Source organism: Sorex araneus, chromosome 2, assembly GCF_027595985.1.
Source record: "Sorex araneus isolate mSorAra2 chromosome 2, mSorAra2.pri, whole genome shotgun sequence".
Lineage (NCBI taxonomy): Eukaryota > Metazoa > Chordata > Mammalia > Eulipotyphla > Soricidae > Sorex > Sorex araneus.
Window position 1 is genome coordinate 187,102,792 of NC_073303.1, and position 72,089 is coordinate 187,174,880.

Here is a 72,089-nt window from a genome sequence, read left to right on the forward strand (position 1 = left end):
ACATTGTTCTTGCTATGTGTACTTTGAACTATATTTATTTTGGTTCTGCCTTGTTGTCTAGTTGTATCTTGGTGCCTTGGATCAAACTTAGGGACTCACATATCAAAGGAAAGTGCTCTACCACTAAATTCTATTTCAACCCCATTACATAGTGCTTTATTGTAAGTTATTTTGTATATCTATCATTACAATTTTTTTAACAGCCTATTTGTAAGCAAATATGTACCATGGTCATTATATGTCCAGTCTTTTTTGCGTATAGATCCTGATTACTTTTGTACTTTCTTACGTACATTATCATTATCATCTCTTCTGAAAGGAGTGTATCTATCTGCCGAGCATCCAAATAGAACAGTCTTCATGTCTTCATTGAGAATATATTGTCTTCTTACTCTTTCCATGTTTTCCATCATTTTCCCTGGGAGAGCCAGACTTGTTTCCTGTCATCATTAGACTGTATCATCTCAATTGTTTGGTGATATTTTCATGAAGTTTTTCCACAGTAGAAATATTTCAAACACAGGGGACAGACAAAGCAAAAGTGATATGTTTTCATGTTGTAAATCTAGAAGCTTCACAACTGATTATATTGAAATAGATATTCAGAAGGCTGCTCCAAAAATTACTTTAACATTGATCCATAAATAGCTGTTAGCATTGTTGTACCATTAACTGAGACAAAGAAATATCAAAAGACACACATCTATCAGGAAAAAGCATATATTCATTTTGAAAGTAACTGTGCATTTATTTCCCTTGTCTTACAAAAGGCAAACTGCAACATAGGAGGAACAATTTTTTATGCTTTACAAAACACCAGAAAACTACAAAATATTTCATGACAGTCACATCAATTTTTGTAGGAACTCTATACAATATTTTCTATAGTATTATTTTTCTATAGAATAATAAAGAAAATTTCTTTGAAATATATTTTTCTTTATTTTTATAGTTATAACTTTATTATTTTTCAAATGTGCGCATGTGAATATTCATATTTTTATAATATAGCATACCAACATATGGTGCTTTATATTCAGTCAAAAATGGTCTAGAATTAGGAAAGGAGCAATAGTACAGCAGGTAGGGTATTTGCCCTACGTACAGTCAACCCAGGTTCAATGTCCAGTATCCATATCATTCTCCTAGCACTGTCAGGGTGAATGTAGAGTGCAGAGCCAGGAGTAATCCCTGAACAATGTTGGGTGTGACCGAAAAGTCAAAATTAATGTTCTGAACTATGGCAGGAGCAATGGTATAGAGGTACAGTGCTTTCCTTGCATGCTACTGACCTGGGACCTGGGTTTCATTTGTTGCACCCATATGGTCCCTGGATCCCCAATAGAAACGATCCCTTAGATCAGAAACAATAGTAAGCTGTCAGTACCACTGGTGTGTCAAAAAAAATCAATGAAAAATAAAATAAAGAATAAATAGAAATTTGTCACTGTCACTGTCATCCCATTGCTCATCGATTTGTTTGAGCGGGCACCAGTAACGTCTCTCATTGAGAGACTTATTGTTACTGTTTTTGGCATATTCAACACGCATGGGTAGCTTGCCAGGCTCTGTCGCGCGGGCTCAATAGCTTGTCAGGCTCTTTAAGAGGGGTGGAGGAGTCGAACTTGGGTCAGCCTCGTGAAAGGCGAACGCCCAACCGTTGTGATATTGCTCCAGCCCAAATAGAAATTTGATGGATAAAAATTAAAATCATGGGGAGATGGGGGGAAGTGGGGAGGTATATCGTGATTCTTGGTGGTGGAATATGTGCACTGGTGAAGGGATGGGTGTTTGAGCATTGTATAACTGAGACTTTAACCTGAAAGCTTTGTAACTTTCCACATGGTGAATCAATAAAAGAATTAAAAAAAAATTAAAATCATGGTACCAGAAAGGTAGTATGGGCTTAAGAGTCATGTTTTGAGCCATCTGGGGCTCAGGTTAAGTTGGCGGGCTCAGTCATAAGTCCTATTATGCAGAAAGTGACTAAATTAGGAGAAGTTAACTAATGCAGCTTTTTAAAGTTGTAAAATAGAGTAGCTAAGTAAAATGCCACTGTTCCAGAGATGAATTAACAGCCCGGTTAAAACCAAAGCAGATTTCCTGATGTGTGAAACTCAAATCAGTAGAATTAGCCCAGCAACGAGGCAACGTGTAACACAAAGCTGTCTCCTGGATAGGTAGTGCTTTGTGGAGATCTCTGTTTTGTTTGGTAAACACACCACTGTATGTGGCCCGGAATCTTGCTTCATTAAAGGAACAAGATATCTGGGGGGTCCTAGTCATTCTAGTGGGGGCAGAGTGCAAGAACTCTGTACTTCAAAGCAATCGACTATAACACTCATATCCATCTTACCTAAACTATAATCTATAATCTCTTTTGCTTACTTTTTTGTTTTATTCAAAAATCTATTTCGGTTCTTCAGAAAGTCCTAATAGTCTTACTGTCAGTACTGTGTTTTCCTTTGCCTCTAGGTTCGACTGTGTCACTGTAGCAGTGTTGTCCCATTGTTCATCGATTTGCTCCCGAGAGAGCACCAGTAAGGTGCTCCATTGTGAGACTTGTTACTATTTTTGGCATAACAAATACACCGGGAATAGCTTGTCAGGCTCTGCCGTGTGGGTGGGATACTCTTGATAGCTTGCCGGGCTCTCTGAGAGAGACAGAGTAATCTAATCTGGGTCTGCAGCATGCAAGGCAAACGCCATACCCGCTGTGCTATAGCTCCAGTCCAATTTTATTTAATTTAGCCTATATTTGTGGCTTTAAAAATAATCTGTGATGGAGTTGGCAAGATTGGAAAGGGGTTAAAGCACTTGCCTTACATGAAGCGCATCCAGTTCAGTCCCTGGATTGAACATAGGGGACTTCCAGCTGCACCAGTTAAAATCCTGTACACAGGATCTGGCAGAAGCATTGAGTGCCTCTGCTTTGACCCGTCTAAAACAGAAAAAGAAAAAAAAAGTATCCTTGATTGTCTTAATGTTTTACTCTTAACTTGTATTCAGTTTAAATTCTGTTTTTCAGTAGGCAGTGGCAAGAGTGGCAAGTTAGTGGTTTTTTGTTTGTTTTTTTTTTCAATCCATACTGCAGCAATATGTTTCTTGAAATTGATGATTTGGGTCAATAACATATAAAACTATTTTTGAAACATTTCCTTTGCTGCTACTTATTCTTTATTTTAAATATTGATTGAATTAATGATATTTTCTTTTTAAATGTATTTCTTCTCTTGTATTTTAACAATCTTTTGTTGTATTTTTTTAACTTCTCTCATTTCTTATTTTCATTCTAGGTTTTAAGGTGATTTTAAGGTTTACATGTAGTGTTCTATATTTGTGATCAATTCTTATTAGATTATTTTTGTAGTACTGTTTTACCCTTCACGCTTCTGCAAAAGTATTTTGTTGTCTTGCTACTTGTAAGTAAAACTGTAATTCTTTTAAATACTTCTTGTAAGGTCAAATTTACCTTAAGTAATAACCTGGAATGCTTTAACAGTCTAGTCTAAGTTCATTTCTCCAGAATCTTTAATATTTTTTTCTACTTCCTTTGTTGTTGTTTTTTTTTCATGTTCATAGATTATCTTATGAGGTTTTCTTACAATTAGATTATTTTTCAACAGTGTCTGTTCTGTTCTTGTCTTTAGTTTTTAACTCTTTAGATTTAACATCTGCTGAATGTCCATTTTCAGGTTTAATTTCTTTGGGAATATTTGAGCCTCTTCTATTTGGATAATTAAATTCTTTGGGAAGTCCTCCGGTATGTTTTCTTTATATAGAGTTTCCTCCTACCTTTCTCTTTTCTTCTAGGACCCTTATAATGTGAATTTTATTCCTCTTGATGTGATCTCATTGGTTACATACAGTATTTTTTATTTGTTTGTTTAGTTTTATTATAGTCTTATATAACTTATATTCCATATTGATGATTTTCACTAGCTATCATCAGTTCTATTGACCATTTTTTTCTTATTTGCAAATATTTTACTTTATTTTATTTGGCTGCTTACTTATTGTATTTCAAGTTGATTATTTCTATTTGAAGTATTTTTTTTTAGTAGTTTATCCAACCTTGTTGTAAATAGTTTTTTTTGTTTTTTTTGTTTGTTTGGTTTTCTAATTTCATATTTTCATATAACATTGTTATAGCTCCTTCAAGCAAAATACATTGGAACTTTCCTTTTCCCTAGGTTATTTTTTATTTATCATTCTTAGAAATTCCTGCTTCCTCATTTATTATTTATTTATTTATTTATTTTTTTGCTACATGGGTCACACCCGGCGATGCAAGGGGTTATTCCTGGCTCTGCACTCAGGAATTACCCCTGGCGGTCCTCAGGGGACCATATGGGATGCTGGGAATCGAACCCAGGTCAGACGCGTGCAAGGCAAATGCCCTACCCGCTGTGCTATCACTCCAGCCCACATTTGTTAAATATTATATATCAACCTTGAGATATTTTGGGATGTCTGTCTTTGGCGTTCTATACCAGATTTATATCACATTTGTAGACTGTAGGATATACTTCTAGCATACTTATCTAGAATACTATGTGTCTGTTGCCTAATAGATTCTTTGCATTTGGATGTTTTCAAGTGTAGTGCAAACACAATAGCTAAGACACAAAGTAAAAAATATCTCAATACAGAGTCTGAAAGTCACTTGAATTAACCATGCAGGTAAGCCTTGTATAAAATGTTTAGTGTCTGAAGATTGTTGGTTGAGTTCTGCAATCTCCCTTCTATCTATGTGTTTCAAAGACTAGGATGCCTGAGATCCTGCATCAAGCTACTACAAATCAGACCCCTCTGCTCTTATGATCTGCAGATCCTGCCAAACCTGCCCCTAATATTTGAGTGGAGTGCACATTAGCAGAATGATTTAAGAACTACCTGCTGCACTTTGGTCAAGCCATAGGCTCAATAATACTCATAGTCAGGTACTATGAAGCTGTTTTACAAAGCTGATTAGTGTCATCACTAAAAAGAGTAGTCTCTGTTTTCAACTTTTTGTTAAAATTTCATCAATTTAAACAATTGATCTCTTAATTCAGAACCAGGAGTAATCTGTGATGGAGTTGGAAAGACAGGGGTTAAGGCAATCAAATGTGATTACTTTTCTATGTTAAACTAGAATAGCTAACTTCCTCTTAAAAAGTGAGAAGAAAAATTTTCCCATCAGTAAGAAACAAACTCATATAGTACATTCATATTAAAATACAATGAAAACATTACACTTCAATAAATTCCTTTCTTGTTTGCTTTTACATTGTATATGAGGTGATCTCATATGTTTTCCTATTTTGTACTTGCATTAAGTTTTCTAACATTACTTTATTTTTCATAATTAGTTTGCATTTGTCTCTTTATGTTTGAAGCAATGAATTTTATAGTTTAGTTTGATGCATTTTTAAATGTATCTCAAATCTTGTAGTGGTAGATAATGTTTGCACTAGACCAAAGAAATATTTCACCCACATTTTCTTTTTTATCATATTTGTGTGATCCCTTGAAATGGCTCATTTTCATTTTTTGAGAAAATTGGAATATTGGGCAATGCCTGTATTTCACAGAGACATCAAATAATCCATACTTTATATTTATTCACTGTGACTTTAGTAATTGTCTAATCAGTACTCTCTCATGCACACATAATATGAACACATACATATATGATCTGTTTTATCCTTTATATATTTGTTATTTAAATATGAGGTTTAAATGTCACAATAGTCAGTTCTTCTAGCCATTATTAAGGACACATCAAAGTTTGAAACAAATCCTCATTTGTGACAATTTTGTGTAGTAGTGGGATAAGTGTCAGGACATCATGCACTGGTGATGGGATATGCCAAAATGCTGAGGATACAACCTATGATGTCACACATAACTGTATGTGCTCTAACATATTAAACACATCTCCAATATCAATATTCTATCCTTATGTCCTTCACTTTGTCTATAAAGGGATAATGTATTTACAGTATTCACTTCAAATAGATAGTCTTTGGGACTGTGACTTAAGCTCTTGCATTGCACCTGGTACAGTAGCACCACTTGGAGACTATAGTCTAAACAACAAAAAGATTTCTGGAAATTAATTTTCATCTATTCTCCCCCAAAATCAATGTCTTCCCAGTTTACACAGAAAAGAAATGCAGGTTCTTAAAACACAAACTTTAGAAAATGTGCCAGTTCATGCTTGGATAAATAAGTTCCAACTTCCTAGTTTACTTCATCCTTTAAAGCAAACTGTCTAAGATAAACTCTAGACAAGCTGTAACACAAACTATTCTAATAGATCTTCCAACTAGTAATTATTTCCACTATATATAACCTATCAACTGCCCTTTCAACTTCAAGTCTTTGATTAAATGTTGCCTCAAAAGATGAGGTAAGTTCTAGTGTTCTTAGTGGAAGTTTTGCTTATCCTCCAGAACTTTATATTTTCCTCTTCTCATAGGTCATACTTATTCTTGCTACATATGCTCCTCTTTAATATTTTAGTTTTTGGTGTCCACTAGGATATAAACATAGGAGGGAAATATAAATTATCTACATTATTACAGATATAACTTATGACACTAATGCTATACTTGATCAATTTTGGACATTAGTATAAACATACTGAATAAATAGATGTCTTAATATATGTCACCATGGTTAGAAGCAAAATGACATGGAAAAGCTATAACTTTGTGAATATTACTGATTCAAACAACCTTTTCTATTGGATTATTGTGATTTACATATAAGCCACATTTAATTCTATTTGAAATTATAAAAGTATATTTTGTATATTCATAAAACTTATTGGAACATTATATCCATCAATTAATACTTTTTGAAAAGTATTTAATATAAAGCACTACTAATTTCAAAGTGTATATATATGACCTTAGAATAAAATCATGTTTGATTACTTATTCATAAGAATATCTTGACGAAGTGGAAATGATAAACTATCTAGCAATAAATATTTATTCTATGCATAAAAATAAAAATTTCATCACTTAATTTTAATCTTAATATTATCATGATGACTGAATTTAGCAGAATCTTGAATGTATGAACAAAAAGTCATTTTCTTTAATAAGTTTGATTTGGAATCTAGACAAAGAGATTAAACAACCTCCAAGAAATGTAATTAAGCACTTTAATGATGTATTAAGAAGATAAAGTAGGTTTGAACATGTTGTGCCTATGACTAATGCTGGGTATGTTAAATATCTTTCTGTGTCTAAGATAGGCATTATACAGAGCACTTCAATCTAACTAACACTGTTCTAAAGTTCTGAAATCTAGCCTCTATTTTGCAAATACATATTTTACTGTAAAGCAAATGCAATTTGTGTTGTTGAAAACAAAGGTACTATAAGTTACATAATGCCAAATGACTCATGTTTAATTAGGAATCTTAGATACAATTAATTAATTTTTTTTCAGTTCACATTCACCATCATACTTTTAGTTTCATACCAATGTTTCTTGAACCATTCATGTTTTATCATGGGATGGGTAAATTTTCAGTAGTCTTAATAGACACTTAGAAGAAATTTATTTACCATTGCAATCTGAATCAATTTTATTTCATTCAAATGATCATTGACTGGCATCAGCACCGTAATTAGAATACTTCACAAAACTCACTCAATGTTGAATATTTCCTTTGTTTGTCCTCCCAACAGTTAACCTTGTTATAAAAATTAGACAAACTAAATTATAGTGATTACTTATTTCACAAATGGATACTTTTTCATGAGCTTCATCCTCTAGCAAACAGAAGTTTATAAAGAACATTCAAAACAAGCATGTACTTTTCTTAAATGGGGTGATCAATATCGAATTTACCCAAATGTTATCTATAAATGATTTCTATCACTGTTTAAAACAATGAGTAAATGCAATAACAGCAATGTTATTTAAACCTGATGATAATGATAAACAGTTATAGGTCTAGGAGTCACATTATAACTATCATTTTATAAAATCAAATTTCTTTCAATCTTGTCCCGACTATAAAACATTATGATAGAGACAAAATATAAGCACTTTCAAAAGGTCACAAGCATCTAAAGCTGTGATATTAAGAGGTAGAGAGATATCTTCTATCTCCCTTTCAAGGCAATTTTTGCTTTTTGAAGTAAGGAAAAATGTCATTGGTAAAATTTATTTGAAAAAATATAAGGATTACCAGGGCAAGTGCCCTGAGCACTGACTGGTGTGGCCCCAAAACAATATATAAGGGATAATAAATCTGTAATCTTTGTTTCATCAACCTTATTCTAACAGCATTTATTTTTTGCTTTGCATGAGGGAGATTTTTGAGATATTTGACAATACCTTTTCATTTAGGGCATTTGCTTTGCATGTGGCAGACCCAGGTTCGATTCCTCCATCCCTCTCGGAGAACCTGGCAAGTTAAGAGAGTATCCTGCCCACATGACAGAGCCTGGCAAGCTACCAGTGGCATATTCCATATGCCAAAACAGTAACAAGAAGTCTCACAATGGAGACATTACCAGTGCCCACTCGAGCAAATCGATGAACAATGGGATGACAGTAATACAGTGATACCTTTTAATTCATTGTGCATCTAATTATGACTGTGACTCTGGCAAAAACAATTATCTCTAAACAAACTTCTATAATTTGTATAAGTTATTATTTGTTCTTTGGGTGAGCATTTAAATTCCTATGTCTTCCCATTCAGTGGCATTTACATTCTACTTTTGTATGTTCGGTTAAGTAAACTGCTTTTCTAGTTTATTCTAATTAATTCTAGAAATCAGTAGTATGAATCCCTGCCTGACACGAGTACTTAATGCTTATAGAAAGTCCTGGTGAAATTTTTTTCCCTCTACCTTAAGTGAAAGATCAAAGTCAACCTAGTGACACTTTTAATAGACTTTATCACTAAGGTGAGAAAATATGGAATATAACTTCTTGCTTGAAATGATTGAAGTGGACATGTTAACAAGAGGATAAGGACTTTTCCTTATTAAAGATGAACTTAATTTGGAAATTGCATATTTAACACACTGTAACTAAATGAATTAGCTGAAATAACTTAGCAACTCTTTATACAGGACGAACTATTTATTTATTTAAACTTATTTTTAGTTTTTGAGATACATCAGGTGATACCTGGGTAATGGACCATGTGCTACCATGCAATACTAAGTATCAAAGGAGAGTCAGCCACACACATCATATACCATAATCCTTGAGGTATCTTGCTTTCTGTACCATCTATTCCAGCATCCTGAGGCAGGGAAAGCATTAATTGGTCAAGAAGACTATCAATTAATCTTGTGACAACACTGTATCAGCAATCTATCAGCATATCATGGGCGCTCAAGTTATGGTACACTGTCAGCACAAGGTATCTATCAGCATATCCACCAACATACTTCAGACACCAATTAATTGATCAAGAAGACTAACAATCTATGTTTTGCCTAAGATTAATAAATCTAAATGTTATTAAATGCATGCAATTTTAATGACATAACTACTATAATTAAAGCAGTGTAGCATAACGAACAACTCAAGAAGTTATAATGATAATTGAACAAAAAATGAAACAATGGAAAAAGTGCATTTTAGAAATAAAAAATAATTCTTGGAGAGAAAATTGTCATGACTTAAGAAAACAATTTCATATCATGGAGTATTACAGAAAAAGAAGTATGAAACTAGAAATTGTTTTAAAACCATTTACAGCATAAAAAGAGATTAAAAGAAACAGTTTGATTCAGTATTGCAATTAGCAAGAGACTGATTTGATATCATTTTGAGAATATAATTATTGAAAACTAACTTTGGTTGGGAAAAATTTTTAAAAGAATATCAGACATGCCCTAGCCCTGCCAGGCTGTTTCATCCAAGACATCCTGGAGTGGAGGGCAAGTGAGGTCCCTTCCCCGCCACAATGGAGCCAGCCCCAGCAGCCGAAAACCTCCAGAACTCAACTGCTGCCACACTCCTGGCCGTTCTCCACACACTCAGATGAGTGTCACCCAGGAGTGAGTCTATTCCTAGATATCTCATACTTTACACCACCAATATACCAAGAGTAACACAGTGCATTTGATGGAGTTTAAAGTAGAGGGTAACCAATCTTAGGGGGAATATACTTACACAGATATATATGTATATGAATATATAAATGCATGCAAGTCTCAACCTGTAATAACATGTTACTAATCTCTTCATAACAAGCAATACAAAATTAACTATTTTAGTTCTCCTTGGGGGGAAGGGTTTGGGGTTTGGGATTGAAGTATGGTGGTCGAGGATGTAATGGTGGTGGGACTGGTGTTTGAATATTAAATGTAATCAAGACCGGCGGCCAAAGCTCATGTGGCGGCAGATAGTTTCCTCAACATCCTATCCAATACTAACATCCTAGCTATTCGCAAGCAGTAGGACAATAAAACACAAGAGTTCACATAAGAATTGAAGGAAACATCTCAGTAGGAGACCAGGTTCTACAAATGGCAAGTAAAAAGGCGACCACTATTAACTGAGCCTATCCACAATCCTTTTTCACAACAAAAGGAAACAGGGATACATCTTCAAGGGCCCTCTTTCATACCACAACAACATGAAGAAACAGCGAAAATCCCCAGTGCAAGCAGAGGACGATCAAAGGAGTCCGGAAACCTCAAGGGGCGTTTCCTACAAACTTGACCTCTCTGAGAAAGAATTCAGAGTTGAAATCCTCAACCTGTTCAATGAACTCAATGCAAAGATAGACAACTTCAAGGAAGACCTGGCAGAAACAGTACAACAGACAACCGACAAAATACGGGAAGAAATGAGAGCAGAAATAAAAAACCTTCAAAAAGAAATGAAGGATTCGGTACATGAAATCAAAAACTCTCTGGCTTCCCTCAACAATAGGATGACTGCAGCCGAAGACAGAATCAGTATGCTTGAAGATGAGCTGCAAGAGGCCTACAGGCAACAACAAACCATGGCAAGAGACCTCAAAATAGCTCTAGCCAGAATCAGAGTCCTAGGGGATGAATTCAAGAGGAACAACATTAGAATCATTGGACTACCAGAACCACAGGGAACCAACCCCAACATGGTGAATTAATAAAAGAATTTAAAAAATAAATAAATAAATGAATAAATTAATGTAATCAAATTTTATGAACAACTTTATAAAAGTAAAAAAAAAGAATATCAATTTGTTTCCTATATTCTTTCAGTGAAAATTAAAAAGAGGATGCTGACACGGAATAGTTTAAATTTTATTATAGGAAATGATGAAAAAAGGGTCATTTTGAGGTATATTTTTAAGCATTAAAAAGGAAAAATACTCCATTATTTAGGGTACATAATACTAATAAAGGATAACTGTAGGAAAATCATCAATATTAAGATTTTGGCTCAAGTAAAAATTTGTATAGTGGAATAATATGGAGTATTGATATTAAGTGGAGATATATTTTCAGTGTATATTTGCTATAAAAAGTAAATTTTTTATATTTTAGTGATATGTATACCTTTTTTGGCAGAGCCTGGCAAGCTACCCTGGCATATTCAATATGCCAAAAACAGTAATAACAAGTCTTACAATGGAGACATTACTGGTGCCGGCTTTAGCAAATCAATGAATAACGGAACGACAGTGTGACAGTGCAGTGACATACCTCTTTAGGTTAGAAAAGTCCATGGCTTTTATATTTTTGAATTCATATCAGAATATAATAAACACAATTAATACATTACATTGCATAAGATATCCATTCTACCAAAATATACCTTCGACACATTATATAAAACATTAATACTTAGATATGTCAATGTGAAATATAAATTATTTCATATGCACCATTAGTGCCAAAACAACTGAAAATGATATGATTCTATTATTTTTTTTGTTTTTTAATAGGGACAATCGGACTGTGATCTGGTGTACTCTTTTGTGTCTACTCAGTGATTACTACTGACTGAGGTAAACGACCAGATGAGATTCCAGAGATCAAATTCAGATCAGCAGTGTGCAAGGCAAGCACCGAACCCAATGTAATTTATCTCTAGCTCCTACAATTCTATTTTAATTATTACTAAAATTCATTACTCAGATTTGTGCTAAATTCTTCTAGGGTTACTTGGATATACTTAAGCTTACTAGTATTTTCAGTTTTACTAATAGACTTGGAAAAACTTATTTCAAATGACAATAAAAAATTGTCAAAAAAATTTGAGATATTTAAAGCGACTTACTAACAATAAATTGATTGTAAGTAAAGTAAAAATATTAAGAAATTATGAGTAATATGTTAGGAAATATTATAGTAGAGCATTTGGTTTACTATTTCCCCTTAAATATTTCATCATAGATTGGAGAGAAGAAAAAGCAAGGTCAAAAGAAAAACGGTAAGTTCCTTCTTTCACAAGAGTGCTCCACTTGATATCTTATTGACAGATAAATCTGTACATGTTCTATAGCTCTAGGAGATAAATAGATATCCCAATCTCAGAGGAAAAAGAAATGACCAGAAAATGATCATGAGTGATGAAATTTTTAAGAGTATATATGACTTTGTGTTTTTCCTTAACATTTCTATTCTTCAGAAATCAGATATAGTGTTTCTAAAAACAGCTCTAAATTTTCAATGTCTCTTTGAAGAGACTATGTTACCAAAGCCAGTGTGGACATAATAATATGTTATTTCAAGCTATATACAAAGGTTGAGTAAGAAGAAAACTTTGTGAGAGTGAACACAAGAGTGTGAAACTGTCAAACTATTCCACATTCCACAAGAAAAGGATTTGATGAATTTTCTCACTAACAAGTTCTTTATTTTATTTCTATTTACTTCTATAACTTTATTAATCACAGATTACTATATGTGAACTCCTTAAGGATAGTAAGCAAATTACAAACTGCATCAACACTATTTATAGTTTTTGACAAATCATGTTTTCTAAAAAAAGTTACCAAAATTCAAGTTATCTAAAATTTTTGCTTGTATACAATATATTATTATTTCAAACCTGTCATAAAATTTATCATATGTCAGTTAATATGATAGTTATAATTATTTAAGATAAACTGTATATATACCAAACATTAATTTCTGAGAGGCTAAAATATTTTAACTAGGAAGACACATATGGTATTGATAAATTATTAATCTTAACATTGAAATGTATGTCTGGCTTTCAAAACTAAAACATTTTTCATGCTTTGAGATTTATTGTATCAACAGATTCTTAATTTAAAGTATTTTTATTTCAAATTATGTTGATTTTATTGAAGTCTGTATGATAACATTGGTTTTTCCTTTCTCCTCCACCCTTTTTCCTGCCACTAGGAGCTTAGGCTTAAGAATTAAACCCATCACAGTGCTCCTGAGACACTCCCATTCCTCTGCCTTTAACTTCTCCTCTGTGCTCTGCTTCCCCTATCTGTTAATCACCTATATCCACAAATCAGACCCTCTGACTTGTAAAGTCAGGTCCTTCTAGGGACTCTGGATTTGTATTTGTAAGTGAAATAACAATGTATTTCTCTCTCCCTTATGTCCTTTCGATAGTTTACTTTAATGTTCTTTTGTATAGACACAGGAAGAGAGTTAATGTTATGCCTTTGTAAATTGGGAGTTCATTGACTCATTGACTCTGAATGACATTTACTCTTGGGCATCTGTCATATTTACTGAAGCCTCAGTGGCCCTTAGTTCCTAACACCCCACAAGGAGGTTCCAGATGAAAGGACTGGGTGGACCCAGGGCAAGTTGTAAGCTACCCTGGCATGAAAACAGGACAGGAAAAGCACCTAAAAACTTATATAAGATAAGAACGTGGTCATGGACAAATTCTCTCATGACCCAACTAGAAGCGACTGGACAAGGACCCTGCTAGGATTAGGAAGGACTAATCTGGCCTGAGCCCTGTAGTCTGGGATGTAAAACAAGATGTCCCCAGGAGAGCCATTTTATAAGCTTAAATATATCTCTTAATCTGTCCATACAGATTGACTAGAACAATTATTAAGAAGTCAATTTAAGATTGACTGTTTAAATGTATATGGGCTAAGAAAAGGAGAAATATGCCCATAGATGAAATTCTGCCCCTTAGCAGATCTCCTAACAGGATGAGACTGATGTCTTAGAAGAGCTTCCCAGAAGGAAGGTCTTTTATATGTTGATTGTATAGTTGTTACCCCAGCCTTAGAAGTTGGCTCTTAACTAAGACTGAGAGACTTGGTGTGCTGAGACTAGCATGGGGAAAGTAGGAGATAGGAATGAGGCGCAGTATGAACCTGGGAAGGAGTGCTCAGTGAAATTGCAATAGGCACACGGGGAGAACAGAATAAATGATGTGACGGAGATTGAAATAAACAGCAGCAACTGATCACCAACCAGCTTGGAGACTCTCTTCCCTCCTTTATGCATCTATTGAAGGTGGTGGCCATCGGGTGGGCCAGTGGCTCATGGCCACTGAACACACATGGTGAGTGATCCCATTGACTTTTGTGAATACACAGATGTCAATTAAGCCACTTGATCACAAAGCATATTCTGCATATGTAAATATGTAAGGTTTTTCTTTGTGAACATATTTTTTTGGATTTTAGTGAATAAAGAAAATAGTTTCTTAGCTCTTCGCTGTATTGTTCTATAATCTGGTCTAAGGAAAATAACTGTGCATTCAAATGTTAGGTATCATAATATTTATTGCTGATAAATATATAATATTTAATATTCACTGCAAACGGTTAATAAAATTTTCAGTTTTGCTAGTGTATTCATACCTTTTTCTATTAAACAGTGAATTTTTCCTTCTATTTGCAGAATTCAAGCTTGTTATAAGAGACACATCTTAGGAATACCTTAGATTTCTACAAGGTAAAATTTATATCACTGTATCTTTTTCTTGATATATTTGTTCTTTTTATTTTCATAATTAGTTTTTTGCTTTAATTTTCTACTCTTTGTTGATGTGGTGTGTTTAATACTCATTGTTTGTACTATTGGACACAGTGTACTGGATAGTGTACAGTTGTACAGTTCTGGAAATCACAACAAATATTTCTCTAAATTGCATAGAGCAATGCAGGGCAGTGCCAGAAACTACACTCAGGGCATTGTGTCTGCAGAGCAAGCACAATAATTCTGAGCCACATAGTGGGACCCCCAAATATTTTTTCTGTACATTGTACATGCTTCTTCGTTAAAAGTAAAAGAATTATTTTACTCATTGATGTTTATTATATAGAATTTCACAGCATAAATCATCTATAGTCATCTTTTTTATCTACCCTCATATAAACAATATTGCTTGCAACCAAAATATAGTTACATGAATCCTTTTCAAACTTGTATTTTAAAATATTTCTTTCCAAAAGGATCTATCTTGTGACATGCAAATGAGATAATAGACTTGCTAGCTCACTTTATTCTTTCTAAATGTTAGTATTGCACATTACTAATATGGACATTTAAGTTATCTAAAAATCAATGTCATTGAGGAAATTTGTTTATCATGAGCCTTAATTTTTTTCTATAGATTTATTTTTTCTACAAGAAAAGAATGTATTTATTAGTATTATATATTTAAATGTATTTTAAATTTATTAAGTGAATACTAATCCTAACTAGAATGCATTATTGGAAGAAAACAAAATTTATTCAAACTACTATTGATTCGATTTCAGTAATTTGTTGATATTACATAATAATTAACAGAATACACAAAACAGGCTTCCTTGAAACATTTTCTAACATAATAATTCAAGGTATGAGGAGACTGTTTCAAATACTATCAAATTATTACTTAGAGACAAAGATAAAATTTGTCTCTAAGATGAAACCTACTCAAATTTTATTAGTTACTGTTTGCTATAGCATTACTTTTTACTGTGAAAATAAATTTACCTGTGATATTCTTTCTCTTCTTTATTTGCTTTCCTTAGTAATCAATACTTATATATGAAATATAGATTGAGAAGGAAATAAGAGCTTTCGTAACCACTAAACCAGGGAATGTTCTATTTTTCCCACAGCAATCACAAGCAGACTTAGTTATAAATAGAACCATAAACTCCTAACTTAGTTTTCTTGAGGTTTATGAATAACTCTTCATGCTTAATCCTTCTCAAGCCATCTTCATTTTCTGCTAGGTATCAGAAATTCCATAGAAAAGTTGTTTCTAACAAAAGAGTTTACAAAAAAATATAAAAAAAGCCATTACCAAATTGATTTATTTTGTGGAGCCAGGATAAATAGCAGATAGATGTGGGCTGGAAATATTGTCCAAGAGTAGAAGGAAAGTTTGAAATCAATAGGAAGGGAATTAATAAAGAAGCTTGAGCATCCAAAACAGACCTTCCTCATTTAGCAAACTTATAAGCAACCTGAATCCTAGCGACACATTAATTTTGTAATGAATTTCCTATAGTTTTAAATACTAAAGTGGCTTGCAATTATAGATGTAAAGTAAGAACAAAAATGAAGCACAGAGAAAAAATAAATCCTATTTCTCAATCATTACATTCATCATCATCATCACCACCACCACCACCATCATCATCATCATCATCATCATCCTGTTGATCATTGATTTTCTCAAACGGGCTCAGTAACATCTCCATTCATCCCAACCCTGAGATTATAAAAGCCTCTCTTTACTCGTCCTTCCCTAAGGTGCTGCATTGGAGACTCTTTCAGGGTCAGGGGAATGAGACCCATCATCATTACTGGTTTTGGCAGATGAATCATTAAATTAAATTGATTAATTAAAGTTTACATATGGTGCTGCTCAGGAGGTCATGTGGTGCAATGGACAGAACCCAGATGCTAGTGATGAGCTCTGCCACTTAGCTCTCTCTCTGTCTTCTCCAGTGATTTACAATTGAATGAAAATACTTTATAACTGGCACAAAAATCATTTCAAAGCCAAATTTATTCAGTGTTAGTGAGATCTCTAGAGGTGTTGGCATGTGCTAGATTGAGTGAGTTTTCTGAAATCAGGTAGCATTAAGAATGAAAAGGGTTGGGGATGATGAAATATGGAGAGGGAAAAGATCTGCAACTGATTTTTCAAATAATATTTTTATTCTTGAATTCATCCTACTCTGTATTTCTACTTTTAAAACCTGGCAAAGGACTCTCATTACCTAGACTAAAGCTTTTAAAATATGATTTACTTCCCGATACTATGTGCATGTAAAGACATTTATATCCCCAAATATTTTTGTAAATTTTGATGAATCATATTTTTCTATAAACAGATTTAGTAGCTAAATTATTGCATCTTTGAAATGTGTTTTGATATCCTTTAATGCCAATCACTAAGTCATTTGCTATCTCAGCTGGTTTTCTTTTCCTTTTTGTTAAATCCCAAGTACTTGTGCCACACTGTGATCTTCTCATTAACACGTTAGACACATATAATTAACACATAATTTATTGCTTTTTATCTAATTGCCTTCTCAAAAAGATTAACACCATTATATACCCTGTTGTAGTAACCATAGATTTTTAAGGTGTCTCTAGCATATCAGCTTATTTGGGACAAAAAAAAAGTACCAAATTTAATTTGTAGCTGTTTGGAGCTTTCCTTATTTGATGCATATGAGAAGAAGTCCCCAAACTTACTTCTTATAGCATGTTTTTCCAGAAAACTTAATACCCACATACCCTTTTTTAAATTGAAGCAATGTTAATTGCATTGAGGCCACTAGTGTTTCTTTTTGCATATTTCCAGTACTCAAATGGGTTATAAAACCATTTGGGGAATCACTGAATAAGATATACTCTCTTGTACTTCTACCTCTATATCAATAATTATTTCAAAATAAAACAAGTTAGAAGAGGATTTGAATCGCAGCTGTAAAACATTATAAATTTCCATCTGTATATAACACAATTATGCTCACGACTAAAATTCTAGTTCCCATTTTTTAAGATATAGTTTGAGCTCTTGTATGTATTTTTTTTTTCCTGACTTTTCCTTCTGGTCCTCACTGTTTAGTCTTACATTACACTAGTTTGTTTTCAATTTGTTTTTTGTGTTATTTCTTTAAAACTGATAGGCTTTTATAAGGCATGGTGCTAATAAATGTTCAATTTGGATGAGTAATTTTAGCTGTTTTAAAGAGAACTTTAAAATTCTTGTACCTATCATTTTAGTCAGATGAGGTCTATTTGAGAATAAAAATACACCTAAGCATAAAATCAAATTTATCTTTTGGATTATAAGACCTATCAGTGGTTTGCAGATGTGGAATTTGGAAAGAAGTGGATAAGTAAAACCAGCAAGAATGATTGTATATATTGGTGGTAAAGATGATATAGTACATGCACATGCTTATATTAAGAAATTCATGAATAAACATAATATTAAACTGCCCTATTACTTCAATTAGAGAAACACGCAAAAATATTAAATCAAGCTAATATGAATTATTTGTATAACTCAAATTCTATATAGAATAGAGTAGAGATAATCTACCAGTTTTAGGATAACAATAAATTTTGAATAAATAATATGCACATACATATTTCACATTAAATTCCTTTATGTTTATAAATCTTTTTATTTACAAAATAACCACTTGCCTTATGCTTTTCACAGTATATGAATTCTCTATTATAGTCTATTTATTTTTATTATAAATAGTTATATTTACATTGAGTGATGTTATTAAAGAAACAAGGATGAACTACTACAGATCAGCTCTCAGTCAGAGAGGACCCAAGCAATGTTCATAAGCATTTTTTATAAATGATCTTTTCTGAACTTTAATGCTTAGGAACAAGCAAAAACAATCTTTTTATCCTTCATATAATTTTAAAAAATGCCTCCTGTGCTTCATCTTATACTGTAGTCATGTAGTTTCTATTATACTGAGATTGATTAATTGATACGGAATGTTTCACTCTATATTGATATGTGGGGGAAGACAGGTGGGCAGACACTTAGAGACAGAGAAAGAAAGGGGGAGGCAATTCTATAAGAGGTAAAAATGATTCACGATAACAATTCCTCTATATCTAATTATCCTCAAGCCAAAACTTTTAGTATTCCCAAACTTTCACATCATTATAGTTTACTGAAATGCCATTTTTAAATGTATTTTGTAATACATATATTTCTTAAATCAATTTACATTTGTTTCAATTGAATCTGTTTTTACAGGCCAAAGCTTATCTTCTTAAAGAAGTTATTATAATTTTATTATTCGGGGATGTATTTACCCTTTGCCTGGTTTACTGAAATACTGTTAAAAATGTCTTAAAGTTCCGTTACTTTTTGAAGTGTCAAAAAAAGGCATAGATTTAATTTCCTCCTCTAACATTAAATGAGTTTGTAGTGACATCTGCATCTAAAGAGCTTGTCAACTCACATGGCTTCTGTGAAGAGATTGACAATATCAGTAGTGACAGATTCTGAAGATTTCACATAATTTTATAATATCCATGTAAGAAAGAAATCTACTGAGCAGGTGCCAAGACACAAGAGTAAATGTGCATTTATAACTCATTAACAATACCCTATAAAGGGTAAAATCAATAGGAAAGTTTTAAAACCCCAAAATAAAAAAAATCATTTGATATAATTCTTTTCAAAGGCCAAAACTATTTTATTTTTAAAGGAATATTTTAATACTCTTAGATATTTCACATCATTAAATGATCAAATATATATCAATCATAAATTGGGTCAATTTGTTCTAATCTTCCTATTTAAAAACAAGGATGGGAAATATAATTATGTTTTCATTATTAGAATGGATGCCTAAAGTTTTACACTTCATTATACCAAAATACTTGTCAATTTGTACTTTTTTTTTTTCAAAACTGTAGTTGTTCAAGCAATTTTGCTTTTTAATTTATGTTTGTCACCAATAAGCCAAGTAATAGCATTCTAATTCTGGGTTATGATGAAGTTACTGTAATTTTTCATTTGTTACAACAATGATTATTGTCATTAAGCATTGTGACTAAACTTGATTAGGATAATTCTCCCTAAATGTATTTGGAAAAGTAAATTCAGTGTTCTGTAGCATGTCATTTAAAGAAGTGTGTTCAGTTTTATTTTAGTCATGGACACTCATGTGATATGAATGTGAATAGATTAGTGAAATAAGTAGGAAAGAGTAAGGTTTAGAAAAGACACTCACACTTATGTTTATTGCAGCACTGTTTACAAAAGTCAAGATCTGGAAAACACCAGTGCAAAAATACACATGGGTAGAATAAGAAATCATATTACGCATAGTGGAGTAATAGCACAGCCTGTAGGGTATTTGCCTTGCACATGGCTGACTCGGGTTCAATTCCTCCACCCCTTTTGGAAAACCAGGCAAGCTACCTAGAGTATTTCGCTTGCCTGGCAAGTTAACTGTGGCTTATTTGATATGCCAAAAATAGTAACAAGTCTCACACTGGAAATGTTGCTGGTGCCTGCTCAAGCTAATAGATGAGCAACAAATGACAATGATACAGTGATACAGTGATACATAATGAAATAGTACTCTTCTACTAGGAAAGATGAGGTTGCAGAGAACTAGTACAGCAGATAAAGTGCCTTCCCTTCATGCAGCTATCCAGGGTTCCATCCCTAGCATATCAACAGTGATCACCAAGTGCAAAACCAGGAGTAGACTTTAGCCCCCAAACAAAACAAACAAACCAAAATGAAAGAAGGAAAACTAGAGAGTAGACTGATAGCAACATGGAGGTTTCTAACACAAAGAGTGGTAAACAGGAAGCATCCATCAATAATGATGAAGTGATATCTGCACTTTTTATCCTGCCCCTAAAACTTAATAATCACTTGCACTTGTGTAAACCATTGTCACATCGATCAATTTTAAATGCTTATATTAAGTGGGTTTTACATTTACACCAGAGCCTAAAACAGATTTCCTGTATTGCTCTCCATCCAAACAAGGAGAGCCCTTTCTTCATCAATATCACTCCAGATTTTTTAATTACTCCCTAAAATAAGCTTTAATGCATAATAGTCACACAGTTCATAATTTATTATTCTTGATAATGTGCATGCTATGAAACAAAATACAATATTCACATAAACATGATTTTAATGACATATAAAATCTATCCAATGTCCTTAACCTCCTCTGCTAAATAATTATCTCCACCACAAATATAAGCAACGGCATCCTTTCTGCATTCTATCCATTCTCTGGTTATAATATACTATTTTATTGTGTTGACTTTTACTCCCTCATAATCTGTGATGATGAATATCTGTTGTGTGTGTATGTGTGGATATTGACCATCTGTAAGTCATCTTTGGAGAAGTTTCCTGATCTTTATCCCATTTTTTAGATGGTGCTATTTTTTTTGTTGTTGTTGATCTTTGAGTGTTAATGTATTTTGTGGGTGGCTTTCCCAAACAATTTTTTCAGAGGTCTGAGGGTCTTTCCAGTGATACTTAGTAACTTGGTCCATTGCTCAATGCAAAAGCTGAGCATTGTTCAATGCTTAGGCTCTGAAAGCCACTGGTAGGGTTTACCTAGTGTCCCCAGCTTTAATGGGGTCATCCAGAGCCAGCATATTCCTGTATATGAGAGAGCTGTACTGCTCAGAGGACTACGTAATGCTGGGTATTTAATGGGGGTCTTCTGGTATGCAAGTTATGAGCCTTATCCTCATTAATATGTGTCTGTCCCTGTAAGGTGAATAAGAGTCCTTTATGAGAATTATGTATGGAAACTTTTTTCATCCAGTAATATGCCCTTTTATTTAATAAGTCTTTCTCAGTGCAGAAGATTTTATTTTACTTAATACCATTATTTATTTTTCATATTACTTTTCATTGTTATCTAATCACTGATAATATCACTGTGGCTAATTTCATAGTGTCTTCATCTATGTTTTCTTCAGTATATTTCTTTTTTTTTTTTTGGTTTTTGGGTCACACCCAGCAATGCACAGGGGTTACTCCTGGCTCATGCACTCAGGAATTACTCCTGGCAGTGCTCAGGGGACCATATGGGATGCTGGGATCCAAACCCCAGTCGGCCGCATGCAAGGCAAACGCCCTACCCGCTGTGCTATCACTCCAGCCCCTCTTCAGAATATTTCATAAATAGTACTCTAACTTCTAGGTATTTAATCTCATTTGAGTTCATCTTTGGGCATGATCCACTACAGTACTCCAATTTTAATCTTATATATGTTGCTATCTTGTTTTCCAATCACCATTTACTATGTAAGTATTCCTTATATGGGAGCTATATAGATTTGCAGTTGTATTTAGGTTTATGATTCATTTGAGGTAATTTCTGTAAGACATACGGTCTATATTTAGACTACATACTGGCTTAACTCATTTGTTATAATCTGCTATACTACTATTAAGTTTAAGAAAACATCACGCACCTACTGTTGGACCAAGGAAAGGTCAGAATGTTTTTAAGAGTTAGATCCCAAAATTTAAGAACAATAATCTGTCTTGGCTGTGTAACCCTTCCCTAGAGACCCTGGGATGAACTCCTAACAGACCAAGGGATTTTCAATTTTGGGATTCACAACCCAAGGTCTGTTCTGGCAAAAAGCCTGCCCTGACCCTGAGCTATGTGATGAGACAACTTGCTGTTATGTGAGGTAAGTCTGTTAACTAAAGTTAAGCCTTATTGATAGGTCTACAAATCATATCTTGGTTTTAGCATAAGTAAAACTAGAATTAATCTTGTATGTCTTACTTGACACTTTGGAATATAGATTTACAGTATAAATGAAACCTCAGTTCTCCAATCATTTGTCAGATGGGTGAGAGTACGAATTGCATTGCAAAACCCGGGTCCTCTGTCCTACTCCTTTCTGTGTACTCATTGTCCCATTGAGTCAGGAGAAACTCTAGGTACATCACTACAAACCTAAATAATAGATTTAGGGGAGAAAGGTAAAATGAAAAAAGGTCCTTTTCTTCACACAGTTGGGTGCATTTGTTCTTGCCAAGGCAAGTTTTCTTGCCTCTCATACTGATCTCTGGGCTGGTCTTGATATTTCTTCACCAATAAGCATGGGAAAATTCTAAGTATCCAGCAAGGAAAGTGAGAATATACTTCCTGAGTTGTAAGACTCATCATACCACAACTAAGTAAAGGGATGCAAAAGTGACCTCTAGTAGGAGCTTGTCCTACCCACCAGGAGTTTTTTTTTTTTTCTTTTTATTGAATCACCGTGTGGAAAGTTACAAAGCTTTCAGGTTTAAATCTCAGTTATACAATGCTCGAACACCCATCCCTTCACCAGTGCACATATTCCACCACCAAGAAACACAGTATACCTCCCCCACCCCTCCACCTCCCTAGTCCCCCACCCCACCTGTGTAGCTGATAAATTTCATTTTAATTTCTGTTTGATTTCATTACATTAAATATTTCAACAAAAAATCTATTATATTTCAAGCTCTGCAAAACTCACTAAGCCTAGGGCTCAGTACATCCCAAAGGCATGAATCAAGGTCAAAATTTTTCTCTAGCTGTTTGATCCAGGGCTTTGGCTAGCCACAGGCTGCTACTTTAAAGATAACTTTTACTGTCATTAAAATCTAGAGGTGAGAATCTTGAATTTGTGTTGATTCCTCCCCTCAGGCTTCTTTCCCTCTCAGAGTTCAGTTTAAGGGACTGAAATCCATCCAATCCCAGTGAGGAGAAGGTTCTCTTTTTCTCTAAGATCTACACGGAGGACCCGAGGCTTCAAGGCTGCTACAAGTACTGTGAGTACGGTGGATGGGTACCTCAGTAGCACACACCTGCCAAATCTTGGATTTCTCTGACAGAATCTTAGAGGACTGTTTAAATACTTTCTAAGTTTTTTTTGGTTTTTTTTGTTTGTTTTTTATTTTTTTTATTTTTCTTTAATTAAAATTTTTTTTTAATTTATTTTATTGAATCACCAAGTGGAAAGTTACAAAGTTCTCAGGCTTATATCTCAGTTATACAATGCTCAAACACCCATCCCTTCACCAGTGCCCATATTCCACCACCAATAAAAACAAAAACAAAACAAAAACAAACAAACAAACAAAAACAGTATACATCCCACACCTCACCCCCAAACCCCCTCCCCGTGCGTGAGTGATAATTTCACTTCCTTTTTTCTTTACCTTGATTACATTCCAGATTTCAACACACAACTCACTATTGTTGTTAGAGTTTCAAAACAGACTCACTATTTTTGTTGGAATTTATCCCCCAAGAATACAGCTCTATTAACAAGGAAGTATTTGATAATAAGTTTTCCACTGATGAGAATGAAGAGAATGAAGAGATAAAATGTCGCGCGGCCGCTACTGCCGTTACAATTTCTGTATTATAGTAATTAAGTCCGTGAAGATTTAAGTTGGAAAATGAATCATTTCCCTTCCTGGAACAGCATGTAGCAAAAGCTTAGTTCACAGTCTCCATACATGGGTGCAAGCACTTGCTGGAACCCCAAATCCTAAAGAAGGTGTGGTGTCCAACATTTTGTGGGTCCTTTGAGAAGGTATGAACTTTTGGTGCGGAAAAAAAAAATGTGTGCTTTGAACTTGAAACAGCCACGGGATACCGGGGCAGTCCCAGCTGGGGCCGGTGCTTGGCTCCGGCCGAGTTTCAGTCCGGGTGCCCATGCCTCTGCAGAGCCGGTGGATGTGGAACGAGCGGGAACCAGAGACAGCTTTAGGATTTGGGTTTTCAGCAAGTGCTTGCACCCATGTATGGAGACTGTGAACTAAGCTTTTGTCCCACGCCAGCTAACGGAGGAAATATCCTTCCTTCTTGGTCTCTCTCCCCTCTGGGAGAAGGTGTGGTGTCTGACATTTTGTGGGTCCTTTGAGAAGGTATGAACTTTTGGCGCGGAAAAAAAAAGTTTGTTTGTTTTTTAATATATACATTTCCGCCTGGAAGAGCCTGGCAAGCTCCCCGTTGCATATTCAATATGCCAAATACAGTAACAATAACAGTCTCATTTCCCCAACCCTGAAAAGAGCCTCCAATCGTTGGGAAAAATGAGTAAAGAGAGGCTGCTAAAATCTCAGGGCTGGGACGAATGGAGACATTACTGGACCCCACTGAAGGAAATCGATGAACAACAGGATGACAGTGATGACAGTGATGCAGTGAATATATACATTCCATGTTATAAAATATCTTGTAGGTTAAAGATTTCCTACACATTTTGATCAATTGTGTAGTTTTCTTTTTAATGTTAGCTTTACTTTAAATATAGGGTTCTATGTAAACATTGGTCCCTAAGAGGTTTAGAGTCCAAAGATACCGATAACTGGAATAGACAGCTAGCAGGAATTAGGAGGAAAAATTCTTCTAGCTATTCATAATTTGTGACACACGTCAAAGATGTTACAAGCCGATCTGCTGTGTTAAGAAGATTTCACTTTTTACCACAACTTTCTCTAATGTTTTCCGTCCCAGGGAATGAGTGAAACTCTCCAAGGCATGAGAGAAAGCAAAGAAGATAAATTATTAAAACCATGATTTTTTTTCCCCAAATGTGTGAAGGGGCTAGAAACAGTTTTATGTAAGTCATTTCAAAACTTGTTTAAATTATTTCTGGAAACTAAGGCTAAAGGTTGCAGAATGGCTTTATATTCCCAACTCTCAGTTTAATGCAGTTTAATTCATATAGTATTCTTCTCACCAAGAGGTTTTTAGTATATGTTTAATCAGAAAAGCATGGTATTTGTAAAATAAAAACACAGGTAGGCTGGGGATTATTAGGCTTCACTGCCACAAAGCCCACCAGGTTCCATTTGCAAGTGAGAAAAGCTTTATTGAAAGGAAAATGCTGCAGTGCAGGGCAGAGAGCTCCAGAGAAAAGGTGTCTTCTGGGGGGCGGGGGGTATGAGCTTTTTATATAGATCTAAATTGCAAGAAGGGGGGAAAGGGGAATCTTAGCACCTCAACTTCAAGTTCACTCTTAGTTGGGGCTTAATGGTGCCAGGAATGTTCTTTTTTTTTTTCTCAGAATAGCCTGTTAGCTACTTTCTTTCACTAGAGGTGGTGGTTGAGGCTTACAGCCCATCTGGTGGCCCCAGTTTACAAGGAGAGCTTTCATTGCACCTGTGACCTGTGTTTGAACTCGGGCATCCCTTGATTTCCAACTGCCAAGGGCTGCAAGTGCTGCAAATGAGCCAGAAGCTGCCTTCGAGGGTCTCTGTTCCTTCGGGATTCCCAGGTTCTTCAATATTTTCAAGAATGAGAATATTGAATAATAAAGATGCTGAGACTCAGAGCTGGAAAGCAGAAGGGAAAAGAAAGGAACTCCTCCAGGAGGGAGGAACTTGGTATAGGACTAAGTTAAAACGGAGTTTTGTGGGCACCCTGTGAAAGGCTCCTTGCATTCCGTAAAGGTTGACAAAGATTTGTAAAAAAATGCCAGAAAATCTGCCAGGATGTCTCTCTGTCTAAATCTCTCCATAATTGTCCATTATCTTAGTTTCTCTGTCAGCCTAGCCTCTAGGGCAGAGTTTTATGTTCCTGGGAAGCATCCCTCCCCCCTCCCCCCTGAGACAGAACCCTGGGGGTGGAATGTGTGTCTGTTCATTGATGGGGGCAAGATGGAACATCAGGAGAGATGAAACTGTGGCTTCTTCTCTCACTTTCAATGGGAAACTGAGGTGTCCACTTTCACCAGCCTGGTGGCCCTTGTGACCTTTGGCACCATAGGACCAGAGTAGTGTCTCATTTATCTGCCCACTTTGTTCATCAATTATTGTTCAGAAAGTCCCTTGGTCTTCTGACAGCCTAAAGGAAGGAAATCTTTTAAAAGAAAAGAGATGTCAAATTGAAACAATAGCAATAACTATTCATGACTATTAAGATACTTGAAATGTTTGACAGACTGGAAAGCAATTAGGTTGCTGACTCACTAGGTTCATTGAATCACACCCCACATGGCCCCAAGCTCCAGCTCCAGTCATTCCTGAATACAGAGCCAGGAGAAAGCCCGGAGCACAGCTGCTTGTGGTCCCCATTTTTTTTTAATTAAAAAAATTAAAGACTATTGAAACCCTTCTAGAGAAAACAGATATTTTGAGAATAATAAATAGAAGTTTTCTCTACTTAGGGCAATAATTCCAAATAATGCATTGTTAAACTGATTTAAGAAATAATCATAAAAAATAATTCCATTTTGGTAAAGTGCTCAAGAACATATTTTAGCCCCTATTTCTAAGCACTGTGATATGGAATAAAACAAAAATTAATATAATTGTATCCAATATAGATATTTACATGATCATCTCTTTCGATCTAAAGAAATAAAATCTATGTTCACTAATTCCTCCTTAGCACTACTTATAAAACACTTAAAATAATTATTTTATTTTAAATTACACTTTAAGTAGCATGGCTACCCTTTTGGAAGCTTCCATGGTTTTAATGTAGCATTATTGCATCATCACCACCAGCAAAGTGCCCAAGACATGATCTGATCACCCTGCCCTGATCCATCTTTTCTCCCATCTTGCACTGCCTTATAATCTCATTTTTGTCACCAAATAAAAAAATCTTATCCTCATTAGTTATTGTCCATTTCTTTATTCTGCTTCTGCATGGTTAAGTGAGATCATTGTTCATGTTTTACTCCCCAAATAAATTTTCTCAACAAGATTCCATCAAGAAATACGTGTTTCATCGCTTCTCGGTCTTTTGGCTAAGATCAAGTGAAGAAATACATATTTCATTTGTCCATACATGCCCGCGTTAATATGACAGCTTAAACTTGAATCACAGTTGAAATAAATCTATGTCTTGAAATATATTTTTTTCTGTTGCTTCTCCATTGAAATAAATAATGAAATGCTACTCTGAAGAAAGATTTCCTCTTTCAAGTTTTTAAATCATTTGGGTTTAGTGAAATTGTTTCCGTATTTTATCTCTGTTTTATTCTTCATTGCCCAAATGTAATTGACTAAAATAAAATTAGTTCAGCAGATTTTTCTTCAGATTGTTGAAGCTGCAAACACTGATTCCTAAACTAACAATATTTTTTTATAGTAATGATACAGATAAGCCTCAGCATCATTAGATTATGGAGTACAATTGCAATTGCCCAAATATTCTTGAAAAAATAAATTGAAAGTGATTATTAAGGCTATCCTCATCACAGTTCCATGAAACACACATAATATCTATTGCAAACTTAGATACAAACCATTACTTTGCTATTAAACAATCTTAGACTAAATATCTATAGTTCAACACAATTATTGTCTCATTACACGGGATGTGTATTTTATGTACTGTATAGTTCAATCCAGCCTCTACTTAAGAAATGAAACAAAAGTTATTGCTCCAGTGACAAAATGTATACATAATTAAAAGGGATTAAATCTTTGAATAAGTGAAAGCTAATTTTACAAACTCTTAGTGGTGTTAGACACTAAAATAATAAAATACCTGTAAAAGCTATCTTTGTGACAAATTAAAAATCAGATTTGAAAGCACTAATTATAACCAAGCACTTTAAAATACCAATTTATATGCCTCTATCACCACTCAATCATTTGAAATTGTTGCTGTTTCTATGACAAAGGTGTTTAATTTATTTGAAACACTAAAGTGTTAACATGCTTAAAAGACATAAGAAAATTGTATAATCACTATTTTAGAATATTCTCTGGGACATTGCCACAATTGATGACATAGTTAAAATTATATTGCAAGCTGCCATTAAATAATTTTTACTTGTCACCAAACACTGTTTATACAGGAGCAATAGTACAGCAGGTAGCAATAACATATATCTTGCATGTTGCTGACTCAGGTTCTATTCTGGGCAAAGCATACGGTTTCCTGTGTCTCACGAAGAGTGACCCCTGAGAGGGATGGAATAATCGAACCTGGGTTGGCCAAGTGCAAAGCAAAACAACCTACCCACTGTGCTATTGATCCAGTCCTATAGATTAGTATAAATTCAATTAATAAAGTTTAGGTCAGATCGTGTGAAGTGAAATATAGTGGACTTTAATAAAGTTTACCTTTATCTTTAATAGAAGATGGCATATAAATGAACATATTCAGGAAGAATATTATGAGACTATAGCAGACCTTGAAGATAGGTGAAGTAAATCAAGAAAGGCCAAATGTCAAAAAAAAAAAAAAAAAACTTTGGAAGTAGCAAAGGAGGATTCATCACCAGGAATAGGATGGAAAATGACAATTATGACACCTTGATTGAAAACTCTTTGCATTCAGATTTGTATCAAAATAACTTTGTTTGTTTTAAATCACTCATTTTTTTTTTTAATTGCAGCTCTAGGAGACCAGTATAGAGAAAATTTTGTACCTTTGGACTTGAATCAGACAATCCATTGTTAATAGAAAGTTGCTCCCAAAGTCTCACTAGTGATGAAAAAAATAGTCATAGGTAATATAAAATTATTTAGGCAACTGCATTTATGTGTATATTTATCTGCAGTAAATTAATGTGATATGTTTGTCATTTTTCATAGTAGGCAATTATTCTGGGTATGTTCTCAATGGACATTCCATATGTTTCTAACTTTCAGTCCAATATAAATGTCTTATTAGAATGAAAATAAAGGAATTTTATTGCTAGAAAAGTGGTTGCTAGTCCTTTGAAAGAATGCCCATAGCCTATCTCCTTATTCATTGGAAATTACCATTGGAAGGTAGAATGTGGATTATGATTTTTCAACTTTTCACCTGATTTCAGGAGTCCTCAATCTCTATCCCAGATCTCCTTCTGAAAATAAGGCTTGGGAAAATCAGTTGACTTTGTGTCATCTCATTTGCAAATCAAATAGATTCCTCAAAGCGAATAAATGCCCGGAAATCAACATAACAAAAATAAAATGCTAGCTCCCAGCTTTTCCAAACCATTATAGTTTATGATGGCTCTGTCCTTCCCACTGATAGTATTTTTGAGAATATAGGTGTGTTTTTTTATTTCTTCTATTTTTAAAATAAACATTTAATCAAACAAAACACCATTGGCTCAAACGGAAATATTCAAGATGTAAATGCTTCTGTATTTAGCAACTTGTAGCAATACTACTCAAGGAATACCAAGTATTGTCCAAATTGATCAAATTTTAGAGAGGTGGGTATTGGGCCACACATGAAAGTGAACAATTTATCCCTTGTTCTATCCATGTGAAACAAGGGCCTTACCTGCTGGACTATTATTCCAGCTCTTATTTATTCACTTACCCTTAGTTTCTTTTCAATAATTTCACCAGAATGAATTTTTAAATCTAATGCAGAGAGCTTTGGACAAAAATTGTTTAAAATGTTATAATGGATTCCTACTTTATGAAGATAAAAATGTGATTTTTCTTTTATAATAGCGACAGTAAACTCTTCAAGGTTTGGCTCCACATAGCTCCATGGACAATGTTTTAAAATGAGAATTTTATATAAATTTCATTCAACTATTTAGGTGGATTTTAGAACTCCTATACTTGGGCATATTTTTTTCCCTCCACAAAAATTAAAATAGTGTAATCTTTCCAGGGTGGCATAAAATTTGACTTATAGTACTTTTATATTCTTTCCCAGAAATGCACTAAATACATTTACAATAAATAGAATATGATTAAACTAGATTTCCTACACAGTAGTGTTTTCCTGTAAAGAATGTCAAAAACCTACAAATCAGTATTGAAGATTTGTGACTAATTTCAGAACCTAGAGAAATGCTATCAGAAAATCCAGGAAACTTAGTCTCCATAATTATAAATTCATTTTGATTTACTATATAGTTAGAGAAACCCTATAAAGAATTGATCAAACTGGGGCATATTTATAAGTGCCATGGTGTAACCGTGATATAAACTAGGTGGAGCTCATATTGAATGTATGCTTATATTCATGCTAATGTTACATACAATTTTATTTGTCTTACATCCCATCCAATCATCATGTCACAATACTTTTTACATTCATGGTTTGACATGTATATTTGTTTTGGTCACCTCATTTAAGTCTGTTGATTTGGATTTTAAGATTTGAGCAGAGATTTTCCAGATGCTTAAATGTCCCATTTAATATTAGTGGCATCCTGGAGCGATAGCACAGCTGTTGGGCATTCGCCTTTCACCCGGCTGACCCAAGTTCGATTCCTCCGCCCCTCTCGGAGATCCCAGCAAGCTACCGAGAGTATCAAACCCCGCTCGACAGAGCCTGGCAAGCTACCCGTGTGCATTGGATATGCCAAAAACAGTAACAATAAATCTCTCAATGAGAGACGTTACTGGTGCCTGCTCGAGCAAATCGATGAGCAATGGGATGACAGTGACAGTGAATATTAGTGGCAACCTGGATGACTAAATATCCTAGATTCATGTTGTTATTGTTGTTCATTATTGCAATTTTTTTGCAATATCTGGCAATGCTGAGGGCTTATTCATGTCCCTACATTCAAAAATTACTCCTAGTGGTTTTTGAGGAACCATCTGAGGTGCAGAGATTAAACCCAGCTGTGCTGCATACAAACCAACCACCCTATCAGCTGTACTATCTCTTCAGTCCCAATCTTGGATTCTTTCACAGTAATTCTGGGTTATGTTATCATCCAGTAATTGCATGGTTCTACTTTCTTGCTATAAGGCCCATTATATAATGACCTTTTTATTCTGTTCATGAATTTCCCTCCCCTCACCAACTTTATTTAAACACCATAGTTTAAAAAAATCAATAAAAGATACATGTATACACACACACAGGATACATTTTTTGGGTATCATACTAGCTCTGTAGCACTGTAGCCCTTTTGTTTATCGATTTGCTCGAGTAGGCACCTGTAATTGTCTCCGTTGTGAGACTTGTTGTTGCTGTTTCTGGCATATGGAATACACCATGGGTAGCTTGCCAGGCTCTGCCCTGTGGGCAGGATACTCTCAGTAGCTTGCTAGATCCTCCGAGAGGGCTGGAGGAATCGAACCCCGGACAGCGGCATGCAAGGCAAATGCCTTACCCTCTGTGCTATCGCTCCAGCCATACTAAGTGAAGTAAGCAAATATTATTTACCAGATATTATTTGTCAGAAATAAAAAAGATAAATACCAGATTATCTCGGACATGTGAAATGTACAGAAATGCAGATAAGTATTAGATAATTTCCAATGCAAACAAATCCTGAGATGAATACTAATTAATAAAACTGAAAACTGAGGTGAATAAGGAATTGGGGACAAATAAGGGTATCTGGATAATGATTTAGGGATCTTGAAAAACTATTAAAGAGATTGGTGTACTAGTATGCAATTATAAATCAGTTTATTCTATAGTATTATAAACAACTAACTCAATAAATATTAAAATAATAGCAAAAGTTTTACAAAAACACAAATTTTATAAATGCCATCTAACTGTAGACTGTAGAAGTAAAAATTTACATTAATGATAGAATTTTTACATAAATTTATAAAATTTTAAAAGGAAATTAAGTTTTATGTGCAGAATGAATATAAACTTATAACTCAAAAATATAATATATTTGATCAAAAGTATGAACATAGATATAATTGCAATGCTTTTCTTAATAGAAGGCAATGAAATTGCATTCCATCCATAGGATTAAAAAAGTCAAAAATTCATGATCTGCATGAATTTTGTCTTATTTATGATATATTTAAAAATATATATGATTTATATGTATATTTCCTAAGTCTCACAATGGAGACATTACTGGTGCCCGCACAAGCAAATCGATGAACAAGGGCTTGACATGCTACAGTGCTATTTTTTCCATCAAATCATATTTTTCAATTCTTTTTGCACTCAGTCACTTTTATAATTATGATATGGGAAAAAATAAGGCAATGATATTGAACAAACTATTTATAGCAGGAAATAACAATTAACATTTTCACATTCATTTTGAGTACATTGCCCAGCAGAAGGCATTAAATTACCACAACTGTGCCTGTTAACATAAGCTCACAACTCTATATGTAGCACTTTAAGTATCTATGGATTCATGACAAATAACTCAGTAAAGCCCATCTGCTATCAAAGATGTGACATTATTAATTCAGAACTATCAGATACTGTTATAAATAGAAATACACTAAGATTCATTTTATGTTCTCAAAAGAAATCATTAATGAAACGTGAAGATGCCAAGCAGCTTTGATAAATATTAATTAATACTGATTATATTGAAATCTATATGGAAAATATTGGATAGTTTTACAACATAGAATCAATAAACTTTATCAGTCAAATTTACGTTTTTGACTGAGAGTAGTAACAAAGATGATCTATAATATTTTATATCTATAATATTTTATACTTGTTTTAAATGAAAACATTAAAACTAAAATTTACTTATAAAATTAAGTTTATCTTATGGATCATTCAGATTTCTATTCACTCGCCATTTCATATTAAAACACTTTGCAAAACTTAGTCTGTAAGCATACAGAGTGCTCTCAACTTTTTCACTTTAATAACCTTTACCACAAGTATCAACCTATGGCCATAGTAAGTTTTAGTTGATAAAATTTTAACCTTAATAAACAGTCTAAGAATAACAGCTTTAGTTTAATTTTCCAACTATAATCTTCACATTTAGCATGTGATTTTTTTCTTGAAAAACACACTCCCCCTGCTCAACACATATATAAATATTCCTTTTTAACTTTTTATTCTTTGTGAGTATTACATTGAAGGATCCTAATACAGGGAATTTTCAAATATCAACAATTAGGAACACTTCCATACGTGATTCTAATAGTTATATTAATCTACACTAGTAGAGTTAAAATTAGAATTAATTCATTCAATTATTGGGAACTGTAACAGACAAGATAACATTAAAAACAATAATGAACAACCCAAGAAAATATGGATAAAGAAGTATATATAATGGAATATTATATACTGGAATATATAATGGAATATTAGTCACAAAAATAACATATTATTTTTAATTGTTGCTAAAACTGGAAGGATCAAGTTATATAACGTAAGTCAGAAGGAGAAAGAAACATAATTAATAACCTCACTTTTAAATATAGAAATAAAGCAAAGGAATAGAAAATATCCATGAAAATAAATTCTTAACTCTAAAAACAAAACAGAAGTTAACTAAGTGAATGGATTGGAAGGTTCTTCTGGACAATAGTGAAAGGTTACCAGCAATTTTGTGGGGGACATGGTATGGTGACCCCTGAAACAGACATTTGCAACCTGTGCACCAATGCCATCTATATTACTTAAAATATATAAAAATATAATTGGGAATTATACACTAACACCACAATTTAATCAATAAAAGTAAATGCTTATTGAAAATGCTAAAACATTTATCACTCAAGGAGCAGAAAACATTACCAGCCTCATATCATGCTCAATGTTGTCTCAATAAATCCATTGCTTTATGACTATAATAGAATGGTGAGTAAAATCTAGGGGCCAGAAATTATATTGATTTAGTTCCAGCTTCCTTAGTGATGCTTTCTTGTACAAATTGTGCTTGAATAAATCATATTCAATAGAATTATGGCTTCACAGAGGAGAATATTATATTTAAGGAACAGAATCACAAAGCACTGGGAAAATGCAAAATAATCGATGTTCAGCATCAAAATTTGAATGTGAATTTTGTCCCTGTAGCTTATGTTTCAGAGTCTGAATTTTTCCTTTTCTATGATAAACAAGCATATGTCTTTAAAAAAATATTTTCAAATACAAAGCAAGAATTCTGTGTCTTGGGTTATTGATTTATATATATATATATATATATATAACTTATTATGCCACTGTGTCGTGTGTCAATATTAGTGACATTGCTATCCAGTAGAAACTTTCCAAACTGATAAACAACAGTGCTATTGATCAAATAATATTTGAAGAATACACTAGAACAGTTTGAATTACAGAAGAGACGTTTGGCTTAGTATTACTTTCTTTGAATAACTAGAATACCTTATGCGATTTTTGAACATTAGTTTAAGCAGCTACATATTTCCGGCAATTTAATATTTTAGCACTTATCAAGATTTCAAGAGGTGTTTCTCTTTTAGTGATGTAGCTCATTTTTATCTTTCATTGAGTTGCATATCAAATCAAATTTTGCAAACAGTGAGGTGAGCATTAGAACAGCTTTTAGCTTGTTAATTATAGCTCAGACCTTTCACTGTCATCTGAAACTGAAACTAACGGGCTGCTTTATGAGGAGAACTGTTTATTGATTTTGAAAAGGTTGGAACAGAAGAGACTGTACTCTTTTCTCTAACTGTAATAAGCGCTACCTGCCTATATTAATTACTTACTCTTCAGTGTTACAGTAAATTGCTATTGTGGAAACATAATGATGCTGAACATTTGTAGCTCAGATGATAGGGTAGTGTTTAAACACTATATGCCCTGTTCTTTGAAGATTTACTAATAACCTCTTTAATCATCTCTGTACACAATAACATGGATTCTGAAGCAGAAACTAGTCTAATGATACAACTAATATATGGAGCATAACATTTAATAATTTCAAAATAAATCAAAAAATTTTCCTCATACTTTATAGAGAACACAAATGTTCCACAATATTTCTAGTAAAACCAAAATTAAAGAAAACTGTGATTCTATATTCACTCTTTTTTAATTTAAATCAGGGTTTACCAGGTTAATCATGACTATTTTATAACATAACTTATGAACTCAAAGGACATTTACTCACAAATGTAAATATTAGGAACTTATGCATAGTTTTTTTAAAAAAACATTAATTTTGTTGTAAATAAAATAGTAAGGAGAAAATATAGCAAAAATTAAATGAATTCATGAGAAAACACAGATATCAACAAATAAAGCAGAAACCACCTAAAATATTTAGATTCAAGATCTGTAGATTCGCATATTTAGGAATGAAACTATTAGAAAAACTTCAGTGGGATGAATTTTGAAGAATACTATTAAGGTAATGTATATGTTTAAGTATATATTTATTCTTAACTCTAAATATTTAAATTTTTATTGTTATACTTAATTATTTATTTATATACAGTTATAAATAAATATATATGTATTTATATTTAAAATTTACTGCTTTCTCTTTTTGTTCATGCTTTTGTGTATTTTTAGTTTTTGAGTCACATGTATCTTTGTTCCTTGCTTGCTCCTAGCTGTGTACTTGCAAAACACACCTGGTGGGATTCTGAAGACAATATGCATCCTGAGAGTCAAATCCTGGATGGCAACTTATGAGGTAAACACCTTACCTTTTATACTATCACTTCAGTCTCAAAAACTTGTTGATTTCTATAAAGTAAATTTATAAAATGTCTCTTATTCAAAAAAAGACAATTATCTCATGAATTATAGAGATTGAATTATTTCAAATAGCAGTAACACAGTCGGTAGGCCATTTGCCTTGCATGCGACCGACCCGGGTTTGATTCCTCCATCCCTCTCAGAGAGTCCGGCAAGCAACCAAGAGTATCTCTCCCACATGGGAGACTCTGGCAAGCTACCCATGGTGTATTGGATATGCCAAAAACAGTAACAACAATTCTCACAGTGCCAGCTCGAGCAAATACATAAACAACAGGAGGACAATGCTGCGGTGCTATAATAACAATATAAATGAAATATGCAACATAATTTTGATAACAATAGAAACTGTAGGCCATTTCTTCGAATAGAAGCAATCCTTGAAATTAATATAATATTATCATTGTAGCATACTGTAAATGTCATGAAAAAAATTAAAAATTAGAGTATGTTAAATTTGCAGGGAGATTTAGAGCAGTTTTCAAGGTTAGTATGTTAATTAAGTTGATGCTTGGTAAGTTTTTTCATCTATCAATTCCTTAAGTTGAATATATTGTCAAGTTTTGATTACAGATGAGTCATAGTCATATAGTATAAAAAATTACAGAAAGCACGCGCGCACATGGGAAGAAGAGATGAGATGATGTGTTGTTGTGTTCTGTTGTTTGAGGGCTCTCAGGGCAGTTTTCTCGAGAGAGAGCTTCTTGTGTTCGGTGCTCTCAAGCAGCTGTGTATGGACCGGATCGGGATGGCTCCTCCTTGCACTCTGCCTCTGTGTGTTCCGCTGTGCTTTCTGTCTGTGTCTCTGTCTCTGTCTCTGTAGTCTCTCCTTTGGTCTCTTCCGACCTCTCTCTGTCTCTGCTTCTGTGTCTTCTCTCCACTTTTGTGTCTTCTCCTTGCTTTTGTCTTGCCTCTGTCCTCTCCTTGCTGTGTCTTCTTCTGTCTGTGTTGTCTCCCTCTTTTCCCCCACAGCCTTAGTTTATATAGCAATCACATAGGGCGGTAACACAAAGGTGAGTTGAACATTAACAAATCAACAAAGAGGGGTAGGACCTTTTCTCCAGGACATTAACAAAATCTCATCTAAGGAGATTACTCCAGAGATCAGCTCAAGGGTAGGGTCCAAACAAGGGTGTGTCAGGGTGTGTCTCTTTCTTCCTTCCTCAGCTAGTAATCCATTTAAATAGTTGTAGTAAATCTACTTCAAACGTTTCTAGCAATGTCATTCTGTATGAGCATAGTAAGAGATATATCAAACTTAAAGTTTGGTTCTTCCTGAGGACATTCACTATATATTCCAGGCCACAGCCCTCAGTCCAGGTTAATCTTCCTAACCCCAGCAGGGTCCTAGTCTTGTCATTACCTTTGGATCATGACAGCATTTGTCTATGACCAGGTTCTCAACTTATAGTTAAGTATTGTGGCTCTTTGTCCTGGCCCATTTTGATGCCAGAGTAGCTCACACCTTGCCCTGGGTCCATTCTGTCCCTTGTCGGGACCCTGCTTCTGGAGTGCTAGGAACTAAGGCAACTCAGTCGAGAAAGCAGATGCCCAGGAATAAATATTATTGGAGTCAATCAACTCCCAAGTTACAAAGCATAATATTAACTGTCTTCCTGTGTCCATACAGAAAGAACATTGCTTTAAGGTAAACTAAGTTCCCTGTGGCAAGGCTAAAAGGACAAAACCAATGTTATCCTGCAATATAGAATAATTCTAAATGAATTTTTAACATAGTATTCTTAAATCACTGATATAGTTGTAAACATGTGAAATGTTTGAATGGATTTCTTAATACTGGTTTTATGTAATTAAATTAATACAGCACATTTTCAACAGTGTGCTAACTTTCAATGTTTTGGTGGACCACACCCCCAAAATTATGACAAGGTTATTCTTATAAAAAACTTTACAGCAAAAATAGGATAAGAAGAACATTTTCTGGTTGTGTTTGTTTTTGAAATAATACAAGTTTATTGGAGAAATAAAGTGAGAATAACAGATGTGGATAAAGAAATATGCTAAAGAGAGAACATGAGCTTCTTTAGAAAGAAGGGCATGCTTTCTATTTCTACATCTGACTCTTGTATATTCTGTATATTTCAATAAGACCATTTTTATTTTAGCCTAATTTTATTGATTCAGTTCAGTTTTGCATCTACAATAAAATATTACTCACAATAAAATAATGCTAATCAAGTAAGTCTATGACATTGTCATAACCTTGCACTAAAAGAACACTAAAGTAATGGATGTTACAGTGTACTTGATGTTTGATTTACTCTACACAGTGCCTTATGGAACCAGTTAAGAATATCTAAACAGCAAGTAGCAACAACCTTGGTTAAAGAACTTCAATAGAATAGAACACCACCAGCTGATACACCTAGAGATCTCCAGGCTCTGAGGAGGTACTGTGATTTCTAGAGTCTCGACTGCAATTTAGGCTGGAGCGATAGCACAACGGTAGGGCAGTAGGGCGGTAGGGCTTTCGCCTTGTACGTGGTCGGCCTGGGTTCGATTTCCCTGCCCCTGTCAGAGAGCCTGGCAAGCTACCAAAAGTATCTCACCCTTGCGGGAAAGCCTGGCAAGCTACCCATGGCGTATTCACCATGCTAAAAACAGTAACAAACAAGTCTCACAATGGAGACATTACTAGTGCCCACTCAAGCAAAATTGATGAGCAACAGGATGACAACTCCAGTTTGCAAGAGGCAAATGGGAAAACAAACAAACAAAAAAAACCACCTTGCTCAGTAAGCAAAGTCAGCAACCTAGAAGATTCAGCCACCTGTATAACCTCTCAGACAAGGACTTGAAAGAGAAAATAGAGTATTTAGTTAGAAACAGTGGTGCAGACAGCCAAGATAACAGAAGAAAGTTTTAGAGCGATAAAATCAGAATGACAGAGTAAAGAATTTGGTAGGTAAAGTGAAAAATTCAATAGGTGGCCTTAGCACCAGATTAACAGTAGCTGAAGACAAAAATCAGTGATTCCCAAGATAAAATGCAGAAAACCTCTAGACAACAGTAGAAGGTGGGGAAAAGAGCCTAAAAATATATAACAGCAGATGAGAGAAATCTGCAACATATTCAAGAAAAATATAAGAATTTATAAAGTCCCGGAGGACTAGAAAAAAATCTCCTATGAAGAAGTGAGTGTTAAAGAAATCATCACTGAGAAATTTCCAGAGTTGCAAAGCACAGGCACTCAGGTTCAAGACTTCTAAAGGTAATAGATAAAAGAGCCTCCAAGAAAGAAAGAAAGAAAGAAAGAAAGAAAGAAAGAAAGAAAGAAAGAAAGAAAGAAAGAAAGAAAGAAAGAAAGAAAGAAAGAAAGAAAGAAAGAAAGAAAGAAAGAAAGAAAGAAAGAAAGAAAGAAAGAAATAATCAAACAACCCACCTAGATATTTCTTAGTCAGAATGATAAAAAACAATAATAAAGAATATGATAAGCAGCAAAATCAAGAAGGAAATTATATACCAGTGAGTGTTCTTAAGATTCACAGCAGATTTATCAAAAGGGTTCCCATGAGCTCAAAAAAAATGTTAAGATATGATTTATAAAATTCAATTAAATGAATTCTCACCAAGAATAATTTACCCAGCAAGATTTTCATTTAGATTTAAAGGAACTATATGGAGCTTTATGGATAAACTACAACTTGGACTTCATAGACTCAAAATCAAGTCTGCAAGAAACACTGTGAGGGCTTCCTGGAAACAATCCAATCTTACTAACACGACAAACTTCTATGGAAAGATGGCCTAAAACTCTATATAGAAAACTCACTATTTGTCAACGGCTGAAAAGTACCAGCTAAGAGACACAGAGTAGCAAGATGAATTTGAAAATTGAATCCAACCTCTGCTATCTACAAAAATTCATTTGACTAATCAGAGCAAACATAGATTCAAAAATCAAAGGATGGAGAAAAGTGCCCCTGAAAGTCTGCGTGGCTCCACTTATATCAGAAAATATAGACTTCAGATTTTAAAAAGTTGAAGGATACAGCAAAAGTCAATTATTAATGACTATGGGATATGTATATCAATAAGAACTCAAATGCCTAAGTATGCAACTCACAAGAGACCAGACAAATACCTAAACCAGTTGCTCATAGACCTGGAAGATGACGTTAAGAACACTGAACCAATAATAGATGGATACTTAAAAACTGTGCTATCACTTCCATAGAGATCCACCAGAATATGACTCAGTAAGGAAATAGTTTCTTCTTCTAAAGGAAGAAATGGGATACAGAGGTATAGTAGACATACACAGGACTTTGCATGCACCAAAAGCTAGATACACATTATTCTTTAATGCAAATGGGACATTCTTCAAGATAGGCCAACTACTGGTCATAAAACATACCTCCATAAAATCAAGAGGCTATATATGTCAACTATCTCTTTATACCATGATGTACTAAAAATAGAAGCTGATCACAAAGAAAAAGGAAAAATGACCCAAGCACTTTGAAATTAAAGTGGGGAAAAGAAGAAATTATAGAGAAAATCAAAAGATTTTCTGGAAAAAATAAGAATAAACGCATGCATTACCAGAATTTATGGGACACCTGTAAAGCAATAGCCAAAATCTAGAAACAAAACAAGTGTCCAGGAACAGATGATTGGATGAAGAAACTGGCAAACCCACAATGAACTAGAAGTGCCTACAATATAGTAGTAGGGGCCAGGGGTAAAATTTGGGATATTGGTGATGGGAATCATTAAAACAATTGTTGAAACATTGTCAGTCTTAAACACAATCATAATAACCTGGTAACTTTGTAGTTCATGTAAAAAACTATGCACACCAAAGGGCGTGTGCACTTGAGGTCTCTCCGGGTGACTTTGTCTTACTGCCCGTGTTCGGTGCTCTGGAACTGCTGTGTATGGGCTGGATCAGGATGGCCGTTGGCCAAGGACAGGTGAAGGAAGAACGAGGACCAAACTGGTTGCTGATTAGTTACCACTTATTCAATCTTCCATCTTTCCCATCTCCCACACTCCTAGCTCCATCATTCTCTCTCAGGACCTACCACCTCCTTCACTAGTCTCTCCCCCTCTTTGTCTCTCTTCACCTTGCCCTCTAGGCTACTCAGTCAGGTAGCAAAATCAACATAAGAAAGCCCTTCCTGAGGGCTGGGCATTCCAAAGCCCTTCATGAATGCCAGCAGGCAAAATACTTCATAAGGTATTTCTTCCTTTCCCAGTCCAAGAACTTATTCACATCTTAATACTAGTTGTTTTTGTATGGACATAGCAAGAAATACATTGAGGCTTGAAAGGCAGCTCTCCTGGAAACTTCTTGCCACAGACTCAAACTACAGCACTCAGGCCAGATTAATCATTTCCTCACCTTAGCAGGGTCCAAATCTAGTTATTACTTTTTGGATCATGACAGCATTTTTCCATGACCAATCTCTTAACTTATAGTTAAGCATTAGGTGCTTTGGCCAGGCCCATCTCCATGCCAGGGTAGCACACAACTCACCGCTTGCCCTGGGTCAGTTCTGTCCCTCGTCAGGATCCTGCTTTTGGGGGTGCTAGAAAGTAAGGGCAGCTGAGGCTTAGGTCAAGAGAACAGATGCCCAGGAGGAAAATATCATGTCGAGTCAAATGACTCCCAGGTTAAAAAAGCATAGCATTTGCTAAGTCTTCCTATATCCATACAAAAGGACATGGCTCTGAATAAACTATGCTAAGGACTCAAGGAGAAGAGAAAAACAATATTTACAAGTCAACAGAACACAAAGAAAGAAGTTACAAATAAACACAGAGGAATGGGAGCACTGTAATGGGAATAACCCAATAAATAACTCAGAACCTACCTGAGGTTATGTTATCCTACATTTCATGGTTATTCAATTAAAAATGCATAAAAGTTTTCTGTAATTGAGTACTATGGGTACCCAGATCTAGTGAAAACAGACACAACCAGAAAAACCCCACGACACATTATACATAAAAATGACAAAATCAAAGAGAGGGACATAATATTGAAAGCAGCAAGATAAAAAAAAGGAACTCACATATAAAGGAAACCCCATAAGATGTACAAAAGATCGGCCAAATGAGATGACTTTCTTTGCCTTTGATCCACTGTCTATCTGCCTGTGTGACCAACTCCCCAGAAGATTTTCTTTGTGCCATTTTGACATAACTGTCAATCTATCATTTAATTTAGGCGACTTGAACCTGTCGGGCCATGGACATTTGCCATGTTAATGCATGAGTTGAGTAGAAAATTCAAAGTGCAGGAAATTCTTAGTACCCTTAATCTTTGATCTTTTACTCAGCTTCCTAGGCTCTTTCATCAAAATTTATGTTTAAGCAGTCAGAGTAATTCGACCTTTGACTTGATCTCTCATTTCCTAAATCATTTTTTAAAACTTCTGGAACCACCTTAGCCCAACTAATACAATTTTCACCATTCATGGGTGGAGTATTAGAAACAAAAGTAGCAAATATAAATTATATATGTTATAATTTATTGTAACTACCTTCTACTATCTAGTGTAGTAGAATGAAAATTTTAATCAATTGTTGCATTTTATTTATATCTATATTTTACAGAGGAATTCACTCATCTCATGACATCTTTCCTAGAAACCATACCTTCAGGATACTCTATTTTCACAAACATTCTAAATAGATACATCTCTTCATTCTAAATGTCAGATAAAAATGTCAAATTTATACTTCTCCATTTAAAAATATTTTCTGTCAAACTATTCAATTATCTATCATAAATATAAACATTTAATATTTACCTGCATCTAACCTTTACAAAAGAAAAGTGTAGTGACATTCAATGCACAAAGTCACAGAAATATTCATACCTTTTCTGATGGTCATGGATAGAGAGTATTAGAGAATGGATTTTACCGTAGATCTCTATTAAACATACTTTGAAAGATTACTAACTCAGCTACTACTAAAGTCACAGTAATTTAGAATGATGACGGTCTACTGAATCCAAATTATTTAAATTGTCTTAGTCTGTAGGTCAATGTCTATACTCACTTTCTTCTTTTTTTTTCTCACATTTCTTGGGTTTGGGGCCACAAATGCAGTTGCTCAGGGATTACTTCTTGCTCTGTGTTCACTCCTGGCAGAGTTCTGTGGACAATATTGTGTGCCAGGAATAAAATCCAGTTTGGACACATGCAATGCAAGCATCTCACATGCTATACTATCTCTCTGACACCCTTTTTACTCCATTTTTACAAATTTAAAACCTTCTCAATACTTTATATGGAAGATGACAAGTTATGTGTGTGAAAATAAATGTGTGTAATTCCTGTGTTTATATATATATATACACATGTAAATGTATATATATAAATATATATACTGTCTGTAATATAATATAAAAGACTACACTGAAGAAAAATGATCAAAAGAGAAAAAATGAAAAGAGTGATATATTTAAAGGTTCAGTTTCACATTAAAACTACTTTAAAATACTTAAATATGCAATGATTATTTTCCACTAATAGATTCATTTGCATCTAAATAGCATTCTTATTATATTTAGATTTGTATCAAAGGACAATAGCTTCAAATTTCTACTCTCATTCCAGATTATGAGAAACCAGTGCATATGGTTTCTCAAGTCAAACTAAGCAAAATTCAAATTAACATTAATAGCACCACACCCAGTCTTTTCAAGACATATTTCTTAGCAATATCTATTTAATTGTAATATTCTCAAAAGTACTTGTTTCTAATGTTAGTAACAAGAAAAATATATACAGACATCAAGTCACCTGACACAAATCACTCTACAAATCCAAAAAATCATTGGCAGATATTCTATTGACATTTAAAAGATATGTTGACATTAATGCATTTCAAAAAGTGTTTACTTTTTATATTATTATAACAGTTATAGTTCATTCAGATAATCATACACTTATCTGTCTTCACTCTCTTGCTATTTTACTTGCTGTCTTTCTAACCCTTCCATACATCTATCCATTTCATGTTCTATATAACAGTAAGCAATAGTTTCTTTCACTCTAAGTGCATGCAATTTGAATAATCTCCTTAAGTCTCAGAAGTTCTTACAATGATAGCTATATTTGCCATATCAAGAGATAATGACAAAAATAAGCCTGTCAGATCATTGCAGAACAAAATTAAAGATCACTGTATGACTGTCATCCTGTTGTTCATCAATTTGCTTGAGCAGGCACAAGTAACATCTTCATTTGTCCCAGCCCTGAGATTTTAGCAGCCTCTCCTTACTCATCCTTCTAAATGGTGCTATATTAGAGGCTCTTTCAGGATCAGCATCTTTCAGGTTATTGTTACTTTATTTGGCATACTGAATATGACTCCGGAGTTTGCCAGCCTCTTCCATGACGGTGGGATACTCTTGGTAGCTTGCTGGGCTCTCCGAGAGGGACGGAAAATGTATACGCAATTAAAGATAATGTAATTTGTTTGGTAAAGTGGAACAAGAAAGGGATTTGCAACCTGAGGGATAGTACAGCAGGTAGGTACTAGCCTTGAATGCAGAGGTTGGTTTCTGAATGCCAGCCAGGAGTGGTGCCTGAGTGCAGAGCCAGGAGAACACCTCGAGATTTGCTGGGTATGGCCAACACCTCAAAACCTGGTATCCCCAAAAACAACAACAAAAATTATTTCTGTTAAAATAAAATGGATGCATTTACCACCAGTTTGAGTGGTTTGGGATTTTTTGCCAAAATGCTTTAATTTGAGCTGGAGTGACAGCACAGCGGGTAGGGTGTTTGCCTTGCACGCAGTCGACCCGGGGTTCAATTCCCCCGTTCATCTTATAGATCCCGGCAAGCTACGGAGAGTATCTTGCCCGCACAGCAGAGCCTGGCAAGCTACCTGTGTCGTATTCAATATGCCAAAAACAGTAACAACAAGTCTCACAATGGAGACGTTACTGGTGCCCTCTCAAGCAAATTGATGAACAACAGGATGACAGTGACAGTGATAGTTTTTAATTTTAAGAAAAATATGTTGATTATTCCTTGTGGGTAAGGGAGTACTGGGTCATATCTGCCTGTACTGGTCATGACTACTGAGAACTCATTCCTGGCAGTGTCCAGGGGATCACATTGTGCCTGGTACATGCTGAGTACCTGCTTTACCTGGGAGAGGCATGGGTTCAAGTAAAGCATATATTCAGCTCTTTGAGCTATCTCCAGCCCTGAGAGATAGTTAAAATAATATATTTCTCTTATTTTGTCTTAGTGTATTAGGTAGGGGCATTCCTGGTGATATTCATGCAGCCATGATGGCAATTCCAAGCTAGGATGTGAGGGTATAGTGCTACTCAGACCATACGGTAGCCAGGTGCCTCAAAGTCAATGCATCAGTGTTGAGGGCCAATGGAAAATGCAACCAACAATCTCAGTGATGCCATCATTGCTCCCAGCAAGTGTTTTTAGGACCATATGTTGAACATGTGACTTAAGCACTATAAAATCTTCATATTGCATCATCTCTGCTGGTAGTCTAAATGTTTCTGGAGAACTTCCAGGTACACTGCAGCCAGACTGGTGCCTACTCTCCAGGAATGGATAATATGAACTTTGAGATGACAAGTTGTATTAAGTGGATAATCTTCTTCTTTCTTTTATCATCTTTCTTTCATCTTCTTTTTCTTTCTTCTTCTTTCTTATCCTTCTTCTTCTTTCTTTCAGTCTTTCTTCATCATTCTTCCTGCTTCTTTCTCCTCCTCCTCCTCTTCCTCTTCTTGTTCTTCTTCTTTCTTCTGCCTTCTTTCTTCTTCCTCTTCTTCTTATTCCTCTTCTTCTTTCTTCTTCTTTCTCTTCTTTCTTCTTCTTCCTCTTCTTCTTCTTCTTCTGCTCCTCCTCTTCCTCTTCTTCTCCTTCCTCTTCTTGTTCTTCCTTCTTTCTTCTTCTTCTTCTTCTTCTCCTTCTTCTTCTTTCTTCTTCTTTCTTTTGTCTTCTTATTATTCCTTTTCTTCCTCTTCTCTCTTCTCCTTCTTCTTCCTCTTCTTCCTCTTCTTTCTTCTTCTTCCTCTTCCTTCTTCTTTTTCCTCTTCTTCTTCTTCTTCTTCTTCTTCTTCTTCTTCCTCCTCCTCTTCTTCTTCTTCTTCTTCTTCTTCTTCTTCTTCTTCTTCTTCTTCTTCTTCTTCTTCTTCTTCTTCTTCTTCTTCTTCTTCTTCTTCTTCTTCCTCCTCCTCCTCCTCCTCCTCTTCTTCTTCTTCTTCTTCTTCTTCTTCTTCTTCTTCTTCTTCTTCCTCCTCCTCCTCCTCCTCCTCTTCTTCTTCTTCTTCTTCTTCTTCTTCTTCTTCTTCTTCTTCTTCTTCTTCTTCTTCTTTCTTTCTTTTCATTCTTCTTCTTCATTCTTCTTCTTTCTTCTTTTTCCTCCTCCTCCTCCTCTTCCTCCTCCTCCTTCTTTTTTTTCTGAAGTAAAGAAACTTTATTTGGAGGGTTTTTTTTGAAGGTGTGGAGGGGGATAGAGTTGAGACAGAGACGGAGACAGAGAGACAGAGAGATAGAGAAAGAGAAAGAGAAAGTAACGCATTCACAAGAGATTGAGGGCTTTTCCAAGGTCAGAGAGACCTTCTACACACAACCCAGCATTAGACACGAAAACATGAAAGTACACATCTCAAGTGGGGAGATGCAGCCGACATATGTGCCTGGGCACCACATGTGGTCTGCCACATGAGCGCAAGCAGCACATGGGCTCAGGCAGCACGATCACAATCACGATCACGAAATCCCGTTGATTGTCGAGTGGCTCGAGCAGTCTCAGTAACCTCTACATTCGTCCTATCCCTGAGATTTTAGGAGTCTCTAAAGGCTTCAGAAAAAGGGGAATGAGATTCAGCTGGTTACTGGCTTTTGCATATAGATACACCATGGGAAGCTTGCAAGGCTGTCCCATGTGGGCAGGAAGCTCTCATTAGCTTGCTGGTTTCTCCCAGAGGGAGAAGTAGGTTGTAAGATAGCGATTCTGGGAGCTTGCTTTTAAGTCTCTGGATGTTGGCCATTGATGGGATTACACACACCTGGGTTCCTCTGCTGGTACCTTCATGTGTGAGGCCTGTCCAAACATGTGGAGAGGGGCCTTGACCATGGCTGTGGCTAGGTTCCAGTGGTCTTCGACTGCCGGGAGCTCTGCTCGGAGCAGGGAGGGAAGCTGGAGCCTATCCCTCAAGCAGCACATGCACCAATAATTTCTTCTTAAGTTCAATGCTTATTGGAATTTTTATCTATAATTTCAATAAAATTATACTTCCAATTTCATAAAAACTATCTTCTCCATTGGTTATTTTGTTCAATTTTTAGAATAAGAAAAAATATAACACATTTGCACATGCAATAGTAACATAATTTTTATTACATTGAAGACAAAAATGTCCCTAAAAAGTTACAACTGTGGATATTGGTTTATTTATAAAACTATTTTAAACATTCATTTCAAATGTATTTTACTAGCATTTTTTCAATTTTTCAAACTCGTTAAATAAATTTTAAAAAATGTACACAGTCTATCTAATATTATTTTAGCTTCCTTGAAAAAAATTTACCAAGTTATACATTGTTTCTTTTGCTTAGAATTTTTCTTGGAGTTATATGACAAAAATAATCTTATAAAATCACAAGATATAAAGATGTCAATCTATGTCTGGTAGCACATAAAAGTAGTTTTTGTTAAACCTGAAAGCTTTGTAACTTTCCACATGGTGAATCAATAAAAGAATTTTAAAAAAAGTAGTTTTTGTGCTTATTATTTGTTTGGGTGACCAAACCAGAAATGATCGGGGTTTATTCCTAGATCTTCACTGAGGTATTACACCTGGCTCTGTTCAGGGGATCATGTAGGATTCCGGGATTGAACCTGGGTCTGCTACATACAAGGTAAGAACCTACACAATTGCTGTCTCTCCAGCCTCAGGACAACTTAACTATTAAAGAAGTTTTCTAAAATCGGTAAAATTGTTCCAGTTTTTAGATACTATTGTAGGAGAGGCAAAAGTAAGATGCAAAATTGAAGAACAGGACTTGGCTTTTCACTAGCAAAATCAGTTATTGCTTCTTCATGATTAATGGAGATTATTAGTTATAGTGTTATGTCTTATTTTAAATAGATGATGTGTGCAGTATTTTTCCAATAGAACACAATGATAGAATTAGCTACAATTTGGATCTTTCAATTATTGCTATGTATCTGGGGTAATGAGAATTAAAAATTATTGAGCAGAAATGGAGCATAAATATGAGTAGAAATTGACACTAGAATGTTCTTTAGTAATTTTAATGTATTTCATCAGTAGTATTAGTACATTATTATGGCTTTCGGTCCATACCTGACTGTGCTTAGGGATTACTCCTGGTTCGGTGCTCAGGTACCACTCCTGATAGGGCTCCAGGATCCATCTGCAGTGACAGTCATTGAGCCTGGTTTGGCCACTTGCAAGACAAATACCTTATCCTATTTACTCACTCTGCTATGTCTTTGACCAATGATTTTTTATAGTACTCTTATAGTTATTTTAAACATTTTGAGAGGTTGTAGAAACATTCAATAAAACATTCAGTATTAATTACCTGAAAGAACGTTTTTGCAATAATATAAGCCAGTACTTTTTAAAGCTGGTTTGAGATTGTAATAAAATGTGGGAAATGCCCAGGACAGAAAAAAATTGTTTATGCTCAAGTAAGTACTTAAGTCATGAGTGGCTATAGAAAAACTTCTTTCAGATGCAGGATTACACTGTGAAATGTTTTTGTGACAGTGCTGTGTAGAGATGAAGAGATGAAGAATAAATAATCAAAATTAAGGGAAAAAATTATTTTTCATTGACTTAGAGGCAAAAAAAAACACCAACAAACAGGAGACAATACACAATTCCCACTCGGTTTGTATGAGGTTTCTTTCAGACTTATTTGCAGTGTTATATATGCATAGCAGTTAGTAGTTTAAGCTCATGCTGCATATACATGTACAAAACATCAATGAGATAAATTTATTTGAAGTGTCCCAGATGGTCCACAACATTAAAGTAAACAAAAACTCTCTTAGATAATACACTCTAAAACAGATTTGCTAGAATTGTTCCAGCTTAAATTCAAATAAACATTTACGCAGGCAAGCGAAATACCCCACCATGAATGAAAATGACCATTAATTCAATATCATGTCAACACAAATGCTGTTGGAGCACCAAGTTATAAGTTCAGTATAGATTGTAAAATGTTGTAGTAAATTGCAAACACAAACTAATGCCTGGGCTTAAATTCTAGTTATATGTTATATAGAAGTTTGATTTGTAAGTTTCTGGTAATCTGTCATTATAGGAACTAGAGGCTATGGGCTATGTGTAGAACTGAGGGTTGGAAAGATAGCACAGTGCATAAGCTGCTTAACTTGCTTATAACCTACCTGTGTTTAATCTCTGGCACCCTAAAGTTTCTCTTAAATGCCAAGAGGTATCCTAAAGCACAGTCATATATAAGCCCTGAGTATAATCAGCTAAATCCCCAAGACCATGATAAAAAGTCAATAGCATTGCCTCCTGTGTCTTGGATTAAACTGTTAAACATAACAAACTGGAGTGGGGACAACATCTTATGAATAAGAAGCTACAAAACATATATATTAAGTTGAAGAAATACGAAGAAAACTAAACATAGAAAAGAAAGTAACAGAGCTAGAGGGAGAGTTCAGAAGTTAAAGGACTTGCTTTTCACAGAGCCAGCCTGCTTCAACCTTGTACTGAATGTAGTCTCCATAGAATGTACTGGAAGGATCCCTCAGTACAGAGAGAGGAGTACTCCCTGAGCACCACCAAGTACCCCCTTCCAACAACAGAATAAAACTAACAAAAAAAGGAATGATAGAGATGAAGTTTATATTATATGTAATAGACATTATAGCACTGTCACTGTAGCACTGTCATCCCATTGTTCATCAATTTGCTCAGCAGGCACCGGTAAACTTCTCCATTGTGAGAACTGTTGTTACTATTTTTGGCATATCGAATACTTCAGGGTAGTTTGCCAGGCTCTGCCATGTGGACAGGATACTCTCAGTAGCTTGCCAGGATCTCCAAGAGGGACAGAGGAATCAAACCTGGCTCAGGCACATGCAAGGCAAATGCCCTACCAGCTGTGCTATCACTCCAGTCCAATAGACATTATAAAATATTATCTATGGATTACTACAAATAATAAAGTATGGCATACATATATAATGTTTTAATCCAGAAGTTATTTAAAACAGAAAAGGAGAAAAAGTTATTACTATAAACAATTACTTGCAGAGAATATGAAAATATGTGAAGTGTAACATCAGAATTTAAACACGGTTGAAAATAATAAAATTATGAAGAATTAAATATGTTTAAATTTAATTTGTATCCATGTAGGCCACAGAAACACAGGATGTTATACATACAATGTAAGTCTCAGAGTAAGCCTGGACCAAAAGAAAAGCAAGTCAAAAAACAAATTTTAAAATGTACTACATGGCAGAAAAATAAGTGAAAAATATACTTTGAGCATTCCACTATGAGTCATTGAACCATAAAGGGAAAAGAAATATAAGAAGAAAAATAAGCAACTATAAACATCTAGAAAAACATAAAAGCCAAAAAGTACAAAATATTAATAATATTACATTGAATACATTTAGACTACATTATTGAGTAATAATGGTAAATATTTGAATGACAATACCTTTTGCTGTGGGGAGATGGCTTGTAGAGAAAATATCCAGCGAGATTTTGAGTTTAGTCTCTAGTATTGCATAATCATAACCCAATCACAGGCCGGCCCTGAAAAACCCCAGAACACATTTGGTTCAAGTACAACTGCTGAACTGGATTGTACACACACCTGCATCCTTTGATGTATCTGCCCCAGCACCACTCTATGTGACCCCCACTTTGAAGATGCAACAAAGAAATTACAAGAACAATCTAAATTACCTCTATCAAAGACTGACTGCTGTAGGGACATGCATTTATCTGGTAAAATGATAGAGAAGACAGCTCAATGAACTAAACTGACACTACAAAACAAGTATTAGGCAAAATATGCCAAAAAGTATGCATTTGTTTTATGTTTCTGCAATGTAAACAGATGGGATATTGGAACAAGAGTAAAAATAAAATATTGCCTCTGTGAAGAATAGGTTCCACAACCTCAAAACTGGAGGTAAGATCAATAAATATATAAAATACAAATGTTTGTGAGGTAACAAACTAAAGTTATGCTCCTGATAGTGGAAAAGAAATTACAAGTACTAAGAGGATAAACTATGCTACATTTTGTTTATAAAGAACTCTTTCAAAAATGAGCACTGATGTTTAGAAAGTATAATATTTTAAATACAATCTCATATAAAAGGAGAAGAAAATATGAAACAATTAAATGCTCATTTAAAATGAAACTATTACATTTCAGAATACACAGTATAGGTAGGATCCTAAAATGCATCTTAACAGGGATAAAATTGGGGGAATTTTATAGGAAGATAAAAGAAAGATAAGGCAAGGTCAAATAGTTTATAACTTACCATGTTTAAAATGTTCTTGGCAATACATAATTGATAATTTATTCTAAAACCCTCAAAATAGTTTGTAAATATTAGTCTTTTTGTTTAACCAATTGATTTATCAACTGATTTCTCAAAACTTGTAAAAAAACTAAGGAACGCCGAGGGGCGAGTGCACTCGGCGAGTGCACTCGAGGGCTCTCCGGGTGGCTGTGTGACACCGCCAACATTCCGTGCTCTGGAACCGCTGTGTATGGGCTGGATCGGGACAGCCGTTGGCCAAGGACAGGCGAAGGAAGAACGAGGACCAAGCTGGTTGCTGATTAGTTACCGTTTATTCAATCTTCCATCTTTCTCATCTCCCGCACTCCCAGCTCCAGCCTCTCTCTGGATCTACTCCAGCCTTTTTCTTCTCTAGTCTCTCCTCCTCTTCTCTCTCCCACCTTGCCCTCTAGGCTACACCCAGCCAGGTAGCAAAATCAACATAAGAAAGCCCTTCCTGAGGGCAGGGCATTCCAAAGCCCTTCCTGACTCTTAAGGTTTTTTTTCTTTCCTTAGTCCAAACACTTATTAACATCTTAATACTAGTTATTTTTGTATGGACATAGCAAGAAATACATTGAGGCTTGAAAGGCAGCTCTCCTGGCAACATCTTGCCACAGACTCAGACCACAGCACTCAGGCCAGATTAATCACTCCTAACCCTAGCAGGGTCCAAATCTAGTTATCACTGTTTGGATCATGACAACATTTGTCCATGATCAAGCTCTTAACTTATAGTTAAGCATTAGGCACTTTGCCCAGGCCCATCTCCATGCCAGGGTAGCACACAACTCACCGCTTGCCCTGGGTCCGTCTTGTCCCTCGTTGGGACCCTGATTTTGGGGGTGCTAGGAAGTAAGGGCAGCTGAGGCTTAGGTCAAGAGAACAGATGCCCTGGAGGAAAATATCATGTAGAGTCAAATGACTCCCAGGTTACAAAAGCATAATATTTGTTAAGTCTTCCTGTGTCCATACAAAAAGGACTTGCTCTGAATAAACTATGCAAAGGACTCAAGGAGAAGAGAAAAACATTATTTACAAGTCAACAGAACACTAAGAGAGAAGCTACAAATAAACAAAGAGGAATAGGAGCACTGTAACGGGAGTAACCCAATAAACCTAAACTACCTGAGGCTATGTTATCCTACAAAAACTGAAATAATTTATTTTCTTCCAAATCCAAAACAAGTCAAAAAGTTGCTTATTTTTCTTTACTTGTATTAGTTTTTGAAACTATGGCACCTTCTTTTCTATTATTAATTGCCACTACTTATATCTGCTTTTATATCAGTTTTATGTTCCTTTATTTTAAGATGTCCACATTTGTCTTTTTTATGTATATAAATCAATAGATTTAATTCATAAAATATATTTTAGGGAATAAAGTGATTAATATATAAAGAAATTGTTGTATGCTCTTGAATAATTTATAGCATGATACTTGCTATAGACAAAATAGAGAATGCCTTCTATTAATAAACATTGTTGTGAAATTCACAAGCAGTTAAAACACTAGGAAAATATATCAAAATCCAATTTCAAACCCAGCCTTTAATTATCTAAACATCTCACAAAATATAAAAACATGTCATTATTAAGAATATCACATTATTTATTGTCACAAAAATAAATGCTTAAATATTTTATGTGAAAAGCATTTCTTTCTATGCAGGAAAGTTTTTTCATGAATGCAAAATCTGAGAACTATAAAAGATAATTGGGGTCATTTGCTTATATTTTATAATAGATTATAACATTTTATTTATGATACTGTCAAGAGTCAATTGTATTGGCACCTTAGGCTTCCTTCCATGTTCACAGAAAATGAGACAAAAAACATAAAAAGAGACAAATTGAGACAGAAAATATATAAAGAGACAAACAAAAACACAGACTGCCTAAGCATTATTGTTGCCTGAATGGCCATACGTGAACATACAGTCTGACCATTTATTTAGAACAATATTGGTCCCCAACCTTTGTTCCCACTACATGAATTATTATTTAAGTTCAAAGAGAGATTAAGAAGTAAGTGAGTACATCATAATTAAGTGGGTGCATTAAGAGCAGAGACAATATTTCACATAACCAATAAGCAGCTTATAAATTTGTGACAGTTTCATATTCTAGTTTTGCCTTTACCTCTAAAACATTCTAAACTGTATTAGCCTTTTCTTTCCTAGGGATATTTTAACATCCCTATAATCCATTCTATTTTTTTCCTGTGTGAAGTTTTGCTACCTGTTTCTATTTTAAAACCTACAATTATATTCTAAAATCTATTTTTTTGTGTGCTGCGGACTCTGATGACATTGGAGTTTTCATTAGGGTTTTGATCTCCTAAAATTAACATATACATTTTTTGCTTGCCCAAGATAATTACAAATACTTGACACAGAGATGAAATAATAGACATATGTCTATGACTTCGAGAAGTTGAAAAAGGAAGGGAAATTTAGTTTCACATAGGGTTTCTTCACTGCAACTTTACCCTATTAAATGCTCGATTTTAACCTATGAAACCTGCTTCAGGTGTCTGAGATACATAATATAACATACTCAGGTTTTGTTTTTTCTTAAATACCTTAGAGCAATTTAGATTCATAGCAAGATAAGGAGGAAATAACTGCTTTTCACATAACATCTATTATAATGTTCATAGTTTCTTCCATTGTAAACTCTCCACCCAAGGAACACATTTATTATTATTGATGCATTTATGTTGACACATCATCATTTACAGTCTACAGCTTATGGTGGTTTGATTTTGATTTTATACATATCATGATCACTGTATCACTGTTGATCATTAATTTGCTGGAGCTGGCCCAGTAACGTCTCCGTACATCCTAGCCCTGATATTTTCGCAGCTTCTTTTTACTTCCAAACGGTGTTGCATTAGAGGTATTCAGGGTAGGGGAATGAGACCCATCATTGTTACTGTATTTGGCATATGAAAACACCACAGGGAACTTTCCAGGCTCTCCCCTGTGTGGGCAGGAAACTCTTGGTAGCTTGCCATGTTCTCCAAGAGGTAGAACTAGGCTATCAGATGAGTGGCAACATGCTTTCGAGAACTTGGTTTAATAGTCTCTGTATGTTGGCCATTGATGGGCTTACACGATGACCGGGGACAGTTCCTGGGTGTGACTGCCTAGCTACTGGATCATATCATGATGTGGGCAGTTATATAACTTAAACCTTTTACTCTGGTATTTCAGTGTCCTAAAAGTCTTCCTTGCTCTATATATCTATCTTTTATCATATCCACATTTCTGATTTACTCAACGGGTCATCTGCTATAGAAGTTATAAAAAATGAGTGTAAGTTTGCAATGTTGAAAACGATGGTGGTTTAGATGAGTGGCAATGTTACAGTATGTAAGAGGTTAAAATTAAGAGACAATGGGTTTGTTCACAAATCTTATATTCTTTGTCCATGTGGCCCCTTCGTTTTATCTAGTACTTACTAAAACTAAAAAAAAAAAAAACCTTTCAAACTATCAGTGCATCATATTACTCATCCCAGACTATCTTTAAATGTTCTATGTGAAAGCTTTGTGGAACAATTCTAATAATACACATTATCTGGGTATTGTCAATTTTAAAGTTCATTAAATGATAAACTAATGGCTTTGATTTCAGAGATGCTAAGAGTATCAACATTTTCTAAGAGGATTATATAAATTGCATCCCAGCAAACTTGTACCAACTTACATTTCTTCCAGCAGTGTATCAGTTTAAGCTGCTCCACACTAAAATCAAATAATAATATATCAATTAATGTGATCATTATTTGTAAACTCTGCCAACTGCTAATTCAAGAAACTCAACTGTAATTTTTAATTTAAATTGGCATTGGCTCCTTATACATTTTAATATTGAAGCAAAGGAAACTAATATATATAATCACTCAATACATGATGGCATTTTTATATTAACATAAAAAATTAAAAATTTGGTGCCAGAGCAATAGTACAAGGGTTAGATCCAACACATTCCATATGGCTCCCTGAGACTACCAGGAGTGATCCTTCCAGGGCAGAGGCAAGAGTATGTCCTGAGCATGTGAACCAAACAACAAAAAAAATACAGACAAAAGTGAGCAACAACAAAAACAACACATAGAATTTTGAGAGAAATAAAAGAAATATTAGGTGAAAACTGCATTTATTCTTTGGATGCTGATTGATAATCATTGTAATAATAATTTTAGTCTGTCAGAAATGTATAGGCTTTCTCTTTTCCAAATCATATTAATCGTTTTCTCTTGACACCAAAGTTAACGAAATAATTCACAATAAAATGTCACTTTCATAAGGCTAGAGATGTGGTCCAATAGTAGAGCATATGCCTTATATGTGTGAGGCCTTACGTTTTATCCCTGGTATCACACGGTCAGTTAATATCACTGATTTTGTTTCTGGTGTCGCCAGACAAAACTGACTGTAACCCTAGTGACATGAGAGTCCCAAAGGTTGTCATCGTCACAATTAAGAAATGTATCCAAAATAAACATGATTGAATTTTTAAATTAAATGCATTATAAACATAAAAGTCATTGATTTTTATATATTCACAAATAAAGAGTAAACAAAGTTTTTATTTTAAGTTGGGTTTTCTGAAGCAGCAATGTGGATTTATAATAAAATCAATTAACAGTTAAGTCTAAGGAAAAACTAATTGTTGACTCTTATAGTTCAAATACATTTATCACACTAATATATATAATTAAAAGGCTTAAAATTATAGTAATTTATCTGTCATATATTTTAATAATCTTTATTTACCAGTTCATTGTGTTTTATGGATCAGATATTTTCTTCATATGCTAATATGCTTAACACAAATATAGAAATACTTGCCTCATTTAACATTCTTCTCATGAACACAGTCTGTGATCCACATTTATAGAAACTGTTTTTTCATGATTACATGATATCTATATGAATGTATAAACAAAAAAATACAGCAATTGAATTAGTCATTAACATAGTAATGATAAACTGTAATTCTTCTAACCTGCATATTTGTTTTGCATAGTGGAAGAAGACAAATGACCTATGATAATTATTATTACCATTGCATTCCACAAAGAAATTACTTGATTACACTATATTCTACATTTTCACTTGAATGGATTAAGAAAGATGTTATAGCAAACTACACAGCATTTTCCATAAGCTGCATAGATAAGTTAATAAATCAAACAATTATTTCCTAATCACAGAAGCAGTCATGAATAGTTCTAGAAAAGCCAAGGAGTAGTAATCACTTCCTTAGGCTAGCCATTTAATTTATCATGGTGGCAGTATGAAATGAAAATCTCTGCAAAGATTCTCCATGAAATAGCATATAAAATATGGCCAGTAATAATCTAATGTGAATAAAAAGGTCCAATATTTAAGTGTTGTTGATTCTGTAGCTTGGATATTTAGCTAGTCTAGCACTCCACCGGACTGGAGATATAGCACAGTGGGTAGAGCGTTTGCCTTGCATGCGGCCAACCTGGGTTTGATTCCTCCGTCCCTCTTGGAGAGCCCAGCAAGCTACAGAGAGTATCCCACCCGCACAGCAGAGCCTGGCAAGCTCCCATGGTGTATTCAATATGCCAAAAAGAGTAACAAGTCTCACAATGGAGTTGTTACTGGTGCCCGCTAGAGCAAATCGATGAACAACGGGAGGACAGTGCTACTTTGCTACAGCACTCCACTATCCCTTACAGTGATTCAAGTCTCCTTGACTCCAAGTGGTTGTGTCCTATCTGCCTCTTCTCCTACCCTTTAAGTCTTTCTTTCTCTATCCTCCTCCCTACATTCTGGGTCCATGATTAATCTATGAGCATCTTTAGTTACTTTGTTTTGTGAGCACATTTTACTAGTGATCAGAGAAAAATTAAAATAGTTAAACACCATCTCTCTTACGTTTTGGTTTTTGTTTTTAGATCAGCACTTGCTGACGCTCAGGGGTTACTTCTGACTCTGCACTCGGAAATCACTCCTGGCCATGCTGAGGGACCGTATGGGATGCCGGGATTGAATCCTGAGGGGCTGCATGCAAGGAACCCTAGCAATTTCACTACACTTCCGGCCCTCAAACACAATGTGAGGGTCAACAATTGTAGAGACATCTATAATTTTGCCATTAAAATTCTTTGCTGTTGGTGAGGCCAATTAATGTGTGCAATTATGTGGCTTCCTAAAATGTGTAGGTGTAGGGCGGAAAGATAGTATAGTGGGTAAGGCACTTGCTTGCACAAGGCTGACCTGGGGTTGGTCCCCAGCATCCCATGAACTTCTCAGGGCACAGCCAGGAGTGATTTCTAAGCGCAGAGCCTGGAGTAACCATCGAACATTGTCAGGTGTGACCCCAACACAAAACAAAATGTGTTTATGTAATAACATTTGGGTTTCTTTAACAGCTGATAAGTACCTGTCTTGTGAGTCTCACTGCGGAAGTATAATGAATTAGAATCTCTGTTCTGGTTACTGGAACAGTTACAGAATGGGAAAAAGATGGCAGAGCAGCCCAGGGGTCAGATGAGTGTACTGTATGTATGTGACACATTTCACACCTGCACTTGGCTGTCTTTTTCAATTTTATAAATTTGTGGAGAGAAGGAACAGGCCTTCCAATTTGAATTGAAAAACAAGAAAAATCCCTTTTTTTTCACCCCATTCTTATCAAATCTTACCTTTTTTTTTTTTTTGCTTCTTGGGGTCACACCTGGCGATGCTCAGGGGTTACTCCTGGCTCTGCACTCAGGAATTACTCCTGGCAGTGCTCAGGGGACCATATGGGAAGCTGAGAATCGAACCCGGGTTGGCCGCGTGCAAGGCAAACACCCTACCCGCTGTGCTATCAATCCAGCCCCCAAATCTTACTTTTTTATCAGTGTTTTGCATTGTTCCTTTCATCAGTTTTCCACTAGACATCTCTAGTTAATAAATTTACCTTTGAGATATCTAACAAGTCTTAATAATTCCCTTTAAAATATAATTGAGGACAATTGCCCCAACTAACTGATAACAAATTTACCTGAAATCGTCTTCTAAGGGGAGGGAACAGATCGCCTTCTAATTGGGGTAATTTGGGCTGGTACCAGATTATGGAAAAGCATCCAAGGTGGACACAAAAAAATACTTTCTTCTGTTCTCTAATGTTTTGCTTTGAGAAGATCCCACATGTTTAGCTCAATTTTTTTTAATAAGCATGTAGCAGTTAGCCAAGGGCTAGGATGGATTCTGAGAGCTAAAACTATATTTGGTGTGTGTTTAAATGTTGGACTGGAGAGATAGCACAGCAGGTAGGGCGTTTGCCTTGCTCTCGGCCTACCCAGATTCAATTCCTCCATCCCACTCAGAGAGCCACACACGCTACCAAGAGTATTCCGCCCGCATGGCAGAGCCTGGCAAGGTACCCGTGGCGTATTCTATATGCCAAAAACAGTAACAACAAGTCTCACAGTGGAGACGTTACTGGTGCGTGCTCGTGCAAATCGATGAACAGTAGGACGACAGTGCCAATTATGTGGCTATGAAATATGGACCATAATCAACTTGGATGAAAATGATACTTTGTGACCAGGGGTTAGGGTATGAACCTCAGTACCCTAAGCACTGCATATAGTTTCACATATGAAACTATATGTGTCTTTGAACTTCCAGTCAGCTTGACTGTTGGGAGTGGCCTCTGGTTCCCTGTGTATTGCTTGGAATTTTTCCCCAACACCAATATTTTAGACTTAGAAGTAGTCTTTTTGGTTGTTGGTTTGTTTTGGTTTTTGGTCAAACTCAGGGGTACTCAGGCCTGACTTCAGGTTCTGTGCTCAGGGATCACTCATGGCTGACTCCAGTGACCATATGGGCTGCCATTGACTGACCCTCATTCAGCCACGTGCATATCAAGCACCCCGAGTGTTGTACTATCGCATTGGCATTAACCTAGATGCTATTTTATTCATGACGTATTATGTTTTTCAAGACAGGCATGCAAACCTTTCACTTACTCTTAACTCTTAGTAATAAGGGACTAGAAAGGCTATAGCTTAGTCTGTCTCTAATTGTTTATTTACTTTGCATGTTTATATTTTTGAAGCAACTACCATTCTACTAGAGGCTTTGTCTAAAAGCATGGCTTTTTTTTTTTAATTCCTCTGTTTGCTGTTGACAATTTGCAACATTCTGTTTTTTATTGTTTTTTTTTTTTTTTTTGCAGTTTGGTTTTGTTTGATTTTGACTCTGAGGTCTTGATGACTTGAAAATAGGCTCTTTTGTTTTGGTTGCGTTATTCTTATTTCAATCTATCTGTAATAGCACATCGTATTCAACATATATTAGCCCACAGAGGCAACCTGTAACGACATGTTAGTAATCTCTTATACAAGTGCTTAATGGCTCCAGGGTGAGATAAAGAATTCTTCTTGAACTTTTCTCTAAGGAAACATTTTTGAATTATTTTTAGCAGATTATTCATAACAAGTAACACAAAATTTAGCTTAATCAGTATGCACTTTGGGGCAGGTTTGTGTGGTGGTGGGAAAATTCAAAATAATAGTGGTGGGCTGGTGTAATGGTGTCAGGATTGATGTTGGGATATTGAGTGTCATAAATTATTGTGAGCAACTTAAAAAAATAAAATAAATTAAAAAAATTAAAAATAAAATAATTTTAAAAAATAAAATTATATATTTTTTTGGTTTAGGGGACAGAGTCAGCAGTGCTCAGGATTTACTCATGATTTTTGTGCTCAGGGATCTCTCCTGGTATTGCTTAGAGAACCATAGATAATGCTGAAAATCAAACCAGTGTCTGCTGAATCCACCTTCTCACCTGTACTATTTACCGTCACATTTTATTTTTTTGTTAGCCAACAAATATAAAATATTTTATGACTTTGTTAAAACTCTGAGATAGGTTATTGAGATGTAGAATTACTTCGTCCATAAATAAAGTTAATGCATAAGTGACATGACTAAAATTGGCATAACTCTGCTATTTTAATGTAACCTTTGTTGCATACATAGTTGACAAAAGTAATATGATAAAGAAAAACATAAAAATAATATTCATAATGGTCAAGAAATCAGCTTTTAAAACAAACACAGAAAAGCTGAAATAACATCAGAAGAAGCAAATATACAATATTTATTGAGCTCTGAAAGAGTGTTTTGAGTCATATGCATCAAGAAACCTAGGACAGGAACATCTATGAATTTTTTAATATATGACTTCCAGATTATGAACTACACCAGGGGTCTAATAGCCTATTTCTAAATAGGTGATGAAAGACAAAATTATCTAATACAAAAGAATGCCAAAATTTAAAAGCAAACATTTAGAATGCGCTTGGCAATAGATGGTGGAAAGAATTAGAGCTGCCAACAAATCAACTTTGTGAGCTTAGTAAAACTAAAACGAAAAATCAAACATTTTTAACCTAAAAGGAAAGAACAATGGTTGAGAAAATCATAAAAAGCAACATTTCAAGTATATTAGATGTTTATTTTTGAAAATGTTTTATAATGCTAGGATATCTCATTAATGTGATGTGATGTCATACTCTATCTTAACATAATAAATATAGGTACAATAAAATATATTTACTAGAGAAGGGGGAATAGAATGAATTCAGGCACTAATACGAAGATCATTAAATGACAGAGGCATTTTGGAAAGCAACTTCTCATTGTTTAGTGGATCATAGCTTCACAACCCCACTCTTGGGAATATTCTCTATGAAATAGAAGCAAAACCATGAAAAAGACATGTGAGAGAATACTCATTACAGTATTGTGTGTGGGATAGTTAATTCTTACAGTGAACATACATGTTCACCAACTCTTGAAAAGGTAGACAAAAACGTGGTAAATACATACAGACCATGCATTATCATAGTTTGCTGGAAGGGGGTACACTTTGCCATACTGAACTTACTCTAGGCTCTGTGCTCAGGGATCAGTCCAGGTAGGGCTCTTGGATTATATAGAGTGTCAGGGATCAAACCTGGCTCATCCTCCTGTAAGGCAAATTGCTTAATCTCTGTACTGTCACTGGCAGTATTGTTGGGAAGAGAATACTTCTTAGTAAAAAAAAAAATACAAATTTCTTAATATCCCAATATTGCATCATGTTATTGACTCCTTTTTAATGTGAAAGGGACTTCAAAACAAAGGAACATGTGGAACATGAATATCTAAAAGACCGAAGAATAAAAGTTATTTGAAAATTTTAGAAGCTACGTCGAGCAGAGGCGATTGCAAAGCTGTTTTGTCTTAAAACATAGCAATAATATGTAAATTATGCTGTAACAAAAGTTCATATTATATAAATTCATCCTAGATGCTAGTCACACTTGGGAAATACGTGATAAAAAGGCACATGTATGTATAATATGTATTATAAAATGATATTTAACAAGCTTACATTGATTAAAATTAGACACAGAATAAAATGGCAATGCAAATATATTAATTGCATATACTATTTGTATAGTAAATTATATAATATCTATTTATACATCTTATTTATATACTTATATAATATTATATATTATTTGTATCATATAATTATAATTATTTGCTTTTTAAATAAATATAGAGTTATGAGAAGACATATATTTTAACAAGAGAGGATATTTTATTAGCAGAAGTATTAGAAATATTTTATATTAAATAAAATTTTATTAATGAATGCACAGACTTATCTTCATAAAATTTAATTACCAAATGCACTATCTATATACTATAATATATTTTCAATTTTCAAGCAAAGATGGCTTATCATATGATGACATATTAATTAAATCATTTCATCAAAGATAGAAATCTATTTTAAAGTATTCCATATGACATATTAGCTGAACACATTTTAACTTAAGGACAACACGATTTTATACTATGTTTTACATGATTCATTTCCTTTAGATTCTCTTATGCCAAAAGCAAATGATGCAAAATGTGCTTCTTTTGATTTTATTTTTTATAGCACTGAGGTAGGGTATTTGCCTTGCATGCCGCTGACCTGGGTTCAATTCCTCCGTCCCTCTAGAAGAGCCCAACAAGCTACTAAGAGTATCTCGCCCACACGGCAGAGCCTGGCAAACTACCTGTGGTGTATTCAATATGCCAAAAACAGTAAGGAGTCTTAAAATGGAGACGTTACTGGTGCCCCTCTTGAGCAACTTGATGAGCAATGGAATGACAGTGACAGTGACAGTGATGCCTATTTAAAAAAAAGTACTCAAACATTTATTATTCAAAATCAGAATGTTTTAAAATAAATATAAACAATTTGAATGTTGGGAAGTTGGAAACAAAGAAAAGCTATGTAATTTATTTTAAAATCATAAAATTGAGAGGACTGGAAATATAGTACATGGGTTAAGACATTTGTAATATATATGATCAATCCTACTTTGATACCCAACACTGTATTTGGTCCTCTGAGAATAAACAGAAATAGGCCCTGTACACAGAGATAGGAGTAAGAACTGGACACTGCCCCCCCCAAAAAAATTAAATGAAGTACTCATATCACCAAGGCACAATGATTTCAAAGTTCTCCTTACAAATGAATTAGAATGTCTATCACAAAATCATTTCATAATTTAGAACTTGAAATCAGTTTTGTAAATGCAAATACAATCCATATAGAAATATTTTATACTGGTGAATATTTTCTATTAATAGTCCTATATGTTAATTTGCATTCCTGTATTAGTTTGCTAGATCTATATTTATTTATTTTTTGGCTTTTTGGGTCACACTCTATGATGCTTAGGTGTTTCTCCTGGTACTGCACTCAGGAATCACTTCTGTCAATGCTGTGGAAACATAAGGGATGCTGGGGATCAAACCTCGGTCACTGCAAGCAAGGCAAATGCCCTCCCCACTGTACTAATACTCTGGCCCTAGTTTGTTCTTGCGATAGCAAAATATTGCATTCTATGTGACTTGAATCACAATCACGATCACGAAATCCCATTGATCATCGAATTTCTTGAGCGGTCTCAGTAACCTCTTCATTCGTCCTATCCCTGAGATTTTAGAAGCCTCTCTCTACTCGGCCTTCCCAAAGATGCTGCATTGAAGACTCTTTCAGGGTCAGGGGAATGTGATCCAGCTTGTTACTGGCTTTGGCATATGGATACACCATGAGAAGCTTGCTAGGCTGTTCCATGTGGGTAGGAAACTCTCAGTAGCTTGCTAGTTTCTCCCTGAGGGAGAAGTAGGTTATAAGATGTTGGCCGCTGATGGGATTACACACACCTGAGTTTCTCTGCTGGTACCTTCATGTGTGAGGCTTGTCCAACCGTGTGGAGAGGGACCTTGAGCATGGCTGTGGGTAGGTTCTGGAGGTCTTCGGCTGCCAGGAGCTCTGCTCGGGGTGGGGAGGGAAGCTGGAGCCCATCCCCTCTGAGGGACCCCGGGGAAGACAGCCAGGCATGCGGGCAAGAGACTCTCTGCCTGTGACCTGAATAACACAAATTATTATCACCTAGTCTGTACTCTAGAAGTCAGAACTTGAGGTATCAACAGGGTTGGATCCAATAGGAGTTAGAGAATGGATTCCATACTACCCTATAGTTTCTTTCGGATTTCTACAACTATTAGGTTTTTCTCTGCTTGTTTGATCCCTTGTCTGACAATAGTGCAAATTAAGCATGTGTGTTTATTTTTCTGTAATCACTTTTTTAGGATACTTGTCATATAAGAATGTCATCGACACTAAACAATTCATCTTGATAATCTTGAAGGACACTTTCTACACAAGTCCATCTTTATGAATGTCATGATTATGACTTCCACATGTATTATAAGTTAATCTACAACAGCTATCTATTTCAGATACAGCTTGCTTCCAATTCTTTATTTGTATTGTAGATCCAGAATTTGATCAACTGGCATATTTTTTCTCACTTTTTTCAATTACTGTTTAATTTTATGTGTATGAATGGAGGTAAAGAAAAGATGTTTTTTCATTGAACAAGGCTGAATTGAAAGTCTAGTTTGCAGCAATTACTTCTTTTTGAATTTTAGTAAGAACCTGGTATTTGTCGGTATTTCCCAAAACCATTCTTTTTGAGAGCTCCAGAGGGAAGAAGTATGATGAACGTGTATGATTAATACATACTTATAGTATTTCAATAGCCAGGGGAAAGCTTGATTCAATAATATCTGATTTTTCATCATGACCTTTAACAAGAGGTTTCTCTTTGAAATGCCTAATCACGCCCCATTAAATTAAAATAACTTCATAAATTTTATGATTAACTATAGAATTGCTCCCATCTCTGATATCAAAAAAAACATTCATGAAAACTTGTATTTCCTGTGCCAATTTTAGTGGCAAAGGACATTGCAAAGAATATCATCTATCTTGTTAAGAGAGACTAGTTCTCAAAAATATCACAATGAACATAGCTTAAATAAAGACTCTTTAAGAATATAGGTGCCTGACACTTATTAGAAAGTTGCAAGCCTTTGAAATTGTGAGAAGTCATGAACACAACTCTGAACTGTGAAGATTAAAGAAATAAGAGAAAAATCTAAGTCATTGTATCTTTGATCTTCAACTCTCCTTGCCCCGAATTAATGTTTTTATTTAAATGTTTGTGACTGTGCTCAGGGCTACTCCTGTATCAGTGCTCAAATATCTCATCTGGAAGCACTTTGGGGAACCATATGTGGTGCCACAGATTGAATCAAGTTATCTGTATGCAAGGCAAAAATCTTCTATGCTATATACTTTCTCTGGCCCATAAAATTCTAATATATGGTTACTAAATGTTTCTAAGCATCATCATCATCATCATCCCGTTGATCATCGAATTTCTCGAGTGGTCTCAGTAATGTCTCCATTGGTCCTAGCCCTGAGATTTTAGAAGCCTCTCTTTACTCGTCCTTTCCAATGGTGCTGCATTGGAGGCTCTTTCAGGTCAGGAGAATCAGACCTATCATTGTTACTGTTTTTAGCATATGAATACGCCATGGGGAGTTTGCAAGGCTCTCCTCTGTGGACAGAAAACTCTCTGTAGCTTGCTAGGTTCTCCCAGAGGGAGAAATAGGCTACTAGATGTCACACACTTTAAGCGCTTCTGGAAGCTTGGTTTTATAGTCTCTGGATGTTGGCCATTGGTGGGATTACAGGGTGCCAGAGGCAGTCCGTGGGTGTGACCGCCTAGCCACTGGAAAATGGGAAATCTGGGCGGAAGCGGACCAGTCCCGATTGGAGCAGCCTTGGAGGTCTCAGCCCAGGATCCCACAAACCTGGGTTCCTCTGCTAGTACCTTCATTCGTGAGGCTTGTCCAAACGTGTGGAGAGGGGCCTTGAGCATGACTGTCTAGGCTCCGGAGGTCTTCAGCCGTGGGAGCTCTGCTTGGGGTAGGGAGAAAAACTGAAACCCACCCCCTCAAAGGGGCCCCGGGGAAGACAGCCAGGCTCTGGAGCAAGAGACTCTCTGTTCCTATGTATATTGTTCCTAAGCAATATACATATATATATGTACATTCTCTAATATTCCTCTTTATTCTCTTTAATATTTTTCCCAACCTGTGCCATATCGTCTTTACCTGTAATGCTTGTCTAAGTGTCTTGAAGTGCATTTTTCTTACCAAATTGATGGCGCTTTTAAACAATATTTAGAATTGAAATGATATTTTGCTCTTTTGCTGTGTCTGACTAAAGGGTTGTTCTTTGAGTCAGTCAAAAAAACTTATAAGTCATGAATATGAGAGTATTTCATTTTAGGCAGTTGTTAAAAGTCTAATAGTTCATGATCATATACATGCACTCTTATTCACATTGCTCATTTTACAATTTTTGAAATGTTTTAAATACCTAGGTTGGCATTTATATTTTGATGAGGCTAACTATATACCATGGAAGGAAAACTTACCAATTATAATTATAGTAATTATAATATACGTAGGAATTGTAAATAAATGATTCTATCTGAATTGAGGAAATAATGTGAATCTAAGTCACTTCAGCATGGCATATGTGTCATTGGCATAAATAATCCCATGCATTTAAAAACTTTCAAGAGTTTTAAATATGAAGACACACAAGGTCATTTTCTGATGGACATAGATTACAAATTTTCTTGGTAATATACTAGACCTATGCTAATTACTGATTTCATTGTCTAAATGAATATTTTCTCATTAAATTTTGAAAATTTACTGATGTATATATTTAAAGTTTACAATTTAGTTTGGTTTAGATGTGTAATTTTACATCTTATATAAAGGTAGACCGTTTTCCACTTTATTATTTATTGAGATGTGATATTTCATTTCCTTTTCTTGTATTTGTTTCCTGGTGAACAAATGGCAAAGAACTACAAACTGGATAATTTAAAATAACTGGAATTTTTTATCAAATTTCTTGAGGATGAAGGTTGAAATTAAGAAATTGACAGGTCCATATGCCTTCCATAACCTCCGGGGAGACTAGGTTCTTGACTTGCTCTTGGCATTTTAAGTTGCTGGAATTCCTGGTGCTCTGTAGTTAGCCCTCATCTCTCTATAGATCTTCAGAGGGTCGCATTCCTTCCATGCTTCTGTCTCTGAGTCCCACTCTCAGAAATAGAGACATATTGGATTAGAAATACAATAATGTCATATTAATTTGACTGCATTTGTAAAAATAATTATTTTGTAGTAAAAACAGATTTTATTTGGAGGTTTTTGAGGAAAGGGAGGAGAAAGAGGGAGAGAGAGAGATAGAGAGAGAGAGAGAGACAGAGACAGAGACAGAGACAGATTCAGAGAGAACCTGGGCTGCCTCAAGAAGGACAAGGTATGGTGTTTTAAATTACTTCCTGGGGCACACAAATCAACCCTTAAGACTTTTTATTTTGGGGACAGAGTGATAAAGCAGTGGGTGGGGCATTGTCTGGTCATTGTCTGGTCAAATTGAACTCACCCTAGTTCAATTTCTTTCGATGCATGTGATTCCCATGAGTGCCATGAATGTTCCCGGAGCACAAAGCCAAGAGTTGGCCCGGTCTGCCCACCACCACCAAATGAAAGACCACATTTCATTAAATGCATTCCTATCCCAAACAAAATTTAGCATTTTCCATACAATTTATAAACATTTCACATACTTAAAATTCAGATAAATTTCCAGATATATGATATTTCATTTAATGTTGTGTATGCAACTGTTTTTCTACAAATTGGAATGTTTATTTTATTATTTTTTATTTTTGAAATAGTAATTATAATATACGTAGGAATTGTTAAAACATAAATAAAATTATTTTATTAAAGCCACAAAGTATAGGATGCATGTTGAATACTACAGGAACTAAAACTTCATCTCTTTGCATCAATTGTGATAGGAAAAATAAGAACTTCCTCTTTGCTTTGATATATCGTGCTCTTTGAAACAACAGTGAAGTGAACCATTAAAAAAAGTAAAACACTCCATTGAACTGAAAAACAAACTGGAAAACAAATGCCAGAGGAAAAATAGGCTTTGTAATATCTGATTTCATGTCCCTGACTGTCTTTGATGGACGATTAAAAAAATTCTAAACAAAAATTTGAAAGTGACTGCAATAATATTACATATTGTTCTGCATTCAAAAGACATTTTAAAAAATTCTGCAAAATGTCAACTAAATAGAAACTGAAAGGACAGTGCAAGAAAAAATCAAGTCGCATTTACCACTTTATAGTTCATTTCCTAATGAAAAATGGATATACCTATATCAGAAGCCTTCGGTCTGCTTGAAGAAAAGAAAGGGAAAAATTGCCTGAGCCATTCTCATAAATGATTAGTTTTTCAATTATTCAAACATAACATTTTACAATAACTCATACTTAATATACTTATCCATTTCGGCTATTTGGCCTGTGTTATGCATACAGAAATTGATGTGATGCTCACATTTGAATAGAGTACCTTTCTGAAGAGGTAATTTATTAATAAAGCAAAGGAATCCTTTGGAATATGTTGACTAGGAAAGATAGACTCAAAGCCAGGCTTAATTTGCAAGTCAGATACAGCTTTGTAATATATATTCATGACCTAAAACATATTACTTACTTAACCATGAAACAAATAAAGGGATCTACAAGGTAAAGGGAGTTAGAAGTGTGCAACACAATAGGTGTAGGTGAGAATATTAATGAGATAAATCAGGCAGACTGGACTGGAGATAAATTTTGAGCAAATATCTGAAAAAAGTTAGGCAACTGACCAAGAAGCATGCTCTTTTTAGAAAACTTATCAACTATAGTTTATGTACTAAAGTAGGAATTCTGCAATACATGAAGAAGAACAACAAGAAATGGGAGAAGGCATCAGCGGGAAGGGGGAGGAAAAGTAGAAGAGATTATAGGCACTATGTATTGTAAAATCCATACATCTTTGACCATAACTTTCAAACATCATTGCTATATGTGATAAAGATGTTCTGTCTCTGACTTCAAAAACCAGTGTTGATTATTGGATAAGAATGGGCTATAAGAAGTAGGACAAAAATATTAGAAAGTTGGATGATATTAAAATCAAACTTGACAAAAAGAAAGGAGTCAATTAATTAATTAATTATTTTTTGCTTTTTTGGGTCACAGAGGTTAATCCTGACTCTGCACTCAGGAATTACTTCTGGCAGTGCTCAGGGGACCATATCGGGTGCTGAGAATCAAACCTGGCTTAGCCGCATGCAAGGTAAAGGCCCTACCCATTGCGCTATCACTTCAGCCACCAAGAAAGGAATTTCTTGAAAAAGAATTGCTTGACACTGGAGTAGTTATCAAGAAATTGTAAATGTCTGTGTACATATGAAAGAGATTTTTTTATTACATTTGTGATGCATTGGAAATAAGCATTACTTAGAAGGAAGAAGAAAATGAGAAGAGTCAAGAATAATTCTACAACTGTCATTGGAATCTCACACACTAGGAAATGGTATTAACAACTGAGAGGGACATGCAAATGGGTAGGTCGAGAGTGAATGCATAAGTGTAATTTGGGGAAGAAAATATCAACCTCAGTAAATTTAATTGAGTATATCTATCTGCCATCCATGTAACATCCGTAGTCATGTCAAAACATAGCACAGACCTCTCTCTTTTTGTCCTAAACACAGATAACTAAAACAGGAAAACAATAAGCATACAAGTCTTAAGATGCTAGGCCCTGGATGTAGCTTAGAAGTAGAGAATTTGCCTTGCTTGGAAGAACTGAAATTACGCAAGGAGACTTGAAATGATTTTCAAATCAAGAATTCAAAACCAAACAGGAGATTCTGTTTTCATTCTAGGCACGGCAAAATTAAATGATATAAATTATAGGGTGACACAAAATTAGAAAACAGAATTTGTCTTTCTTTCTTTTCAGAGTTTGTGAGGCTGAATTTTTAGCTATTTCTAAACTAAACAGAGAAATATGGCTTAGACTGACAAAAGCAAAAAATGTCTTCATGTTTAGGTAAATTCGTTTTCATGTCCCAAAACTAGAGATATTTTTATTCAAATTCTGAAAGTAGACTTTAACAAAACTTCCATAAAAAATTTTCACACAATTTTTTAAATTTCAAAATTATGATCTTTACAGATTAATGTAGTATGTAGTAAGTACTAGAAAGGTGAAAAAGGAGAAGGGTGTGTGGGAAAATACGTATTTTGCAAATGTTCTGAGTCATTTGAATAGATAAATTTATTACAAAGAAAAGTTCATCACCTGAAGTGAAATCAATTCATTGTTTTAGAAATGAAAATGATAAATCCATTTATTAAGTTCTTTTATATCAGATAATTTCTGTCATGTAGGTTGATTTTTTTAAATGAAAATAAAATGCAAATAAATTATTAGGACTGAGAAAGAGACAAGAGAAAACAACAAATTTATGGGTGCTATGAAGTTGCTCAGACTGGCGCAATAGCACAGAGGGTAGGGCGTTTGCCTTGCACGCAGCTTACCGGGGTTCGATTCCTCAGTCCCTTTCAGAGAGTTCAGCAAGCTATCGAGAGTATCCCGCCCATACGGCAGAGCCTGGCAAGCTACCCATGGCGTATTTGATGTGCCCAAAACAGTAACAAGTCTTACAATAGAGACATTACTGGTGCTGGCTTGAGCAAATGCATAAACAATGGAACAACAATGCTACAGTGCTACCATGATGTTGCTCATGGTGACAGAGGGTACTCTTAGGATCCATGTAAATCCGTTCCCAGAATTTTGCATGATGGAACTAAGAAATAAATTATTCCGCTAGTCTTCATTTCCTGTTGATTATTTTTTTTCCTATAGTTTAGTTCATTCATGATTTTGGATTTACAATATCTGATAAGTATAAAAGAGTTAAACACAGTTAAAGAGTTCTCATCAGAAATGATATTAAAATCTACTTGTAAGTGTTGGATTAATAATATAAGTATTCAATTATGTATCTTGATTGTAGTCAACCTAGCTTTGATTCACAGAGCAGGTCATGTTTCCCTAAGTCTGATCCCTGAGCAAACATTAGTGGGACTCAAAAATAAAACAAAAGAAAACAAACGTTTTTTATTATTAATTATAAGTCATGTAATTTTATTGTAACTATGGTGCTACTTATTAGTAGAAGAGTACAAACGTTAGTAAAAACTTGAGATAGGCTGCAAAAATCACTGAATATATTCAACATATTTCAGGAAACAGTTTCCTTTTCTATGTGGAAAATCCAATATATTTCAGAGCTACCAAAATAGTGACTGACTTCATTATCAATTAGATGTTTAAAATCTAGCTGAGTGGAAAAGTTGACACAAGGTTATATATTTAACAATTTTCAGCACCAATTTAAAAGTTTTCTATCCCCAGGATTTTAACATACCATGATTTCTGGAAAATGGGTGATTCTGATTTCCCTCCACTAAGACATTAGAGCATTTAGCGGCTTTTATTTCTTATTTTAAATTTATTTGTTTGCAATTATCACTGCTCCTTAAATTACCAGTATCACCTAAGGGAGTATCTTGGTAACTAATTATATTCCTTCATGTCACAACTATATTTGAGAAATCTCAGTATCTTATGAAAACAACTTTATCTGATCATAGTTTTAATGAAAATTAACTCGTAGATCTTAAATTCTATTATGACAGCTGATGTACACATATGCTCAACAGTTATCACTTTTTTCTTATATAAATCAATTAACACTCTAGTTAGCTCTCCATATGCCTCAGCATTAGGAATATAATGATCTATTAGGAATAACTTCATGTGGGTAAAGGCATCAGGTTAACTCTAATCTTCATACTA